Here is a 72,089-nt window from a genome sequence, read left to right as displayed (position 1 = left end):
GTGGATGAACATGAGGGCTCACAAAGTGCTCCGCTGGTGCTTGATCTCCCTCAAAATAGTAACATATCGGCAGGGGGGGCTTCAGTATCTATGTTCGCCACATCTGAATCTCATTATCTCAAAACATTTTTGAAATTGGTTCATCAGCCAATAAACTAAATCATTTGGTAACTAAAACACATGGGTGAAAAAAAAATATCCAGTAGGAAATTAACATAGAATTATTCGGTGTAGGGTGCACATGGGAACCTCCCATTCCTTGACCTATGTGGTGAATAGTGAGAAAACACGCACTCCGCTCTCCCCCACCCCCATGCTAGCTTTGGACCAGCCCATATGCTGTATTTTTCTTTTTATTTCTTATTTCTTATTTCTTGTCTATGTATTTTTACTTCTTTAAAAAAATGTTTGAGATTTTAAATGTCCAGCATTTCAAAAAGTGTTCTAAATTCCAAAAAAATTACAGATTTGAAAAATGTTCCTAGAATTAGAAAAATAGAAATATGAAAAAGGTATAATTTAAAAAAGTGTTCATGAATTAGAAAGTGATCTTGGATTTCAAAAAAATACACGAATTTGAAAAAAATATTCACAAAACTCAAAAAATGTTCTCCAATACAAAAGGATGTTTGTGAGTTGCAAATAATGTTCATGAATATGAAAAAAGATCATAATTCCGATAATTATTCGCAAATTTTAAAAATATTCACAATTTTTAAAAATAATTATTTAAAAAATGTTCACAAATTCAAAGATGTTTTAATATTTAAAAATGTTTGTAATTTTCAAAAATGTTCATCAATTTGAAAAAACTTTCACGAAGTTTTAAATTGGAAAAAATGAAAAGACAAATGAAGAAAACCAAAAGGAAAAACAGATTAAGAAGGAAAGGGGAAAAAGAAACCAAAAATAGAAAGTGGTTAAAGGAAGGTTCTAGAATCTTCGCAAAACCATGGGAAAAAACCAGAAGGAAAAGTGTATACAGGGTGGCCAATATGCTATGCTACACATCCGAGGAAGCGCTCGTGTCTCTAGGTTGGGGGGTGCGCCTATGTCTCGCTTCTAGCAAGAGAGTAGGACGTCTCGCTGATGGCAGCCGCCCGATTGAGTCAGCCCAGCGAGGACACATGCCTTTAGTGCTTTTTTTCTTTCATTTGTTTCACTTATTTCATTTGTTTTTAAAATTTTCATATAGTTGGAAATATTCTGCATATGTTCATTATAAAAAATCCCTTTATATACAAATTTTGTATAGAAAAAGTATAATACAACGTGTATATAAAAAAAGTAGATATACAAAAATATAGGTTTTCCATTTTTCGAAAAATGTTAATCATGCATTAGAAAATGTTAAATGTGCATTAAAAAAAATTTGATGTATACGAATAATGCACATTGTGTATGAAAAAAAGTAGACATGAAAAATATAAGTTTCCAAAAATGTTAATCATGTATTTGGACAATGTAAAACGTGTATATAAAAATTATTACTGATGTATACAAAAAATATAGAATGTGTATGGAAAAGTAGACAAAGAAAAACATGTTAAAAATATTAATCATGAATTTGGAAAATGTTAGATGTGTATATATAAAATGTTCTTGATATATACAGAAAAATTACAACGTTTACGGAAAAAGTAGACATCAATATATACATGTTTCAAAAAATGTTAATCATGTATTTTCAAAATGTTAAACATGTATATAAAAAGGTTCGTGCTGTATACAAAAAATGTAAAATTTGTATAAGTTGTCAGAGAACCAACCTGTGGTTGGATGGTTAGGAGGATAGTGGTATCACCAAGCCACCAAGGTTCAAATCCTGGTGCTTGCATTTATCTTGGATTTATTTTAGGATTTTCGATGATGCATGTTCAGTGGAGGAGACGTTCCCATCGAATACAAGGCGCCTACGTTGACTTCGTAAAAACTCAGCATGATATGCCAGTGGTCGTGGGGGTAGGGTGTGCATGTGTGCGTTCATAAAGGTGAGTGTATGCACGTATATGAGCCTTTGCATCTGTACCATGTTAAAACTGAATATAAGTTGTCAAAATTGTTAATCACGTATTTGGAAATAGTTAAACGTGTATATAAAACTTGTTTGTGGTGTATACAGAAAATGTACCATCTGTATGGAAAAGGTAGACATAAAAAGTATAAATTGTCAAAAATGTTAATCATGTATGCACAAGTAGTTAAACATGTATCTAAACATTGTTCCTCGTGTATACGGAAAATGTACAAAGAAAAACCTATAAAACCCGAACATGAAGCACACAAAAAACAAATGATACACAAAAGAAAAGCATGAAAACCATTAAAAACCAAATAAGACAGTAAAAAATAAAGAAAATAAAGAAAATAAAAAATCGCAAAACTGTGAAAGAAATGAAGAACAATGTAACAAAACAGAAAACCAAAGAAATCCGATGAAGAGAAAAGGAAACCAAAAGAAAACAAAAAAATAGACGAAACCGTATGTAAAATGAGCGAGCGACCGATAGCGCTAACGGGCCGGCCCATACACGCAGCCCTTCAGGCGAGACCAATTCTAGTCTTGCTATAAGCGTGATATAACATTCATGCCTGTTCGAGGACTTGCAACTACTTCAAAATATAGCATGAACTCAGTGGCCGTGGCTAAGCAAGGCCCAACATATCCTCCAATTTTCAACCCATCATCCATGGTAATTATAGAGGCTACATTTCCAAGCTTGAAAATAACATCGAATAATTATGGACTTCCATCACTTCCACGTTTCCTCTCCTAGAGTCTTAGTGTGATCTGATTCTAGTAAATGGATACTTCTCTCTCTCGAGAGAGAGAGAAAATGAACTAAATTGTTCTTCTTCCTTCTAACAGCCTACTCGGCACAAAAATGGTGATTCTTGGGCTCTGCCTCTCCTTATGGTAAAATCGTGTTATAGCGAAGATCAAGACTGTCAGTGTCTTGTTTGTTGTATCTTTTTCATCAACAATTGGCATGAGATATAGTTCGTCTATGTCTCGCTTCTTACGAGACAGAGGGAAGCCCTGCGTCGCGGCCGTGCCAGATGGGCCGGCCCAGCCGCACGGGAGGCCATCACTGAGGGAGTCCTGGATTATGGGGTCCTCGAGTGTCCGGGCTGTGTGACGTGGGCCGGACAGATGGGCCGTGAAGGTACAAGATAGAAGGCCTTCCCCCGTGTCCGGATGGGACTCTCCTTTTCGTGGATGACAAGCTTGGCGTTCGGATATGAAGATTCCTTTCTCTGTAAACTGACTCTGTACAACCCTAGCCCCCTCCGGTGTCTATATAAACCGGAGGGTTTAGTCCGTAGAGGCAATCATAATCATACAGGCTAGACATCTAGGGTTTAGCCATTACGATCTCGAGGTAGATCAACTCTTGTAACCCATATACTCATCAAAGTCAATCAAGCAGGAAGTAGGGTATTACCTCCATTAATATGGCCCGAACCTGGGTAAACACTGTGTCCCTTGCCTCCTGTTACCCTTGATCCTTAGACGCACAGTTCGGGACCCCCTACCCGAGATCTGCCGGTTTTGACACCGACATTGGTACTTTCATTGAGAGTTCCACTGTGCCGTCGTCGAAAGGCTCGATGGCTCCATCGATCATCTGTTGGGGAACGTAGTAATTTCAAAAAAATTCCTACGCACACGCAAGATCATGGTGATGCATAGCAACGAAAGGGGAGAGTGTTGTCCACGTACCCTCGTAGACCGAAAGCGGAAGCGTTAGCACAACGCGGTTGCTGTAGTCGTACGTCTTCACGATCCGACCGATCAAGTACCGAACGCACGGCACCTCTGAGTTCTGCACACGTTCAACTCGATGACGTCCCTCGAACTCCGATCCAGCCGAGCTTTGAGGGAGAGTTCCGTCAGCATGACGGCGTGGTGACAATGATGATGTTCTACCGACGCAGGGCTTCGCCTAAGCACCGCTACGATATTATCGAGGTGGATTATGGTGGAGGGGGGCACCGCACACGGCTAAGAGATCAAGAGATCAATTGTTGTGTCTATGGGGTGCCCCCCTGCCCCCGTATATAAAGGAGCAAGGGGGGAGGCGGCCGGCCAAGGAGAAGGGCGCGCCAAGGGGGGAGTCCTACTCCCACCGGGAGTAGGACTCCTCCTTTCCTTGTTGGAGTAGGAGAGAAGGAAAGAGGGGGAGAGGGAGAAGGAAAAGGGGGCTGCACCCCTTGTCCAATTCGGACCAGAGGGGGGGTGCGCGCCTCCTTCCTTTTGGCCTCTCTCCTCTATTCCCGTATGGCCCAATAAGGCCCAATACTTCTCCCCGGCGAATTCCCGTAACTCTCCGGTACTCCGATAAATACCCGAATCACTCGAAACCTTTCCGAAGTCCGAATATAGTCGTCCAATATATCGATCTTTATATCTCGGCCATTTCGAGACTCCTCGTCATGTCCCCGATCTCATCCGGGACTCCGAACTACCTTCGGTACATCAAAACACATAAACTCATAATATAACCGTCATCGAACTTTAAGCGTGCGGACCCTAAGGGTTCGAGAACTATGTAGACATGACCGAGACACGTCTCCGGTCAATAACCAATAGCGGAACCTGGATGCTCATATTGGCTCCCATATATTCTACGAAGATCTTTATCGGTCAGACCGCATAACAACATACGTTGTTCCCTTTGTCATCGGTATGTTACTTGCCCGAGATTCGATCGTCGGTATCTCAATACCTAGTTCAATCTCGTTACCGGCAAGTCTCTTTACTCGTTCCGTAATACATCATCCCGCAACAAACTCATTAGTTGTAATGCTTGCAAGGCTTAAGTGATGTGCATTACCGAGAGGGCCCAAAGATACCTCTCCGACAATCGGAGTGACAAATCATAATCTCGAAATACGCCAACCCAACAATTACCTTTGGAGACACCTGTAGAGCACCTTTATAATCACCCAGTTACGTTGTGACGTTTGGTAGCACACAAAGTGTTCCTCCGGTAAACGGGAGTTGCATACTCTCATAGTCATAGGAACATGTATAAGTCATGAAGAAAGCAATAGCAAAATACTAAACGATCGAGTGCTAAGCTAACGGAATGGGTCAAGTCAATCATATCATTCTCCTAATGATGTGATCCCGTTAATAAAATGACAACTCATGTCTATGGCTAGGAAACTCAACCATCTTTGATTAACGAGCTAGTCAAGTAGAGGCATACTAGTGACACTATGTTTGTCTATGTATTCACACATGTATCAAGTTTCCGTTTAATACAATTCTAGCATGAATAATAAACATTTATCATGAAATAAGGAAATAAATAATAACTTTATTATTGCCTCTAGGGCATCTTTCCTTCATCATCTACAACAATGCTGCCAGGGAGGAGATCTTTCTTCCCGGCCAGATCTTCGTATTCGGCGGCTTCGCACTGCGCGCCAACTCTGTTGGCCACCTGGAGCAGATCGACAGCTACGCCCCTGGTCACCAGATCGGTTTGGGAAATCTAAACTATGTCGCTGATATCCGAGGAGACTTGATCTTCCAAGGGTTCGCGGCTCCAACCACCGCTCCGGCCTTAGATCCGGAGCGTGTCACCAGGTCCGAAGACGGGAGTTTAGGGCCCGCCGGACTCTCAGCAGCTATAGAGCTCAACACTGGAGAACGGGAGAGAATAGCACCACCGGCAGTCATCACAAAGCCGAGCTCTTCTCCGGACACTAGCTCCGGACCCTCGAAGTCCGCGTCATGCGAGCTTGGCCAGGGAACTTCCGTCCCCATCCAAACCTCGCCCTTAAATGAGGCTCTAGACTTAATGCGACCCTCGCGATTATAGAGGAACCGCCTCTGAATTGTGCCCAGCCCGGACTAGGGGCTGAAAATAGGGAATTTTACTTCCCACCCACCACCCACTTTATAGCCACTGTCGAGGACCTAACCGACATGCTCGACTACGCCTCCAAAGACATCGACGGTATGGACAACGATGCCGGAGAGGAGCAGGCCCAAAACCCGCCGATCACCGGACGCTGGACGGCCACTTCCTCGTACGACGTATACATGGTGGATACACCTAAAGAAGGCGACGATGATGATGAGAAGAACCCAGTCGAGGACGAGCCTCCTGAGTTACCGCCGAAGCGTCGACGTCAGCGGCGCCGCTCTAAATCGCGTCGCGGAAAATACAGCAATACCGGCACCGGAGACAATGATACTCTAGAGAACGCCAAAGACCAAGAAGACCCTATCGAGCCAACATCCGAACAGGATGATCGGGAGGATGGGCAAGTTGACCCTGACAAGCAAGCAAGGAACAAAGACTCAGAGGAAAGCAACTATCTGCCACTCTCCAAGGACGACTTGAGCCTCGGCGACGAAGATTTTATCGTGCCAGAGGAACCCCTCGAACAAGAGCGCTTCAAGCGCCGGCTAATAGCCACGGCAAGAAGCCTAAAAAATAAGCAGCAACAGCTCCAAGCTGACCAAGATCTGCTCAACGGCAGATGGACTAATGTCCTGGCAACTGAAGAGTACGGCCTCGAACGCCCAACAAAGAGTTACCCGAAGCGTAAGCTGCTACCCCAATTCAACGACGAGGCGCTGGAGCCCATACCACCTGCACGTAACGCGGCTGACGGACCCGACCGACCACCACGTGGCCGGGACAGAATGGCAACTCAAGTCGAACACCAGCCCGCTCCACCTCGCCGTAAAAACAGAGAAACAACAGCTCGGGGATACACATATGACCTACGACAGGACCTGGAAAATAGAGCAGGTCAGACCAGATCAATCTATGGATCGCGGGGGCATGCCCCGGCACGAGAGGACGGTTACCAATCCCGGCGCGGCAAGTACAACCACGCCCCGGCCGAAAACCGTATACGGACTTCATCCGAACTGCGCCGCGACACGGCCCGATATAGAGGCGCCTGAAGGAAATATGCCCTAGAGGCAATAATAAAGTTGTTATTTATATTTCCTTATATCATGATAAATATTTATTATTCATGCTAGAATTGTATTAACCGGAAACTTAGTACATGTGTGAATACATAGACAAACAGAGTGTCACTAGTATGCCTCTACTTGACTAGCTCGTTGAATCAAAGATGGTTAAGTTTCCTAGCCATAGACATGAGTTGTCATTTGATTAACGGGATCACATCATTAGAGAATGATGTGATTGAGTTGACCCATTCCGTTAGCTTAGCACTTGATCGTTTAGTATGTTGCTATTGCTTTCTTCATGACTTATACATGTTCCTATGACTATGAGATATTGTGTGCTATCAAACGTCACAACGTAACTGGGTGATTATAAAGATGCTCTACAGGTGTGTCCGAAGGTGTTTGTTGGGTTGGCATAGATCGAGATTCGGATTTGTCACTCCGAGTATCGGAGAGGTATCTCTGGGCCCTCTCGGTAATGCACATCACTATAAGCCTTGCAAGCAATGTAACTAATGAGTTAGTTGCAGGATGATGCATTACGGAATGAGTAAAGAGACTTGCCAGTAACGAGATTGAACTAGGTATTGAGATACCGACGACCGAATCTCGGGAAAGTAACATACCGATGACAAAGGGAACAACGTATGTTGTTATGCGGTTTGACCGATAAAGATCTTCGTAGAATATGTAGGAGCCAATATGAGCATCTAGGTTCCGCTGTTGGTTATTGACCGGAGATGTGTCTCTGTCATGTCTACATAGTTCTCGAACCCGTAGGGTCCGCACGCTTAACGTTCGGTGACGATCGGTATTATGAGTTTACGTGTTTTGATGTACCGAAGGTTGTAAGGAGTCCCGGATGAGATCAGGGACATGACGAGGAGTCTCGAAATGTTCGAGATGTAAAGATCAATATATTGGAAGGCTATATTCGGACATCGGAAAGGTTCTGAGTGGTTCGGGTATTTATCGGAGTACCGGAGAGTTACGGGAATTCGCCGGGGAGTATATGGGCCTTATTAGGCTTTAGGGGAGAGAGAGAGAGGGGTTGCCTAGGGCAGGCCATGCGCCCCCCAAGGCCTAGTCCGAATTGGACTAGGGGGAGGGGCGGTGCCCCGTCCTTCCTTCTCTTCTCTCTTCCCCTTCCTGCTCTCCTACTCCTACTACTTGGAAGGGGGGAATCCTACTCCCGGTGGGAGTAGGACTCCCCAGGGCACGCCATAGTAGAGGGACAGCCCTCCTCCTCCTCCACTCCTTTATATACGGGGGAGGGGGGCACTCCATAGACACACAAGTTGATCATTGATCTCTTAGCCGTGTGTGGTGCCCCCCTCCACCATAATCCACCTCGGTCATATCGTCGTAGTGCTTAGGCGAAGTCCTGTGTCGGTAGCTTCATCATCACCGTCATCACGCCGTCGTGCTGATGAAGCTCTCCCTCAAAGCTCTACTGGATCGTGAGTTCGTGGGACGTCACCGAGCTGAACGTGTGCAGATCGCGGAGGTGTCGTACGTTCGGTACTAGGATCAGTCGATCGTGAAGACGTACGACTACATCAACCGCGTTGTCATAATGCTTCCGCTTTCGGTCTACGAGGGTACGTGGACAATACTCTCCCCTCTCGTTGCTATGCATCACCATGATCTTGCGTGTGCGTAGGAAATTTTTGAAATTACTACGTTCCCCAACAGAGCCGCACACCCTCTATGCTTCACCGATGAGGTAATGGAGCACCAGTTCCCAGAAGGGTTCAGACACGTGAACATCGAATCATACGATGGCACAACAGATCCTGCAGTATGGATTGAAGATTTTCTTCTCCACATTCGCATGGCTCGCGGTGACGATCTACATGCCATCAAATACCTTCCCCTCAAACTTAAGGGACCAACACGGCACTGGCTGAACAGCCTACCAGAAAACTCTATTGGTAGCTGGGAAGACCTGGAAGACGCATTCAGAGACAACTTCCAAGGTACCTATGTTCGGCCCCCAGATGCCGATGACCTTAGTCACATAATCCAGCAACCCGGAGAATCAGCCCGGCAGCTCTGGACAAGGTTCCTAATTAAAAAGAACCAGATTGTGGATTGTCCGGACGCCGAAGCCCTCACGGACTTCAAACACAGCGTCCAAGACGAGTGGCTCGCTCAACACCTCGGCCAAGAAAAGCCGAAGTCCATGGCAGCACTCACCGCACTTATGGCCCGTTTTTGCGCTGGAGAAGATAGCTGGCTTGCTCGTAGAAGCAATAGCACCAGCGACCCTGGCACCTCTGAAACCAGGGACGGCAATGGCAAGCCACGACGCGACAAGCACAAGCGTCGAAACAATAATGAAGGAACCCAAAACACGGCAGTCAACGCCGGATTTAGCGGCTCCAAACCCGGTCAACGGAAGAAGCCATTCAAGGCAAGTAGGGATGGCCCATCCAGTTTAGACAGAATACTTGATCGGCCTTGCCAGATTCATGGCACCCCCGATAAACCCGTCAATCATACCAACAGAAATTGTTGGGTCTTCAAACAGGCCGGCAAACTTAACGCCGAACACAAGGGAAAAAGGTTCGCCAAGCGACGACGATGACCAAGAGCCTCGTCAACCGAACACAGGGGGCAGAAGCAATTTCCCCCCGAGGTAAAAACAGTGAATATGATATATGTCACACACATCCCTAAGAGGGAGCACAAGCGTGCACTACGGGGCGTCTACGCCATAGAGCCGGTCGCCCCAAAATTTAATCCATGGTCGGCTTGCCCGGCCACCTTCGATCGAAAGGACCACCCAACCAGTATCCGTCACGGAGGTTCGGCAGCTCTGGTCCTCGATCCAATTATCGACGGATTCCACCTCACGCGAGTGCTCATGGACGACGGCAACACTCTCAATCTACTTTATCAAGACATTGTCCGCAAAATGGGCGTTGATCCGTCAAGAATCAAGCCCACTAAAACTACCTTTAAAGGAGTAATATCTGGTGTAGAGGCCCGCTGCAAAAGCTCAATCACATTGGAAGTCGTCTTCGGTTCGTCGGATGCTACCTCTTGAGCACTGCGTTGGTTTTCCCTTGAAGAGGAAAGGGTGATGCAGCAAAGTAGCGTAAGTATTTCCCTCAGTTTTTGAGAACCAAGGTATCAATCCAGTAGGAGGATACGCGCGAGTCCCTCGCACCTACACAAAACAAATAAATCCTCGCAACCAACGCGATAAGGGGTTGCCAATCCCTACACGGTCACTTACGAGAGTGAGATCTGGTAGATATGATAGGATAATATTTTTGGTATTTTTATGATAAAGATGCAAAGTAAAAAAAGCAACAGAAATAACTAAGTGTTGGATGATTAATATGATGGAAAATAGACCCGGGGGCCATAGGTTTCACTAGTGGCTTCTCTCAAGAGCATAAGTATTTTACGGTGGGTGAACAAATTACAGTTGAGCAATTGACAGAATTGAGCATAGTTAGGAGAATATCTAGGTATGATCATGTATATAGGCATCACGTCCGAGACAAGTAGACCGACTCCTGCCTGCATCTACTACTATTACTCCACACATCGACTGCTATACAGCATGCATCTAGAGTATTAAGTTCATAAGAACAGAGTAACGCCTTAAGCAAGATGACATGATGTAGAGGGATAAATTCATGCAATATGATAAAAAAAACCATCTTGTTATCCTCGATGGCAACAATACAATACGTGTCTTGCTGCCCCTACTGTCACTGGGAAAGGACACTGCAAGATTGAACCCAAAGCTAAGCACTTCTCCCATTGCAAGAAAGATCAATCTAGTAGGCCAAACCAAACTCATAATTCGAAGAGACTTGCAAAGATAACCAATCATACATAAAAGAATTCAGAAGATTCAAATATTGTTCATAGATAAACTTGATCATAAACCCACAATTCATCGGTCTCAACAAACACACCGCAAAAAGAAGATTACATCGAATAGATCTCCACGAGAGAGGGGGAGAACATTGTATTGAGATCCAAAAAGAGAGAAGAAGCCATCTAGCTAATAACTATGGACCCGAAGGTCTGAGGTAAACTACTCACACATCATCGGAGGGGCTATGGTGTTGATGTAGAAGCCCTCCGGCGGAGCTCCGGAACATGCCCCAAGATGGGATCTCGTGGGTACAGAAGGTTGCGGCGGTGGAATTAGGTTTTTGGCTCCGTATCTGGTCGTTTGGGGGTACGTAGGTATATATAGGAGGAAGGAGTACATCGGTGGAGCAACAGGGGGCCCACGAGGGTGGAGGGCGCGCCTGGGGGGGCGCACCCCCCTACCTTGTGGCTTCCTCCTTTATTTCTTGACGTAGGGTCCAAGTCTCCTGGATCATGTTCGTTCTGAAAATCACGTTCCCGAAGGTTTCATTCCGTTTGGACTCCATTTGATATTCTTTTTCTGCGAAACTCTGAAATAGGCAAAAAAGACCAATTTTGGGCTGGGCCTCCGGTTAATAGGTTAGTCCCAAAAATAATATAAAAGTGAATAATAAAGCCCAATAATGTCCAAAACAGAAGATAATATAGCATGGAGCAATCAAAAATTATAGATACGTTGGAGACGTATCAAGCATCCCCAAGCTTAATTCCTGCTCGTCCTCGAGTAGGTAAATGATAAAAACAGAATTTTTGATGTGGAATGCTACTTGGCATAATTTCAATGTAATTCTACTTATTGTGGCATGAATGTTCAGGTTTGATATGATTCAAGATAAAAGTTTAATGTTGACATAAAAACAATAATATTTCAAGCATACTAACTAAGCAATTATGTTTTATCAAAATAACATGGCCAAAGCAAGTTATCCCTACAAAATCATATAGTATGGCTATGCTCCATATATTGGGGAACGTAGTAATTTCAAAAAAATTCCTACGCACATGCAAGATCATGGTGATGCATAGCGACGAGAGGGGAGAGTGTTGTCTACGTACCCTCGTAGACCGAAAGCGGAAGCGTTAGCACAACGCGGTTGATGTAGTCGTACGTCTTCACGATCCGACCGGTCAAGTACCGAACGCACGGCACCTCCGAGTTCAGCACACGTTCAGCCCGATGACGTCCCTCAAACTCCGATCCAGCCGAGTGTTGAGGGAGAGTTTCGTCAGCACGACGGCGTGGTGACAATGATGATGTTCTACCGACGCAGGGCTTCGCCTAAGCACCGCTACAATATTATCGAGGTGGACTATGGTGGAGGGGGGCACCGCACACGGCTAAAAGATCAAACGATCAATTGTTGTGTCTCTAGGGTGCCCCCCTGCCCCTGTATATAAAGGAGCAAGGGGGGAGGTGCGGCCGGCCAGGAGGAGGCGCGCCAGGAGGAGTCCTACTCCCACAGGGAGTAGGACTCCCTTCCTTCCTTGTTGGACTAGGAGAGGAGAGGGAAGGAGAGAGGGGGGAAGGAAAGGGGGGGCGCCGCCCCCCCTCCTTGTCCAATTCGGACTTGGGGGGGAGGGGCGTGCGGCTGCCCCTTGGCCTCCTCTCCTCTTCCACCAATTGGGCCCATGAGGCCCAATAGCCTCTGGGGGGATTCCGGTAACCCCCCGGTACTCCGGTATATATCCGATAACCTCCGGAACCATTCCGGTGTCCGAATATAGTCATCCAATATATCAATCTTCATGTCTCGACCATTTCGAGACTCCTCGTCATGCCCGCGATCTCATCCGGGACTCCGAACTTCCTTCGGTACATCAAAACACATAAACTCATAATATAACCGTCATCGAACTTTAAGCGTGCGGACCCTACGGGTTCGAGAACTATGTAGACATGACCGAGACACGTCTCCGGTCAAAAACCAATAGCGGAACCTGGATGCTCATATTGACTCCCACATATTCTACGAAGATCTTTATCGGTCAGACCGCATAACAACATACGTTGTTCCCTCTGTCATCGGTATGTTACTTGCCCGAGATTCGATCGTCGGTATCTCAATACCTAGTTCAATCTCGTTACCGGCAAGTCTCTTTACTCGTTCTGTAATACATCATCCCGCAACTAACTCATTAGTTGCAATGCTTGCAAGGCTTAAGTCATGCGCATTACCGAGTGGGCCCAGAGATACCTCTCCGACAATCGGAGTGACAAATCCTAATCTCGAAATACGCCAACCCAACAAGTACCTTCGGAGACACCTGTAGAGCACCTTTATAATCACCCAGTTACGTTGTGACGTTTGGTAGCACACAAAGTGTCCCTCCGGTAAACGGGAGTTGCATAATCTCATAGTCATAGGAACATGTATAAGTCATGAAGAAAGCAATAGCAACATACTAAACGATCGTGTGCTAAGCTAACGGAATGGGTCAAGTCAATCACATCATTCTCCTAATGATATGATCCCGTTAATCAAATGACAACTCATGTCTATGGCTAGGAAACATAACCATCTTTGATCAACGAGCTAGTCAAGTAGAGGCATACTAGTGACACTCTGTTTGTCTATGTATTCACACAAGTATTACGTTTCCGGTTAATACAATTCTAGCATGAATAATAAACATTATCATGATATAAGGAAATAAATAATAACTTTATTATTGCCTCTAGGGCATATTTCCTTCAGTCTCCCACTTGCACTAGAGTCAATAATCTAGATCACATCGCCATGTGATTTAACATCAATAGTTCACATCACCATGTGATTAACACCCATAGTTCACATCGTCATGTGACCAACACCCAAAGGGTTTACTAGAGTTAATGATCTAGTTCACATCGCTATGTGATTAACACCCAAAGAGTACTAAGGTGTGATCATGTTTTGCTTGTGAGATAATTTTAGTCAACGGGTCTGTCACATTCAGATCCGTAAGTATTTTGCAAATTTCTATGTCTACAATGCTCTGAACGGAGCTACTCTAGCTAATTGCTCCCACTTTCAGTATGTATCCAGATTGAGACTTAGAGTCATCTAGATCAGTGTCAAAATTTGCATCGACGTAACCCTTTACGACGAACCCTTTTTGTCACCTCCATAATCGAGAAACATATCATTATTCCACTTAAGGATAATTTTGACCGCTGTCCAGTGATCTACTCCTAGATCACTATTGTACTCCCTTGCCAAACTCAATGGTAGGGTATATAATAGATCTGGTATAGGCATGGCATACTTTGTAGAACCTATGGCATAGGGAATGACTTTCATTCTCTTTCTATCTTCTGCCGTGGTCGGGCTTTGAGTCTTACTCAATTTCGCACCTTGTAACACAGGCAAGAACTCTTTCTTTGACTGTTCCATTTTGAACTACTTCAAAATCTTGTTAAGGTATGTACTCATTGAAAAAACTTATCAAGCGTCTTGATCTATCTCTATAGATCTTGATGCTCAATATGTAAGCAGCTTCACCGAGGTCTTTCTTTGAAAAACTCCTTTCAAACACTCCTTTATGCTTTGCAGAATAATTCTACATCATTTCCGATCAACAATATGTCATTCACATATACTTATCAGAAATGTTGTAGTGCTCCCACTCACTTTCTTGTAAATACAGGCTTCACCGCAAGTCTGTATAAAACTATATCCTTTGATCAACTTATCAAAGCGTATATTCCAACTCCGAGATGCTTGCACCAGTCCATAGATGGATCGCTGGAGCTTGCATATTTTGTTAGCACCTTTAGGATTGACAAAACCTTCTGGTTGCATCATATACAACTCTTCTTTAATAAATCCATTTAAGGATTGCATTTTTTGTTATCCATTTGCCAGATTTCATAAAATGTGGCAATTGCTAACATGATTCGGACAGACTTAAGCATAGATACGAGTGAGAAACTCTCAACGTAGTCAACATCTTGAACTTGTCGAAAATCTTTTGCGTCAATTCTAGCTTTGTAGATAGTAACACTACTATCAGCGTCCGTCTTCCTCTTGAAGATCCATTTATCTTCTATGGCTTGCCGATCATCGGGCAAGTCAACCAAAGTCCATACTTTGTTCTCATATATGGATCCCATCTCAGATTTCATGGCCTCAAACCATTTCGCGGAATCTGGGCTCATCATCGTTTCCTCATAGTTCGTAGGTTCATCATGGTCAAGTAACATGACCTCAAGAACAGGATTACCGTACCACTCTGGTGCAGATCTCACTCTGGTTTACCTACAAGGTTCGGTAGTAACTTGATCTGAAGTTACATGATCATCATCATTAGCTTCCTCACTAATTGGTGTAGTAGTCACAGGAACAGATTTCTGTGATGAACTACTTTCCAATAAGGGAGTAGGTACAGTTACCTCATCAAGTTCTACTTTCCTCCCACTCACTTCTTTCGAGAGAAACTCCTTCTCTAGAAAGGATCCATTATAAGCAACGAATATCTTGCCTTCAGATCTGTGATAGAAGGTGTACCCAACTATCTCCTTTGGGTACCCTATGAAGACACATTTCTCCGATTTGGGTTTGAGCTTATCAGGATGAATTTTTTCACATAAGAATCACAACCCCAAATTTTAAGAAAAGACAACTTTTGGTTTCTTGCCAAACCAAAGTTCATAAGGTGTCATCTCAACGGATTTAGATGGTGCCCTATTTAACGTGAATGCAGCTGTCTCTAATGCATAACCCCAAAACGATAGTGGTAGATTGGTAAGAAACATCATAGATCGCACCATATCTAATAAAGTATGGTTATGACATCCGGACACACCATTACGCTGTGGTGTTCCAGGTGGCGTGAGTTGCGAAACTATTCCGCATTGTTTCAAATGAAGACCAAACTCGTAACTCAAATATTCTCCTCCACGATCAGATCGTAGAAACTTTATTTTCTTGTTATGATGATTTTCTACTTCACTCTGAAATTATATGAACTTTTCAAATGTTTCAGACTTTATGTTTCATCAAGTAGATATACCCATATCTGCTCAAATCATCTGTGAAGGTCTGAAAATAACGATACCTGCCACGAGCCTCAATATTCATCGGACCACATACATCAGTATGTATGATTTCCAACAAATCTGTTGCTTGCTTCATTGTTCCGGAGAACAACGTTTTAGTCATCTTGCCCAAGAGGCATGGTTCGCAAGCATCAAGTGATTCATAATCAAGTGATTCCAAAATCCCATCAGCATGGAGTTTCTTCATGCGCTTTACACCAATATGACCTAAATGGCAGTGCCACAAATGAGTTGCACTATCATTATTAACTTTGCATCTTTTGGCTTCAATATTATCAATATGTGTATTACTACGATCGAGATCCAACAAACCATTTTCATTGGGTGTATGACCATAGAAGGTTTTATTCATGTAAATAGAACAACAATTATTCTCTAACTTAAATGAATAACTGTATTGCAATAAACATGATCAAATCATATTCATGCTCAACGCAAACACCAAATAACACTTATTTAGGTTCAACACTAATCCCGAAAGTGTAGGGAGCATGCGATGATGATCATATCAATCTTGGAACCACTTCCAACACACAACGTCACTTCACCCTTAACTAGTCTCTGTTCATTCTGCAACTCCCGTTTCGAGTTACTACTCTTTAGCAACTGAACCAGTATCAAATACCGAGGGGTTGCTACGAACACTAGTAAAATACACATCAATAATCTGTATATCGAATATACCTTTGTTCACTTTGTCATCCTTCTTATCCGCCAAATACTTGGGGTAGTTCCGCTTCTAGTGACCAGTTCCTTTGCAGCATAAGCACTTAGTCTCAGGCTTAGGTCCAGACTTGGGCTTCTTCACTTGAGCAGCAACTTGCTTGCCGTTCTTCTTGAAGTTCCCCTTCTATCCCTTTGCCCTTTTCTTGAAACTAGTGGTCTTGTTAACCATCAACACTTGATGCTCTGTCTTGATTTCTACCTTCGTCGATTTCAGCATTGCGAAGAGCTCGGGAATTACTTTCGTCATCCCTTGCATACTATAGTTCATCATGAAGTTCTACTAACTTGGTGATGGTGACTAGAGAATTCTGTCAATCACTATTTTATCTGGAAGATTAACTCCCATTTGATTCAAGCGATTGTAGTACCCAGACAATCTGAGCACATGCTCACTGCTTGAGATTCTCCTCCATCTTTTAGCTATAGAACTTGTTGGAGACTTCATATCTCTCAACTCGGGTATTAGCTTGAAATTTTAACTTCAACTCCTGGAACATCTCATATGGTCCATGACGTTCAAAATGTCTTTGAAGTCCTGATTCTAAGCCGTTAAGCATGGTGCACTAAACTATCAAGTAGTCATCATATTGAGCTAGCCAAACGTTCATAACGTCTGCATCTGCTCCTGCAATAGGTCTATCACCTAGCGGTGCATCAAGGACATAATTCTTCTGTGCAGCAATGAGGATAATCCTCAGATCACGGATCCAATCTGCATCATTGCTACTAACATCTTTCAACATAATTTTTCTCTAGGAACATATCAAAATAAACATAGGGAAGCAACAACGCGAGCTTTTGATCTACAACATAGATATGCTAATACTACCAGGACTAAGTTCATGATAAATTAAAGTTCAATTAATCATATTACTTAAAGAACTCCCACTTAGATAGACATCCCTCTAATCCTCTAAGTGATCACGTGATCCATTTCAACTAAACCATGTCCGATCATCACGTGAGATGGAGTAGTTTCAATGGTGAACATCACTATGTTGATCATATCTACTATATGATTCACGCTCGACCTTTCGGTCTCAGTGTTCTGAGGCCATATCTGTTATATGCTAGGCTCGTCAAGTTTAACCTGAGTATTCCGCGTGTGCAACTATTTTGCACCCGTTGTATTTGAACGTAGAGCCTATCACACCCGATCATCACGTGGTGTCTCAGCACGAAGAACTTTCGCAACGGTGCATACTCAGGGAGAACACTTATACTTTGATAATTTAGTGAGGGATCATATTATAATGCTACCGTCAATCAAAGCAAGATAAGATGCATAAAAGATAAACATCACATGCAATCAATATAAGTGATATGATATGGCCATCATCATCTTCTGCTTGTGATCTCCATCTCCGAAGCACCGTCATGATCACCATCTTCACCGGCGCGACACCTTGATCTTCATCGTAGCATCGTTGTCGTCTCGCCAATCTTATGCTTCTATGACTATCGCTACCGCTTAGTGATAAAGTAAAGCATTACAGGGCGATTGCATTGCATACAATAAAGCGACAACCATATGGCTCCTTCCAGTTGCCGATAACTCGGTTACAAAACATGATCATCTCATACAATAAAATTTAGCATCATGTCTTGACCATATCACATCACAACATGCCCTGCAAAAACAAGTTAGACGTCCTCTACTTTGTTGTTGCAAATTTTACGTGGCTGCAACGGGCTTAGCAAGAACCGTTCTTACCTACGCATCAAAACCACAACGATAGTTTTTCAAGTTAGTGTTGTTTTAACCTTCGCAAGGACCGGGCGTAGCCACACTCGGTTCAACTAAAGTTGGAGAAACTGACACCCGCCAGCCACCTGTGTGCAAAGCACGTCGGTAGAACCAGTCTCGCGTAAGCGTACGCGTAATGTCGGTCCAGGCCGCTTCATCCAACAATACCGCCGAACGAAAGTATGACATGCTGGTAAGCAGTATGACTTATATCGCCCACAACTCACTTATGTTCTACTAGTGCATATAACATCAACGCATAAAACCAGGCTCGGATGCCACTGTTGGGGAACGTAGTAATTTCAAAAAAATTCCTACGCACACGCAAGATCATGGTGATGCATAGCAACGAGAGGGGAGAGTGTTGTCTACGTACCCTCGTAGACCGAAAGCGGAAGCGTTAGCACAACGCCGTTGATGTAGTCGTACGTCTTCACGATCCGACCGATCAAGTACCGAACGCACGGCACCTCCGAGTTCAGCACACGTTCAGCCCGATGACGTCCCTCGAACTCCGATCCAGCCGAGTGTTGAGGGAGAGTTTCGTCAGCACGGCGGCGTGGTGACGATGATGATGTTCTACCGACGCAGGGCTTCGCCTAAGCACCGCTACAATATTATCGAGGTGGACTATGGTGGAGGGGGGCACCGCACACGGCTAAAAGATCAAACGATCAATTGTTGTGTCTCTAGGGTGCCCCTGCCCCCGTATATAAAGGAGCAAGGGGGGAGGTGCGGCCGGCCAGGAGGAGGCGCGCCAGGAGGAGTCCTACTCCCGGTTGGACTAGGAGAGGAGAGGGAAGGAGAGAGGGGGAAAGGAAAGGGGGGCGCCGCCCCCCTCCTTGTCCAATTCGGACTTGGGGGGAGGGGCGCGCGGCTGCCCCTTGGCCTCCTCTCCTCTTTCACCAATTGGGCCCATGAGGCCCAATAGCCTCCGGGGGGTTCCGGTAACCCCCCGGTACTCCGGTATATATCCGATAACCTCCGGAACCATCCGGTGTCCGAATATAGTCATCCAATATATCAATCTTCATGTCTCGACCATTTCGAGACTCCTCGTCATGTCCCCGATCTCATCCGGGACTCCGAACTACCTTCGGTACATCAAAACACATAAACTCATAATATAACCATCATCAAACTTTAAGCGTGCGGACCCTACGGGTTCGAGAACTATGTAGACATGACCGAGACACGTCTCCGGTCAATAACCAATAGCGGAACCTGGATGCTCATATTGGCTCCCACATATTCTACGAAGATCTTTATCGGTCAGACCGCATAACAACATACGTTGTTCCCTTTGTCATCGGTATGTTACTTGCCCGAGGTTCGATCGTCGGTATCTCAATACCTAGTTCAATCTCGTTACCGGCAGGTCTCTTTACTCGTTCCGTAATACATCATCCCGCAACTAACTCATTAGTTACAATGCTTGCAAGGCTTAAGTGATGTGCATTACCGAGTGGGCCCAGAGATACCACTCCGACAATCGGAGTGACAAATCCTAATCTCGAAATACGCCAACCCAACAAGTACCTTCGGAGACACCTGTAGAGCACCTTTATAATCACCCAGTTATGTTGTGACGTTTGGTAGCACACAAAGTGTTCCTCCGGTAAACGGGAGTTGCATAATCTCATAGTCATAGGAACATGTATAAGTCATGAAGAAAGCAATAGCAACATACTAAACGATCGTGTGCTAAGCTAACGGAATGGGTCAAGTCAATCACATCATTCTCCTAATGATATGATCCCGTTAATCAAATGACAACTCATGTATATGGCTAGGAAACATAACCATCTTTGATCAACGAGCTAGTCAAGTAGAGGCATGCTGGTGACACTCTGTTTGTCTATGTATTCACACAAGTATTACGTTTCCGGTTAATACAATTCTAGCATGAATAATAAACATTTATCAATGTATAAGGAAATAAATAATAACTTTATTATTGCCTCTAGGGCATATTTCCTTCACCATCTTCCCCACACAAAATATTCATATCATGTACGACCCCGGTTTTAGCCAAGCAATTAGTTCATACTTTTAACGCGCTTCAGCCTTTTCAACTCTTACGCAATACATGAGCGCAAGCCATGGATATAGCACTATGGTGGAATAAGGTATAATGGTAGGGGTTATGTGGCAAGACAAAAAAGTAGAAAGTATCACATCAACGAGGCTAATCAATGGGCTATGGAGATGCCCATCAATTGATGTTAATGCGAGGAGTAGGGATTGCCATGCAACGGATGCACTAGAGCTATAAGTGTATGAAAGCTCAAAAAGAAACTAAGTGGGTGTGCATCCAACTTGCTTGCTCACGAAGACCTCGGGCATTTGAGGAAGCCCATCATTGGAATATACAAGCCAAGTTCTATAACGAAATTTCCCACTAGTATATGAAAGTGACAAAATGAGAGACTCTCTATTATGAAGATCACGGTGCTACTTTGAAGCACAAGTGTGGTAAAAGGATAGTAACATTGTCCCTTCTCTCTTTTTTTTATTTGGGCCGTTTTTTATGGCCTCTTTTTTTTAGTCTGGAGTCTCATCCCGACTTGTGGGGGAATCATAGTCTCCATCATCCTTTCCTCACTTGGGACAATGCTCTAATAATGATGATCATCACACTTTATTTACTTACAACTCATGAATTACAACTCAATACTTAGAACAAAATATGACTCTATATGAATGCATCCGGCGGTGTACCGGGATATGCAATGAATCATGAGCGACATGTATGAAAGAATTATGAACGGTGGCTTTGCCACAAATACAATGTCAACTACATGATCATGCAAAGCAATATGACAATGATGGAGCATGTCATGATAAATGAAACGGTGGAAAGTTGCATGGCAATATATCTCGGAATGGCTATGGAAATGCCATGATAGGTAGGTATGGTGGCTGTTTTGAGGAAGATATAAGGAGGTTTATGTGTGATAGAGTGTATCATATCACGGGGTTTGGATGCACCGGCGAAGTTTGCACCAACTCTCAAGGTGAGAAAGGGCAATGCGCGGTACCGAAGAGGCTAGAAAATTGCGGAAAGGTAAGTGTTCGTATAATCCATGGACTCACATTAGTCATAAAGAACTCATATACTTATTGCAAAAAATTATTAGCCCCCGAAGCAAAGTACTACTACGCATGCTCCTAGGGGAAGGGTTGGTAGGAGTTAACCATCGCGCGATCCCGACCGCCACACAAAGGAAGACAATCAACAAATACTTCATGCTCCGACTTTGTTACATAACGGTTCACCATACGTGCATGCTACGGGAATCACAAACTCCAACACATGTATTTTTCAATTCCACAATTACTCAACTAGCACAACTATGATATTACCACCTTTATATCTCAAAACAATTATCAAGCATCAAATTTCTCATGATATTAATTAAAGCAAATTGCCATGCTATTTTAAGACTCTCAAAATAATATAAGTGAAGCATGAGAGATCAATAGTTTCTATAAAACGAATCCACCACCGTGCTCTAAAAGATATAAGTGAAGCACTAGAGCAAAACTATATAGCTCAAAAGATATAAGTGAAGCACATAGAGTATTCTAATAATTTCCGAATCATGTGTGTTTCTCTCAAAAGGTGTGTACAGCAAGGATGATTGTGGTAAACTAACAAATAAAGACTCAAATAATACAAGACGCTCCAAGCAAAACACATATCATGTGGTGAATAAAAATATAGCTCCAAGTAAAGTTACCGATGGAAGTAGACGAAAGAGGGGATGCCTTCCGGGGCATCCCCAAGCTTTGGCTTTATGGTGTCCTTAGATTATCTTGGGGGTGCCATGGGCATCCCCAAGCTTAGGCTCTTGCCACTCCTTGTTCCATAATCCATCAAATCTTTCACCCAAAACTTGAAAACTTCACAACACAAAACTTAGCAGAAAATCTCGTGAGCTCCGTTAGCGAAAGAAAACAAAAGACCACTTCAAGGTACTGTAATGAACTCATTCTTTATTTATATTGGTGTTAAACCTACTATATTCCAACTTCTCTATGGTTTATAAACTCTTTTACTAGCCATAGATTCATCAAAATAAGCAAACAACACACGAAAAACAGAATCTGTCAAAAACAGAACAGTCTGTAGTAATTTGTAACTAACGCAAACTTCTGGAACTCCAAAAAATCAGCCAAAATAGGAAGACCTAGGAAATTTGCTTATTGATCAGCATCAATTGGAATCAATATTTTATCACGTTCTGGTGATTTTTAACAATTATTTTCATGAACATAAAGTTTCTGGAAATTTCTGCAAGATCAAATAACTATCATCCAAGAAGATCCTATAGGTTTAACTTGGCACAAACACTAATTAAAACATAAAAACACATCTAACCAGAGGCTAGATCAAATATTTATTCCTAAACAGAAGCAAGAAGCAAAAAACTAAAAATAAAATTGGGTTGCCTCCCAACAAGCGCTATCGTTTAACGCCCCTAGCTAGGCATAAAAGCAAGGATAGATCTAGGTATTGCCATCTTTGGTAGGCAATCCATAAGTGGCTCTCATAATAGATTCATATGGTAGTTTTATTTTCTTCCTAGGGAAATGTTCCATGCCTTTCTTTAATGGAAATTGGAATCTAATATTCCCTTCCTTCATATCAATAATTGCACCAATCGTTCTAAGGAAAGGTCTACCAAGAATAATAGGACATGAAGGATTGCAATCTATATCAAGAACAATAAAATCTACGGGCACATAGTTCCTATTTGCAACAATAAGAACATCATTAATTCTTCCCATAGGTTTCTTAATAGTGGAATTCGCAAGGTGCAAGTTTAAAGAGCAATCATCAAAATCACGGAAACCTAGCAAATCGCACAAAGTTTTTGGAATCGTAGAAACACTAGCACCCAAATCACATAAAGCATAGAACTCATGATCCTTAATCTTAATTTTAATAGTAGGTTCCCACTCATCGTAAAGTTTTCTAGGGATAGAAACTTCCAACTCAAGTTTTTCTTCATAAGATTGCATCAAAGCATCAACGGTATGTTTGGTAAAAGCTTTATTTTGACTATAAGCATGAGGAGAATTTAGCACGGATTGCAACAAGGAAATACAATCTATCAAAGAGCAATTATCATAATTAAATTCCTTGAAATCCAAAATAGTGGGTTTATTAACATCTAATGTTTTGATTTCTTCAATCCCACTTTTATCAAATTTAGCTTCAAGATCTAGAAACTCCGAATTTTTGGAACGCCTTCTAGGTAAAGGTGGATCATATTCAGTCCCATCATTATCAAGATTCATATTGCAAAACAAAGATTTAATAGGGGACACATCAATAACTTTTAGATCTTCATCTTTATTTTCAAAGAAATTTGAAGAACACGCTTTAATAAAGCAATCTTTCTTAGCACGCATCCTAGCGGTTCTTTCTGTGCACTCATCAATGGAAATTCTCATGGCTTTGAGAGACTCGTTGATATCATGCTTAGGAGGAATAGATCTAAGTCTTAAAGAATCAACATCAAGAGAAATTCTATCAACGTTCCTAGCCAATTCATCAACTTTAAGCAATTTCTCTTCAAGCAAAGCATTGAAATTCTTTTGCGAATTCATAAACTCTTTAACACTAGTCTCAAATTCAGAGGGCATCTTATTAAAATTTCCATAAGAATTGTTGTAGGAATTACCATAATTATTAGAGGAATTGCTTGGATAAGGCCTAGGATTAAAGTTTCCTCTATACGGGTTGTTACCAAAATTATTCCTACCAACAAAATTCACATCCATAGATTCATTATTATTCTCAATCAAAGTAGACAAAGGCATATCATTAGGATCAGAAGAAACACTCTTACTAGCAAATAATTTCATAAGTTCATCCATCTTTCCACTCAAAACATTGATTTCTTCTATCGCATGCACTTTTTTATTAGTAGATCTTTCAGTGTGTCATTGAGAATAATTAACCATAATATTATCTAGGAGTTTATTACCTTCTCCTAAAGTGATTTCCATAAAAGTGCCTCCCGCGGCCGAATCTAAAAGATTTCTAGAAGCAAAATTCAATCCAGCATAATTTTTTTGTATAATCATCCACAAATTCAAACCATGAGTAGGGAAACTACGTATCATTAATTTCATTCTCTCCCAAGCTTGTGCAACATGTTCATGATCAAGTTGCTTAAAATTCATAATATCATTTCTAAGAGAGATGATCTTAGCGGGAGGAAAATACTTAGAGATAAAAGCATCTTTGCACTTATTCCAAGAATCAATACTATTTTTAGGCAAAGACAAAAACCAAGCTTTAGCACGATCTCTAAGAGAAAAAGGAAATATCTTCAACTTAACAATATCATTGTCAACATCTTTCCTCTTTTGCATATCACACAAGTCAACGAAGCTATTTAGATGAGTAGCGGCATCTTCACTAGGAAGGCCGGCGAATTGATCTTTCATGACAAGATTCAACAAAGCAGCATTGATTTCACAAGATTCAGTATCGGTAAGAGGGGCAATCGGAGTGCTAAGGAAATTATTATTGTTGGTATTGGTAAAGTCACACAATTTGGTATTATCTTGAGCCATCGTGACAAACAAGCAATCCAACACACGAGCAAACAAAAAGCAAGCAAAAAAGGGGCGAACGAAAAAGAGAGGGCGAATAAAATGGCAAGGGTGAAGTGGGGGAGAGGAAAACGATAGGCAAATGGCAAATAATGTAATGCGGGAGATAAGGGTTTGTGATGGGTACTTGGTATGTTGACTTTTGCGTAGACCTCCCCGGCAACGGCGCCAGAAATCCTTCTTGCTACCTCTTGAGCACTGCGTTGGTTTTCCCTTGAAGAGGAAAGGGTGATGCAGCAAAGTAGCGTAAGTATTTCCCTCAGTTTTTGAGAACCAAGGTATCAATCCAGTAGGAGGCTACGCGTGAGTCCCTCGCACCTACACAAAACAAATAAATCCTCGCAACCAATGCGATAAGGGGTTGTCAATCCCTACACGGTCACTTACGAGAGTGAGATCTGATAGATATGATAGGATAATATTTTTGGTATTTTTATGATAAAGATGCAAAGTAAAATAAAAGCAAAGTAAAAAGCAACGGAAATAACTAAGTGTTGGAAGATTAATATGATGGAAAATAGACCCGGGGGCCATAGGTTTCACTAGTGGCTTCTCTCAAGAGCATAAGTATTTTATGGTGGGTGAACAAATTACTGTTGAGCAATTGACAGAATTGAGCATAGTTATGAGAATATCTAGGTATGATCATGTATATAGGCATCACGTCCGAGACAAGTAGACCGACTCCTGCCTGCATCTACTACTATTACTCCACACATCGACCGCTATCCAGCATGCATCTAGAGTATTAAGTTCATCAGAACAGAGTAACGCTTTAAGCAAGATGACATGATGTAGAGGGATAAATTCATGCAATATGATAAAAAAACATCTTGTTATCCTCGATGGCAACAATACAATACGTGCCTTGCTGCCCCTACTGTCACTGGGAAAGGACACTGCAAGATTGAACCCAAAGCTAAGCACTTCTCCCATTGCAAGAAAGATCAATCTAGTAGGCCAAACCAAACTGATAATTCGAAGAGACTTGCAAAGATAACCAATCATACATAAAAGAATTCAGAAGATTCAAATATTGTTCATAGATAAACTTGATCATAAACCCACAATTCATCGATCTCAACAAACACACCGCAAAAAGAAGATTACATCGAATAGATCTCCACGAGAGAGGGGGAGAACATTGTATTGAGATCCAAAAAGAGAGAAGAAGCCATCTAGCTAATAACTATGGACCCGAAGGTCTGAGGTAAACTACTCACACATCATCGGAGGGGCTATGGTGTTGATGTAGAAGCCCTCCGTGATCGATGCCCCCTCCGGCGGAGCTCCGGAACAGGCCCCAAGATGGGATCTCGTGGGTACAGAAGGTTGCGGCGGTGGAATTAGGTTTTTGGCTCCGTATCTGATTGTTTGGGGGTACGTAGGTATATATAGGAGGAAGGAGTACGTCGGTGGAGCAACAGGGGGCCCACGAGGGTGGAGGGCGCGCCTGGGGGGGTAGGCGCGCCCCCTACCTCGTGGCTTCCTCCTTTATTTCTTGACGTAGGGTCCAAGTCTCCTGGATCATGTTCGTTCTGAAAATCACGTTCCCGAAGGTTTCATTCCGTTTGGACTCCGTTTGATATTCTTTTTCTGCGAAACTCTGAAATAGGCAAAAAACAGCAATTCTGGGCTGGGCCTCCGGTTAATAGGTTAGTCCCAAAAATACTATAAAAGTGAATAATAAAGCCCAATAATGTCCAAAACAGAAGATAATATAGCATGGAGCAATCAAAAATTATAGATACGTTGGAGACGTATCACCGGACAACTTCCGAAGCGAAGACTTGATCTTCGATATCGTCCCTTTTCGCAGCGGCTATCACGCACTGCTCGGACGAACTGCTTTCGCCCGCTTTAATGCGGTTCCGCACTACACTTATCTAAAGCTCAAGATGCCACGTGGCGTCATTGCAATCAACGGGAACATGGAGCGCTCCCTCCGTACTGAGGAGCATACTGCGGCCATCGCAGCCGAAGTACAAAGCGGCCCTGTCAAACCGCACACCTCATCGGCTATTAAGCCGCCGGACGTCATCGCGCAAGGCCGGACAGTTCTGCATGCCGGCAGCCCGACAACTCCAGGGCTGGATTAGCAATTTTTCCTCCGTCGACTGCCACATACATCAGCGAAATTCGTACCGCGCATGCACAACTATGCACTCAAAATACCTTGGGCATCAACGGAGGCAATGTACGGGTAGGCCTATAGCACGGTTCGACCTTATACGACCGTCCCCTTTCTTTAATCATTTTTTCTTTTTTACCACAGGTGAATCAAAACCTACTCATCCTTCAAACTTACGAGGGCTCTCTCCGAGCCCGGTTCCGTATACATAGTCGAAGACCATTCCTCTAAAGGAATCTTTCTTACTTGGGCAAAAGCGGCGCACACGTGCGGCAGGAAGGTGCAAAGGATTTTGCAGACCACAACTTCACTCAAGAACCTGTATGGAGCTTTTTCGCCTAGCCCTAGACCCCCGGCATGTAAAATGGCCTTGGTGATTATGATAAATTCTATAAGATTACATTTTGACGTATCAATCAGATCCCAGTGAACCAAATTCTTATTCGGTACCGTCTTTACTTATAGACTTTATTCCGTCTGTTCAGTTGTCTCACGCACACACCTCAGGACAAAAATGCCAGGGGCTCTATAGGGCAACATGTGTGTTGCCAAACAAAAAGTCCGAACAGCTTTATAGCACAATTTGGCATCCCGAGCTCGGCACTATATGCATCAGCTCCGAATCATGTCTTTGGTCAATAGTTGAGTTGCCCGGCTCCTGTGTTTGCTACCTTACGTTCCGTCTGATCGGATAGGGTAGTAAAGGGAGAACTACTGCGATTGTGTTTCTGGTTCGTCCGGTTAAGCACCTCAGTAGAGAAAGCCGAAAACTGACTGTCATGATGCGGCGAGAGCTGGTCAGCCACTCGGCGATTTATCATAATCCTTAGCGATTTTTCCGCATTACACAAAGGACTGTTTCCTAGTCACATATGTAACGCATCCGCATCAAGGTAGCCGTTTACATACCAGGGGCTACTGTATAGACCCATTGTCAAACTCCTATAGCTAAGTGAGAGCAATAAAACCGAATAGTCATATTGCCTGGTTTGCCGCACTGACACCTCCTTCAAGGACCAAGACGTTGGGTTAAGTGTAGTCATGTGCAATTCCGAACACCCCAGTAGTATCTACATGGGGGTTGAAGCCGACGACTGGAAACTCTCAGATATAATAAACGGCTGCACAGGAGGATACAAATTTTCATCAAGAATGAATATATTACAAAATACTTAGTTCATATTACAAACCACCCGGACAGTTCCGACTCGCATATTCGAATAATACATCCTTAGAGCACTGGCCCTCTACAAGGCGGGCACCTTTTAGCACGTCCTCAAAATAGCGCTCCGGTGTGCGGTGGGCCTTGCTTTCGGGAGGACCCTCAACTGCCACCTTTTCGGCCTTCATCTTCACCCAGTGCATCTTGACACGGGCGAAAGCCATACACGCTCCTTCTATACAGGACCACCTCTTAACGACGTCAATCCGGGGCAGCGCATCGACGAGATGCCGCACGAGGCCGAAGTAGCTGTCCGAAATGGCTTCGACCGGGCACAACCAGACTATGACGTCCTTCATGGCCGCGCTGGACATCTTATGCAGCTCCGCCCATTGTGCCATCTGGTCATTTAGCAGTACGGGACGCTCCTGCCCCACAAACTGCGACCAGAAGAGCTTCTCCGTCGCGTACCCCTCCTGGGCCTGGAAGAACTGGGCGGCGTCCGCAGCACTCTTCGGCAGATCCGCATATGCGTCTGGAGAACTCCACAGTCGATTAAGCAAGGCATACTTCCGGTCCCCAAATTTAGCCTGTAAAAGAAAGGGCTTACCAGCCGCTATCTGACCGTCTTGACGAATTTCCTCCCGCGCTGCGCGGATTTGGACCGCGCCTCCGAAGCGTCTTGAAGGGCCTTGGCGAGTTCGGTCCCCTTCGTTTTATTTTCCGTTTCCAAGGACCCGCACTTGGCGGCGGTGTCCTTGAGTTTTTGCTCCATCTCAGTCACCCGTTCCTCAAAACGGCGTCGAGCGACCTGTTCGGCCGTCAAGTCTGAAGCCGCTTTATCGGTGGCTGCCTTGCTTACCCTGGCTTGCTCCTTGGCTTGAGCAAGCTCTCCCCTGAGGGTTTTCACCGCGGCGGCACCATCTGTACAAACACGCACATCGCAGCTCTTGAATTTTCAGAGAGCACGGACATAAACAGGCACAAAAGCAAGATGTATCGTATACCTTGCGCCTAGTCGAGCCGCGTGTTAACAAGGACTAGATCCTCATCGGCTCGCTCCAGTTTCTGTTTGAGTTCGGAAATTTCCGCTGACTGGGCAGTCGCCGCTAACAGAGAGGCCTGTTTTAAATCCAAATAAAATAGCATGTTACCACCTGACATCTGATTATTGATCGTCTGCTCGTTTTTCTTTCAAAAAACCAAACAAAGTCTCAGGGGCTACTATCTATATATACAGGCACATTTCTCATTAAAACGATCAAAAACATTACATTGCGTACCTCGAAGCCTGCTAGCAGGCTGGAGAAGGCTTCGTTTAGCCCGCTTTTAGCAGACTGAATCATCTCAGCCACCGCACCCATCAGGATAGGATGCTCATCCAGGACGGATGCACTTTGAAGTACATCCGCCATAGTATTCGTCGCCTCCGGATTAGCGGAGGCCATTGTTCTCCCTTCTCCTGCAGGGGGTCGCTCACCAGACTCCGGAGCCTTGTGAGTCTCCAGAGTAGTATGCGGCTGGGGGATGGATTGACGAGGGCCCCCATCACCGGTCTTCAGGGGAGCCGTACCCTCCAGTCCTTCGGCAGCCGAGGTGTTGCCTTCCGGTGCTGTTAAGTTGCCCCGCCCCCCGCGCGTCTCTTCAAGGCCCGGGGAGGGCCTGCAGGATGACACCTCGGCATCGTGCGCCCTAGGCGGCGGGGAAGCTAGTGGAGGCGACTCGCTCTCCATCATCTCCGGTGGCAGATCCCCCGAGTATGAGGATGGCTGTGGGAGAACGCGGGTCGGACTACAAAATATAGAACCTAGAGTTATCATCACAGTTTATTAAGAATTGTATATGTGTAAAAAAATCCCGAGCTACTTACGAGTCGGCTTTGGGCTTGGTCCGGCGACGATGCTTCGGGAGGGCCTCGGCGTCTGACTCCGAGTCATCGGAGAGGATGATCTTGTCCCTCTTGGATGCTTCGGCCTCCAGGTATTCAGAGGCCGCCCTTTTCTTGCCCTTGCGGGGAGGATCTTCTACTTCCTCCTCCTCCTCGTCGTCATCGTCGCCCTCGTGGGAGGACTGGGCTTTAGCTTCTCCGGACATTGCGTCCGAAGTGCCTTCCTCTCTCTTCTTCTTCTTGTCCTTCTTTACCGGCACCTGGTATGGCGTCGGGACCAGCATTATCGTTAATAGAGGGTTGGCTGGGTTTTCGGGCAGAGGAGCCGAGCACCTTATCCGCTCCGCCTTGGCTGTCCAGCCCTGAAAGAGGAATTCAAACTTAGTATGCCCCTTTGATTGATGATTCAGGCTATGTTCGAAAATAGAATGCTTACCGGAGAAGCAGGATGCGCGATGTCGAGCCCGATGTCTTCGGTCTTCCTGGGCCACTTCTTTTCCCGGGCCTTGAAGAGTAACTTCTAGATCCCATCGTGCGTTGTGCCAAAGAAATGTTGCAGAGTTAGAGGGCCCTCCAGATTGAATTCCCACATACGGGTCTTCGGGCGTTGGCTGGGGAGGCATCGATGGGAGAGCATCACCTGAATCACGTTGGAGAGATCGGTGCCCTTGTCCATTATGCTCTTGATGCGCTGTTGCAGCACCAGTACCTCATCGGTGGACTCCCAGTCCAGACCCTTGTTGATCCACGACGCGAGCCGCATAGGCGGACCGGATCTGAATTCGGGAGCGGCTGCCCACTTGGTACCACGGGGTTCGGTGATGTAAAACCACTCTTGTTGCCATGCCTTTACGGTCTCCACGAAGGCTCCCTTTGGCCACGTGGTATTGGGGAGCTTGCTTATCATCGCGCCGCCACACTCCGCATGCTGTTTGTTGACCACCTTCGGCTTTACATTGAAAACCTTGAGCCAGAGGCCGAAGTGTGGAGGGATACGGAGGAGTGCTTCGCACACGACGATAAACGCCGAGATGTGAAGGAAAGAGTTCGGGGCTAGATCATGGAAATCCAGCCCGTAGTAGAACATAAGACCGCGGACGAAGGGGTGGAGGGGAAAACCCAATCCGCGGAGGAAGTGGGGAATAAATACCACTCTTTCGCCTGGTCTTGGAGAGGGGATGACCTGCTCTTGGGCGGGAAGCCTGTGTGCAATCTCCACAGTCAAGTACCCAGCCTCCCGGAGCTCCTTAACGTTCTCCTCCGTGACGGAGGAAGCCATCCATTTCCTTGGGAGCCGGATCCGGACATGGCCGAAGAGGTTGGGGGCGAGGGGAAAGATTGAGACTCAGGCGCTGGAGCTTGATGATGGGAGTGCTGAGGAAGGAAGCGTGGGGTAAAAAGACGGATCCTTATCCTCTTATAAAGGCAGTGAATATCAAGCGCCCCCTCATAAGCCTTAAAACTCGCCTAGTCCCGAGGGGTCGTACGAACGGCACGGTTGGGTTACTCAAACCCGTATTGATAAGGATCCCGCAAATAAAGGGACACGATCTCTGCCTCGACGAGACGTGTCAATAAAGGCCGCGCCTCGATACGTGAGGCGGGAGGCCCGAAAAACGATTCTAGTTAATAATGATGAGACTTGACGTAACGTTTCGCCAAAGAAAAAAAGGAGAGCTGTCAATGGACATAGCTTATCTCTACTTAATATTTTACCTTCATGATGGAGGATTGCGGTTGTTATACAAAGTTGGGTACATGCCTTTTGTTCAGAAGACTAATCTTGAAATATTCGGAGGAGGAACCCGCCTTGCAATGCCGAAGACAATCTGTGCGCCAGACACATCGTCATTGAAGACTGGTTCAGGGGCTACTGAGGGAGTCCTGGATTATGGGGTCCTCGAGTGTTCGGGCTGTGTGACGTGGGCCGGACAGATGGGCCGTGAAGATATAAGATAGAAGGTCTTCCCCCGTGTCCGGATGGGACTCTCCTTTGCGTGGATGACAAGCTTGGCGTTCGGATACGAAGATTCCTTTCTCTGTAAGCCCACTCTGTACAACCCTAGCCCCCTCCGGTGTCTATATAAACCGGAGGGTTTAGTCCGTAGAGGCAATCATAATCATACAGGCTAGACATCTAGGGTTTAGCCATTACGATCTCGAGGTAGATCAACTCTTGTAACCCCTATACTCATCAAAGTCAATCAAGCAGGAAGTAGGGTATTATCTCCATTAAAAGGGCCCGAACCTGGGTAAACACTGTGTCCCTTGCCTCCTGTTACCCTCGATCCTTAGACACACAGTTCGGGACCCCCTACCTGAGATCTGCCGGTTTTGACACCTTGAGAGTTCCACTGTGCCGTCAAATGACCCCCTACCCAAGCGTGCCGTCTGTTCACACCTTGAGAGTTCGGGACTCTCTTTTCTTTTTTTCTTTTTCATGTTTTTATTTCATTTTTTATTTTTTTACTTTCATTTATACTTTCAAATATTTGTTATAAATTCGCTTACATAAAACATTTGAAGAAAATGCTAAACAAATATTTGAAAAAATGTTGAATGTGTATAAAGAAAATGCTTCACATGTGTACGAAAAATGTATACAAAAAAAATACAACATGTGTCAAAAAAGTTGATCGTGTATTTTTTTTTTAAATTAATCAAGCCTTTGAAGTCTATTTACAAGTATTTTAAAAATGTTATCAAGCACTTGAAAAAATGTTAAGTGTGTATAAAAAATATGTTGACAATGTATTAAAAATTAATCTTGTATTGTATTAAAAAATGTTTAAGTTGTATTTGTAAAATGTTAATCAAGCACTTGAATATGTCAAATGTATATATAAAAATTGATGATCATGTGCTAAAAAACGTTAGTATTGCATTTGAAAAAAAACATTTAAAAAATATTAAATGTGTATGGAAAAAAGTTGACCATGTGTTAGAAAATATGTTAATCTTATAATTGAAATTTTTTAATCAGGCTTTTTAAAAGTGTGTATAGAAAAAATGTTGACCATGTATTAAAAAAGTTAATCTTGTATTTGAAAAATGTTAATCAAACCTTTGAAAAATGTTGAAAATGTGTACATAAAATAAGTTAAACTCGTATTTGAAAAACTTTCAATGTGTATTTGAAAAGTGTTCTTGATGTATATGATAATTGTAGAATGAATCAAAAGATAAAGAAAGAAAAAAATCAATAAAGAAACCAAAGGAAAATAGATAACAAAAAAACCGAAGAAACAAATGCAAAAAAGAATGGAAAAACAATGAAACCCGGTAAAGAAACAAAGAAAAAGCAAAAACATTGAGAACTAAACAAAATATCAAAGAAATAAAAAGAAGGAAAACGAGAAAGAAAGTAAAACGGATAAAAACCATGAAAGAGAAAAGGAGAAACCAAAAGAAAAATGAAATACAACGACGAAAAGAAAAGAAAACCAGACAAAAAAAGAAAAAAGAAAAAGGGAGGAAAAACAAGTATTTTCCCTCAAGTAGAGGCTGCACCTCCTTTGTTACCACGGGCTCGACCTCTGCGCGATGGTAGCAGCACCTCGCACTACGCAGTTGAGTTGGGATCAATTCCGTGGGATGTCGTTTTTATATTTTGTTTTAGTGTGCGCCAATGGGCCAACCCGTTACTGTACCCAGTTAACACGAGCATGTGAAGCAAGATATAGTCGCCGCGGTGACTATCTTTCCAACCTTGAAAATAACATCGAATAATTATGGACTCCATCTTCATAGGCAGATGAAATTACAGCGGGAAGGTCCATCCCTTCCACTTCTCCTCTCCTAGTGTGATCTGATTCCATTAGACGGATAATTATTTGGAGAGAGAGAGAGAGAAAAAAATGAATTAAATTGTTCTTCTTCCTTCTAGCAGCCTGCTCGGTGCAACAACGGTGATTGTTGGGCTCCGCGTCTTCCTACGGGTAAAATCGTGTTGTAGTCAAAGACCAAGACTATCGGCATCTTGTTTGTTGTATTTGTTTCCCCAACAATTGGCATGAGATATATAGTATTAATTTACTTAAAGGACTCGAAAGCCGGGACAAAAAGCGCGCAAAAATGATTGAGACGGCGGATTACAAGTGGCGCCCCAACCCATCATGATGCTCCACACATGAACCCAAGTGGCAAAGCACTGCCCCTCTAGACCAGACGCCAGTGAGCTCAACTGCTTAACCAAGGCAACAGCTCGCTCTCAGCTAGAGATAAAAAGAAGAAGAGCCCCAATAGCAATAGCATTAGTGCGAGACACACACGGCGTGACGCGCGCAGGGCGCAACAAGTCGTTGTTGACGCCGCACTCCCACCTCACCTCACATAGTCGCAACACTGGGAAGCAATGAAAAGTACAAGCGAGGTGCGTGCGTGACACACATGATCTCTGCGTACGCCCTGTGAAAGATACGCCGGTGAACCGGTGAAGGACAGCGACCTGCCACCACACCGCAGCTTGCTTCTTTAACCCACAACCTTTCTGTCCACTGTATGCGTACACAACAGACATACATACATACGCCCTCCATTCCTAAATATTTGTCTTTCTAAACATTTCAACAAGTGACTACTCCTACATACGAAGCAAAATGAGTGAATCTACACTCTAAAATATATCTGCATACATCCGTATGTTTTAGTCTATTTAAAATGTCTAAAAAGACAAATATATAAAAACGAAGGGAGCACGTACTGCATGACCTACCATCCGAGGCCCATGAAAAGCCATCAAGATACGGGAAATTCCTCCAGTCATGTAGGAAACTGAAACATCTCTCCTGAAACTAGCTCACAGGTTCCAAACGAGGGAAATACCCAATGGTTCCTGGTTGTATATGCACCCTATATGGGGATTTTTTTTAATATTTTTTAAAAAAGTCAAAATAGGTCAGAACTATTTTGACAAAACACTTGACTTACTTTTGCACTATTATATACATTTTCACGAAAAAAAAAGTTGACCTCACAGCAAAATAGACAAAATTTATTTGCTATTATAGGTCACTATTCACACTATTTTAGCCAAAAAATGTCTTTTTTGAAAAGAAGTCAAAAGGATATTTTTTGTGTGGATTTTCTCTCACGGGTACAGCAGAAGGTCGAGTTTATTTCAAAAATATTTTCATGAATTTTTGACTTTTTATTGAATTACTAATTTTTTTTCCATATAGGGTGTATATGTCCCCATAGACCACAAATCTTCCTCCTTCCAAACGAGCTCTAACTTGGAAGAACGAGACATACAAAACTAATGACATAGCTAGAAAGTGATGAATATGTTAAAATTGTGATAAGAGGAGCACAACAGAAAGCTAGCTAAAGACACAAGGTGACAAGGCCAATCAAAAGCGACCTCCACATATTCATTTGGCAGGGGGGCTTGTCCGATTCAATGGACCTTCTAGCTATTGCTCCTCCTTTTTTTCGTTAATGATGAAAGCTAGTGCAATCGCCACCGTGTTGTTTTGTTCCTAAAGAACAAAAATTAAAAGCACAACCGAACGAGCTAACTTTTTTTAGGGGACAGGAGAAGGAACACCATTATTGGGAGTGATGCGATCATGCTCGGTCCCATATGCATTGCTTCACGGTTCTTGATCCATCTTGGGTCACTCACTCACTCACAAGTCACAACACTTTTGTGGCTGATAGATAGATAGATAGATGTGCTAGCTGATGTGATTTTTTTTCTGTCACCATTTTCGAGTTTTGGTCTATCTATACTTCCTAAATAAGCCATAATCAAAAGACAATCAAAAAATCGTCGTGTTAAGGCCCAAAGAACCAGCACACGCCGATGAAGAGAAGCATAGATTGTAAGGACCCAACCTATAAACACATGAACACACACGAACGAAGACCGGATCGAAGCAGATCCACCGAAGACAAACACCGATCGAATCCTGTGAGATCCGTCAGAGTCACCTCCACACGCCCTCCGACAATGCTAGACGGACAGCCAGGATGAGGGCTAGGCGAGGAAAACCTTATTCCATCTTTAGGAAGCCGCCGCCGTCTGGTCTTCTTGAGCAGGTCACAAACCCTAAACAATCTAAAAAAAGCACCTAAAAACAAAGCAAAGGCCCTTCCACCGCGCCTCCATGACCCTACGGCCACAGAAGACAAGGGTCTCCGGCGGGAGGCGGGAAAACCCTAGCGTGGGACTCGCTCATCGAAGGAGCAAGAGGAAAACAAGCTAGTTCCACCGTGTTGTTTTGGTCCTAAAGAACAAAACAAAACGGTAATGCGGAAGGGACAATCCCTGCTTCATTTTGTTTTTCATTTGAGGGGATGGGCAGAAGGAGCTAGGTGCTAGTACTCCACAATTTCCATCGCCCACTTTTGTCGCACAATTATTGGTTGTGATGCGATCATGCTCGGTCCCATATGCATTGCTTCACGGTTCTTGATCCATTTTGGGTCACTCACTCACAAGTCACAACACTTTTGTGGCTGATAGATAGGTGTGCTAGCTGATGTGATTTTTTTGTCACCATTTTTTAGGAGTGAATTGCAGAAAACCACCACATTAGCGCATAGGTTTGTAGAAAACACTCTTTTACGAATTTGGGCCAGAAACCATTGATTTTTGGCCTAATCTTTTGCAAAAAACACTGATCGATCTATTTAAACATTTTAACTGCGATTATGACATGTGGGGCCACCATTTGCTGACGTGGCGTAACATTCATTAGACAAGGTATTTTTTGCCAAAAACTCCTCCCTCTCTGGAAAAATCGCCCTAAGAAACTCCCGAGATCCAGGGCGTGCTCGTCCTCGCCGTCGTGGTCCACGGGATCCAGGGCACCGGGGAAAGCAGCGGCGCGGCGGCGCAACACGGCCCCTCGTCGCCGGCGACCCCAAGCCAGCAGCGCACCCGCGCGTACGACCCAGTCGCTGCATCCTCATCTTGTGGCCGTCCTGCCACCGCCCGATGAGGACACGTCATCACCGGCCGACGGCGACACGCCGCCCCCTCCCCCCTCCGGGCACGATGGCCATGGCTGATGACGACGAAAAGCACAGGATTGGCGGCGGCAGTGGCGCAGTAGCCGCCGGGGTCGTCGTCGGAACTGGCGGGGCTGTACTGCCCGCGGGCGTCCCTGGGACTGCAGGAGTGGACCGTGAGGGCTGACCTGTGCACGGCCTGGGCGCAGGGTCGCGAGCACCACTACCTCCTCGACAGACCCGTGCATGGCCTGGGCGGTGGCCGGCGACCCCGTGCTCGCGTTCCAGGTGGGTGACCGTGGATGGCCCCAACAGATCCAGGCGGGTGCCCGGGATGGCCGAGGACTCCAGGCCACGTTGCTTCATCGTGCGGGGGAGGCCGGACCAGAGGGGCAGGTGGATGCGTTCTTCCACCGGCGAGCTCGGCTGCCACGAGGACGGCGGCGACAAACGGCTCTGCGCCGGGCCATGCTCGAGGTCTGGGCAACTGGGGGATGACGAGTGCACTCGCCAGCCGGCGAACTAGCCGACGACGGCGAGCAAGCAGCAGCGGCGTCGCACAGCACGGCCGCATCCAAGCAGGAACCCTCGCCGGTGAGCTCCGCCGCCGCCGGGGCACCGACGTGGACCGTGGACGACAGCGCACGAGCGCGGGATGGCCGGCGGCAGAGTATGGCCGAGCTGGGTATGGCAAGGGCCTGATTGCATTTTTGTTTTCAGATTGAAGGGTGCCTCTGCAAAAATACCAGGAACTGACAGTTATGCCACATCATCAAATACAGGCCCCACATGTCATAATCGCGGTTAAAATGTCCAAATAGACTGATCAATGTTTTTTGCAAAAGATTAGGCCAAAAATCAGTGGTTTCTGCCCCAAATTTGTAAAAGAGTGTTTTCTGCAAACCTATGCGCTAATGTGGTGGTTTTCTGCAATTCACTCATTTTTTAGAGTTCTGATCTATTATCAATTCCTAAATAAGCTCTAATTAGGACTTATCAGGAGTGTTCACCTACCAATCTTACCTAGCATCACGTGTGCATACATGTGGCCATTCATCACCAACACTAGTACCACGGTGCATCCCCAAAAAGGACCCTTGTAACCAACTAAATTCCCACTGGCCGGTGGCTGGATTTCATCAATAATTTGGCCGTACTTTAGCTAAAACACGCTACACTGGACTTTTAAAGGCAATCCACGTGAACAGGCCATTAGCTTGTTTATTATGGTTTGTAGGGGTGTGGATCGATTCGGTGGTCGCTGTGCAAGCGTTAGGTAAAACTAGCTTAGCTTAGACTTTCACTCATTGCAAACACTAATTTAACCACTCCTTTGACTTTTCATGGCAACGCAAGTGACGTTCTGATTAGACGACAATTGAAGCGTGGGACCGGGGATTCGGGACGGCATAATAATTTCCACGTGGTACACATGTAGGAGCAGAAGTTTCTAGAAAAAGAAAATTGTCCTCACAAACATATTTAGGGTTCCTTTGATTCAAAGGAATTTCATGGGATTTTTCAAGAATTTGGATCCTTAGCATCTAAAGTACGTGGCTAGTTTGATTCGCATGATTGGAATCTTTGGATATTTTGTCATAGGATTAATTTGCACACTATTTGAAGGAAAAATTTCCATCCACTCAAACCACTTGTTTTTATGTGCTGTCAAACACGCCTTCATCCAAATTCATGTACTTTTTTATTCCCGTGGGATTCAAGATGACATGACACTCTAGTTCTGCATTTTTTCTATTCATGCATTTTAAGAATAATGTGAATCAAAGATGCCTGGAGCAAGAGTTTCTCAAGAAAGAAAATGATTCTTGTAAAAACATGGAGAAGTAGGAAAAAGATAATACCACGTTGTGGATGCTTCACAAGAATATGACAAGATCCCGAATGGAGAAGCTATGTGCACCATTCGCCACTTTTTGTATGAACTTATTTTTCAGATATTTTTTGAAATTATGATTTCCTTTTGATGTGATTTTGATCTTTCCAAGTTTGCACCCCTAAATGTTTCATGGATGCTTCAGTGCACGCTCCTCCGTTTGCCAGAAACAGACCTTAACTTGGATAAAGCAAAAAACGTCAAGCTACTTTTATGCACTTTTAGGTCTTAAAATTAATTTCTATAAGAGCGAACTTTTCACCTTCTATTAGGTTGTAGACTCGGCATTCAAGCATAATTTTGAAAAACGAACTGGCAATCAAACGGTGACCCTGTCGGTTCAAGTTTTCACTGGTTGGACCGTTAGTTCACTGTTTCAGTTGATCTTTCTCGAGTTTACACCTAAAACATTTCGAGGACGTTTCAAGTGCATGCCAGTCCATTAGCCCGACAACATATCTTTATTCATTCGGTTTATCTAATGATGGGATTAAATAGGATTGTGGGCATGTTAATTCTCGGACAAAAGGGGGGAGTACGCCCTATTAAAGAAGAAATAGAGGTTTCTAGAAAAGGAAAAAATTCCTCAGAAAAATATTCAGGGTTTCTTTGATTCAAAGGAATTATACATGATTTTTGAAGATTCCGGATCCTTAGAATCAGTGTGGGTGGTTTGATTCACATGATTGGAATCGTTAGATATTTTTTCATAGGATTAATTGCACTCTAACTGAAGGAAAATTTCCATCCACTCAAACCTCTTTGTAGAATTCTTTTGTTTTTTATGTGCTATCAAACACTCCTTCATCCCAATTCATGTACATTCTTATTCATGTGGGATTCAAGATGACATAACACTCTAGTTTTTCTTTTTCCTTTTCATTCATGCATTTTGACAATGTTGTTAATCAAAGTTGCGTGTAGGAGCAAGAGTTTCTCAAGAAAGAAATAATTCCTGTAAAAACATGGACAAGTAGGAAAAAGGTAATACCACACCATGGACGCTTCGCAAGAATATGACAAGATCCTGAAGAGACAAGCATGCGCACCATTCACCACTTTCAACGGAACTTATTTTTCAGAATTTGTTGTGAAATTGTGGTTTCCTATTGACGAAATCTTCGAATATTTCCAAGTGTGCACCCTCTAAACATTTTGCGGATGCTTCAAGTGCACTCTCCTCCGTTTTTGAAAAACATACATGATTTGGATAGAGCAAGAAACCTCAAGCTGCTTTTATGTGCTTTTCAATCTTAAAACTAATTTCTATAAGAGCAAACTTTTCACCTTATATGAGGTTGTAGACTCATCATCCGATCATAATTCTGAAAAACTGACGATGATCGAATCAGAGACCCTACCGGTTCAGGTATTCATCGGCTGGCCATTAGTTCGCTGCTTCCTTTGATCTTTCTCAAGTTGCACCTCCTAGACGTTTCGAGGACGCTTCCAGCGCATGCCCCTCCATTAGCCTGTCAACATGTGTATATTCATTTGGGTTATCCAGTGATAGGATTAAGTAGAATTGCGGGCATGGTGATTCTCTTGATTAAATGAAAAAAGAAATAGAAAGAGCGGCACATACATTGAAATTATTTCATGTGGTTCATGCTCTCATGGTAAAATTGGTCCAAAACTCGTGCGCACCGAGTTATTACTCATACAATGATAAAGGACATCCATGCAAGCAAGAATTGGTAGGCCCCCATGAGTAGCAAACCTTTGGCAGGTTTACATTTTTCACTCTCCAAGTGGGAATGGATGTACCCCTCGATAATGAGGCGCGGGTTGACTTTGTCAACACAAGACTCCTCCATGCTATATTCTACTCGATGTTTCTAGAAAAAGAAATTCCTTGAATCCTCACGCCGGGACACCGTAGAGCCTTGGCAGAAGCTAGCGGGGTGGTTGGCTAGTTAACCACCGGCCGGCGACGTGAGCTTGCACGAGAAGAGAAGGGCCGACGGGCCGAGAGAAGAGGTCAACATCTCACGTCTCCCTCCGGCGCGAAAATCGACGCCCCCTGCTGGCCGTGCGAGGCACGCTCCCTTTTTCTTCCTCTCCCGGCGACCTCGGCGCGCGACGACCGACGCCATCAGCTGCCTGCTCGCTCGCTCGCGTACATCTTTACAATGCCTCCCGCACGCCGGCACGTGCTCCGCGTAGGCGGCGAAGAAGATAGAGTCGAATCTGTCTGTGCCGCATCGGTCGGTCGGTACGGCGGTGAATTTTACTCTGGGACCTCAGCACGGAGTACAGACTGCGGTGGCCGGTGATGGCGACGGAGAAGGAAGCATACCACCGGCCCGAGGGGAGCGGAACGGTACGCTGGCGCCAGAATGGGTCGTGCGTGCCACTGCCAATGCGGCGGCCTCCCTGCGTGGCTACGTCGCGCCGGAGCGAACGGCGGCGGGCGGCGAACGGAGAGAGCGCTTCGAGCCGATTCGATTCCGGGGCGAGGCCGTGCGACACGACGCGCACGAGCCGGGCCGGTGGCGGGGGGAGGAATAAAGAAGGCGATGGATGCCGTGGGAGTGGATAGATGCCGCGTGAGCTCGCTGCATATTCTTTCGCTCGTTTGTCCGCCAACTGCCACAGGAGAGAGAGAGAGAGAGAGAGAGAGAGAGAGACGAAGCGCGGGGCCCGGCGCACAGGGGAGCACGAGGCTGAAACGAACCGAAATGGATCGAGTCGCGGCCCCCACGTCCGTCCTGGGCCCACCCGGGCCTTCCCCTTCCCCTCCACCACCCAATCCAGTCCAGTCAAATGCGCCCACTCGCCCCCGCCCCTCCCGTAGATAATCACGCACAGGGAAATAAATAAAATAAAACTTTGAGAGACGATTTGGCTAATCGTCCACCGTCCAAGTGTCCCCCGCCCGCTCCTACTCGACACTTCACCAATCACCACCACCCGATAAAACCCCTACTCTGCCGCATCATTCATTTTTTTAAGCAGTAGAATCACAAATGCTCACAAATAAACACACTCGTCTCTATAAACGCATACACGCACACCATATTTCTATGAGTGCCTCCAAGATACTAAGCCCGCACAAGATCTAAAGACCTTTCTGGTCCCGGGGTTGTGAAACACAAGAATAGAAACACACACAGGACTCTCACAGTGTTGAAGCCGCAGGACAGCAGATTACGAGGCAGATGAAAACTACAGGACAGTCATTTGGATGAAACACGGAAGAAGTGCCTCAATCCTACGCTACAAAAGGAGGTTTGAGTGGATGTTGAAATTCCTATGTGAATTGATGCATATGAATCCATTCCATATGAATTTTGTGTGACACCATTCCTTTGATCCAAAGGCAATCCTTCGAAGAATGTTCAAATGACCGGAATCTACAAATTTTTGCAACCCAAAGAGGGCCTAAACAGACGGCCACGCGCCTCTACACCTAAGATTTTCTACGGCGAGCTTCTGCCGAGAGTACAAAAATACACAAGACCTCCTTCGAACATGTCGAACGCAGCCAGGCTGCCCGCGACCGATCATCGTCTCCACCCGGTCAACCACGCTGCAACCGCTACACGTCGTGTGGCACCGAAAGAGGTGAGACCCCCTAGTACACGTGTGATAGCCGACTATCAGGCCCTTGACAACCCGACATACCTGATGTCATCACCATTGCGAAAAAATACACACCGTTTCCTATATCCATAACAATTGTCTCGTCATGCCCACATGCCACGAACCACCGATCCACCGTCAGCATCCGACCCCAAGAGGATACCGCACACGTAACGTTAGCACCGCTTAATGACACGCGTACTAATATCCTCAAGCAGTGGCGATTTCTCATCGATCTATATATAAATACATTGCCATTACTCGAGGGATATGTATCACATAAGCAAAGATATACACACACCGCCATTACTTGACACAAAAAAAAACAGATACATCAAGTGGTGAATTTTGATCGATCTACATATAAATGCATCGCCGTTACTGGGCAAACACATATCAGACAAAGCAAGATTCGCCATTAATAATCGACGGATATATCACATAAGATAAGTGGTGAATTTTGATCAATCTAGACGTAAATGCATCGTCGAGACTCAACAAAACACATCACATAAGCAAACATATAAAATACGTCAGCATTCGAAGAATAGATCGCACACGTCAGGTGGTGGATTTGGATTGACGCACATATAAATACATTGTCGTTGCTCGACTAATACATATCACATAAGCAGATGTATAAAACAAACCACCACTAGTCCACGAACATATCACACACGTCAAACGGCGAATTTCGACCGATCTATGTGTAAATGCATCACCGTTACTCTGCAGATACATATTGCGTAAGCAAATATTCGGCCGATCCACACGCAAATGCATCACCGTTACTCGACAGATACATATCACACAAGCAAACATACAAAACACACTGCCATTGCTCGACGGATATATCACATTCCTCAAACGGCAAATCTCGTCCAATCTACGCACAAAATGCATCGCCATTACCAGACAGATACAGCACACAACAATCAACACAAGAAAGCCAATAACCAGGAGATTTGGATCTCAAGTCCCATGGAAAAGAAGATCTTTTGATCAATGGTGGGGGCTGGATGGAGGAGGACCATGGTGGAGGCCTTGTGAGAGAGGGAAGAGATATTTTGGCCGGGCCATGGGGGCGGGCGCATCCCGTGGGTACGCGCACGGGGGGACGCAGGGCATTTCGTCCACCAACTTCCACCCCCGCTTTATACCCCGCGCCTATAAAGTTTCTGCCCACTGCGGCTCTGCTCACCCCGACGATACCTTCCCCTCCCCTTCCTTCCTTTCCTTTCCCCCGCACCACCGCCGCGACGGCGACCCCCCAGCCGCACGGCGAAGCGAACCCCTCCGCCCCGACCGCGTCCGTCTAGGGCTAGGGTTTCCGCCTCCTCTCCGCCCCCGGCCATCCCCACGCGGCGCGCCCGTCCACGCCGCGGCCCCGCGGATTCCTCCCCCACTTTTCAGCTCAAAATCGCCGCTTTTCCGCTCGGTTCTTGGGCACGAATCGGCCATTGATTTCCTCCGGTTATCCGAGGTTTCCCCCTGATTTCTCGGGGCACGACTGGGGCTTTCCGAGGTGATTGGTGCTTTGTCCGCCGCGGGTTCGGGTGTTGCCGCTGAAGGCCTGGCCGATTTTTCCATGAGCGCGGGCCGCGCGAGCTGCCGGGGCCCCGGTCGTCGGTGCGCGCGCGCGGGGTGCTCGTGTTAATGCATCGGCTGACCTGCGGCTGCAAGTTCGCCGACCCCGACACGGTCGTCCCCTCCGCGGCGGCGGCGTCGCATCGCGTGCGGCCGGACACCATGAGCTGCGGCAGCGACGGTTGCAGGGACGGCGGCGGCGAGGGGTTCGGGCGGTCGCGGCCGAGCAAGGTCGCGGCCGACGACTCGGTGGAGCCCGCGCGGTGCTCGGACGCCACCTCGCCGCCGGGGTCCTGGATTGACAGGAAGCTGCTGGTCGATCCCAAGATGCTGTTCGTCGGATCCAAGATTGGGGAGGGCGCCCACGGGAAGGTCTACAAGGGGAAGTGAGTGGATCAACTTTTATGACAATAACCCGTGCATAGTGTTTCATACACATGTTTCAGCCGAAGGTCGGCAGTACTTGCATCAACTGCCCCAGATTTGAATTTATGTTCCTCAGCTTTAGTACTAGCAGATGTCCAGTCCAAACTAATGGGTGTTAATTGCAAAAAGTCCAGGAGTTATGTATCAACGAAGTAGAGGGTAAGAGTTGGTATGATTTTAATTTGTCCATCTCCAACTGTGCCTGAATGTACAGGGTGTACTTACGTACAGACACAACAATTGCCAAAATTGCATAATATGCTTGAGAGCCGCTTTAGGGTTCTCATTGAATCGATGGCGGTAATACCTCCAATGATCTGATTTATTTTGTGCTTAATTTAGCTATGCCAGCATGTTGTAGATATCTGCTATTCCTGCTATGGTCAAGGATTCTGAAATTTGTTTTAGTTTGGGTCTTGTTCTAATACTTGCAAAGAGTTGATTCTCAAATTTATTTATGTTTAAATGTACACCATGGGTGTATATTAACAAATAAAACCATTTTCTTCTGCTGCTAATTGTTGATGTTCTCACAAGTTGAGCTGTCAGCCTGACATTCTTGTCCCCCCAAGGAGAAACCCATGCTGTTTAATTATATTCTATATTGTGGTTTTGTTTTGTCCATGTGGATACTCTTACTCTTGCTGGCTTGCATCAGTAATTAACTAGTTTGTATGTCTGTTTTCAAATAGGTATGGTGATCAGATTGTAGCCATAAAAGTTCTCAACAGTGGCAGTACCCCCGAAGAAAAAGTAACACTTGAAGATCGTTTCATCCGAGAAGTAAATATGATGTGTAAAGTGAAACATGATAATCTTGTCAAGGTACATCCTTGCCTGAACGGCAACATTACTGTGCCTAATCCAATTTTAGAATAGCCATTGCTAACTACTCCTAAATCATTAATTTTCTTGTGGCCTTCTTCTCACAAAAAATTCCGCACTTCTACAGTTCATTGGAGCCTGCAAGGAACCATTGATGGTGATTGTGAGTGAGCTGCTACCAGGGATGTCGCTGAAAAATTACTTGAACAGCATCCGGCCCAGCCAACTAGATATCCATACTGCATTAGGCTATGCACTCAACATAGCTCGTGCAATGGAATGTTTACATGCCAATGGAATAATACACAGAGACCTGAAACCTGGTATGTGTGCTTGGACTGTTTGACTTTTCCTGTTGCATCGCCATTTTTTCCTTTACGTGCATAGTAAGTTGCATTTCTGTTGGTGTAACCAATACCGGGTGGCATATTTACCAAGACTTTTTGGAAGATGACAAACATGGGTGCACAATATACACTTTAAAGTTCAAAGCTAAGAAATTGTATCAGGCATATATTTCTGTGTCAAAGGCAAGAGCATGTGCATTGAAAGAGAAGCATCTTGGCCGGTTAATCATTTAAAATTTTCAGTAAGATGTTTCTGCATCTGATTCTTGAATGTTCCTGTCTCCATATCCATGGTATCCACTTTATTCCCGTTCATGTTTCTTCCACAATATGTTTCTTTCGCCCTCTCAGTCTTACCCTTCTTTTTTACTTGCTATACCTTCTAGGTTCTTCCAGTAGTTGTTTTGTTCCTTTCTGTCAAAGCTGTTCAGCCACTCTCTTTATGCTTTTACAGTGTTCTAATAAATGTTTTGTGTGTGCAGATAATTTGTTGCTTACTGCAAACCGTAAGAAGCTGAAGCTTACTGATTTTGGACTTGCACGAGAGGAAACTGTGACTGAAATGATGACGGCTGAAACTGGGACATACCGATGGATGGCCCCAGAGGTTGTAAATAACTCTATTTAACATTAATAAATTATTATGAACTGAAGCCTGAACAAAATCAGAGTTGATGCTTGAAATTATACTTCTATTTGTATGCCCACTTGATAATTTCTATTTGTATGCCCACTTGATAATTTCTTGGCTGTTGTTTCTAGAGTTCACTGATTTCGGGACCTTCTATACAAAGAGAAATCAGATGCTCTTGCACTGATCTCCGTGATTCCAAAACCTGATTCGTTGTCTTATGCTTTTGCAGTTATACAGCACTGTCACACTTCAACGTGGCGAAAAAAAGCACTACACAAATAAGGTGGATGTTTACAGCTTTGGCATCGTCCTCTGGGAGTTGCTGACCAATAAAATGCCATTTGAAGGCATGTCGAATCTACAAGCTGCATATGCTGCTGCTTTTAAAGTAAGTATATGAGACTATCATTTTGTGGCGGAATGATACCACTTTCTATAATGTTGTTAGCAATTATAAAATCCTGCGACTCTCAAGGAGTTACAACTCTCCTGTTTCACTTTGCAAATCTTGTCCATACTGGCAGGCCATTAGTAATGTCTCTTTAGTCTTTACTGGACAAAACTGTTACTACTGCTAAAGTAGAAGTACTGTATGTTTTGAAGCCTTGGCTAAAAAAATCGCTTGGCTACCTGAAGAATGAATGATAGCAAAATTGTGAGACAAATTGTCCACACATTTGTGGGAAGAAGGCAACACATTAGTTCTGTATTTTTTACACTGTTATTTTCTAAGAAACATATATTAGCACCAACAAACGAACTGGTCATAGTTTATTTTCAAAGAATGTTTGAGCATAAACTTCTTTTCTGATGACTGTTTTTGACATTAGTTTCTATTGGAATCCACTAATCTTACCCATATTTTCTCTTGTTTACGATGGCAGCAAGTACGCCCAGCTTTCCCTGAGGACACCCCCCAGGAGCTCGCGTCCATCGTGCAGTCATGCTGGATCGAGGACCCCGCGATGCGTCCCAGCTTCAGCCAGATCATCCGCATGCTGGACGCCTTCCTCCTGACGATCCCTCCACCACCCCCTTCGGAGGCAGACGAGGACACGGCGGAGTCGGAAGACACAGCGTCGTCGCTGAGCAGCAAGAGCTCCTCGGTCTCCTCCATCGTTTCCCGCGCGACAAGCAAGCTCTCGGTCGTCCGCCATCTGTTTGCCTCGAAGAAGGGAGGCAGCAATGGGAAGGCATGATCCGCGTCCGCGGGTCATGCCCCTGAGACGTTTTTCCTTGGTGCTGTAAAGGTGTTAGCCTAGGTTAATGATGATACAGTGGTGGGGATGATGATACAAGAAGAGGGATCTTGTTTAGCCTAGGGTTTAGTTTGCTTGTTTTGTGTTTTGATGATACAGACGAAAAAGGATGAAATGCAACTTGTGCAAGCTATGTGATGTATAGCTGGCGGCTGCTCTACCATAAACTTTTGTATGCTGCCATTGAGCAATCCAATCCCCTCTTGTTTTCACTGCAATGTTTAGCCCTTTGCCAATCCTGTGATCCAAACAGACTTGATAGGGGTTTACCTCAATGGATCTTAGAGATGGTTACTGATCACTGACTCTTGAGCTAACATTTTAACGATTACATTGTTGGGATTTTCGAAGTTGACAAAAAACCTATCTACCAATTTCTAGGGTGACCAAGTTACTCACAATTTCTTCCCTAAACAGAAAGTTACCCGCAATCTGTAAATTTTGCAGTAGTTGATATTTGTTGGATAAACGAATAGATGCCCATGAATTGTAACACTGATGTAACACTTCATGAAAATTTGACAGACAAATGTTAACGATAATTTAGTTAAAAACTCTCAATTTTTTTTGAAGCATTTTTGAACCTTATAGTACAATACAAAGATGTCCTACCTCCAGCAATTTCAAATTAGTAGCGTCTTTTACAAATTCTGTGTGAAATTATTTCAGCATTTGAAAACCAGCACAGGTGAGGTGATGCTACCACTCTACCAGCACACAGCGTACTGCAGCCCCGGTCGGCAAACCTTCTCCCCACCCCCACCCCCCGCCCCGCCGCGGGAGCGCTCCGCGGCCGCCATGGCGTCTCCTCCGGGCCCGGGGTCTGCCAACCGCGCGCTCTCCTCCTCATCGAGGGGGCCGCTCTCGCCCTTCCCCGGCGGCGCGGGCCCGTTCCTCCGGCATCAACCTCCTCCCGGCGGCGACTCCGATGGCGGCGCCTCCGTGGACGAGTTCGACGAAGATGACGACGACGAGGACGAGGAGGAGGATGATGGGGAGGATCAGGACGCCGAGCTGGCGGCCCGCAGCTCGCAGCAGCGACGCGCCTCCTCTCCAGGTGAGTCAACCCATGGGTTAGCTCCTGTAAAAATTACAGTACTATGCAGCTTCTAGTAGTACGAGGTGAGCTGAATTTGTGAGAAAATCTGAAGCTAAGATGGGTTCATATGAATATGATCTCCCTCTGAGCAGTAAAATATCTCCATTTAGGACTTTTGTGTTTGTATTTGATTTATCTGAATGAAGGTGATCACTGACACTGTTGCTTGCTGGTTCACGCAGCAGGAATCGGGCGGCCTGTGGTGAATGGGGAGAATGGAACGAGGCAAATCCAGGAGGGGCAGCAATGGCAGCTGTACAGCTGTGGAACCGAGCAGCACGGTCGCAGTTCATCTAGAGGGGACGAAGAGCCTGGTTCTGTTCCCAGGGAGATGAGGGTGGAGGATGGATATGGAGTCATTGGGAGGAGAGAGGGAGGCCCTGCGTCTAGCTACTGGGACCTGCTCAGAGCGCACCTGTCCGACCCGTTGACGTGAGTAGCTTCTGCAGATGACTGTTATTCTCCTGAGAATTTAGTTTTTGTTTTTGTAAGTATTTAGTTACCTATTTCATCTGCTTTGTTGACTGTATATAAGCTTCCAATATTGATAGTGTACATGCTTTCAAGCATCTCGTCTACCCGCTTTGTTTTGTAGGCTTTTGGTAGTTTCACATTAATTCATAGGAAAGAAAAAAGGTCACTAAATTTGTGGTACCCAAATATCATGCCGGTTAGCGGTACTGGGGAAAAGAGGATTCCAATATCTCATCCATTTATCTTACTGTGTCTGAATTTGTAGAGGCATTCTCATGGACGACGCGATGATTCTGTCATGTGGGCATTCTTATGGAAGTAGTGGGATGCAGCATATCTACAGAATGGTTTGTCCAATGATCCTTACTGTGTAATAGTTTTTCAAACTTTCTCCTTAGTTTGTTATACAGTATAGTTTGCAGTTAGATATCCTGTATCCTCCTGCTTGTTGCTACATCTCTTCATTTTAGTGTTAGGATTGCCTTTAATCATAGCTCCTTCTTTTTGAAATACTAATCATAGTGACTTGATGTGCTTTTGAAGCACAGTGTTTTCCTTTTACAAATGTCTTACTGTTCTTGAAATAATAGGACTGCACTCTACTGTCGGGGCCTCCCCAATCCCCGTCCACCAACAATTTTTGGTGAAAACATATGCGGATGTTCATTCAATAGAATGAAAGTCTCCAACCGCATCTTCTCCATTTATGTATTGTTACTCATGTCTTACTGTTCTAGAATAATTGGAGTGCACTCTACTGCCGGAGCCTCCCCGTTCCCCAACTATTTTTCGGTGAAAAGATATACAGATGTGCACTCAATAGAATAAAAGTAGAGGTACTTCTTAGTTATCATAAATATAGTTCTCCAGCTGCATTTTTTTTTCCATTCATAGATTGTGTTGTCCAAACAGAAACTAGAGGTATTTCATAGTTATCCATTTGCTGTGTCAGCATGGGTAGCCACATTAGGGAAGCTTTGATTTTCTAGGTAGAACATTAATTTGAGACAATCCTGGAAAGTGGTCAACGTGATATTGCAAGGCTACTAAAAGAGGGATTTTGTGAAGCTTCAAGTGCATGTGAAAGTAACAGAGAATTGTTTTTGTCCTGCTATGCAGAAAGCTTGTGGTAAATGTGGTCAGCCAATTACCGAGGACTCCATTCGACCAAACCTGGGTATGGACTTAAAACTGCCAGGCTATTTCGCCACAATTTCTGAGGTTTACTTTCAGCTATCTCACAGAAATCGGTGCATGTCATATAAACCGGGTTTCTTTGCTTCCTTCCTGTCCTGTTTTTACCAAGATCTCTAATGGTTCCCTTTTTGCTCGCCATGTTTTCAGCTCTTGGCCTTGCAGTCCAGGCATTTAGACGCGAGGAAGAGTCGGCGAAAACACTGAAAAGAAGAAGAGATCGCATCGAACAGGTATGCACTTTTTTTTCAGCTTATATTACTCCAGTTCCGAACTTGGACAGGTGCGTGTGTTACATGGTGTTCTTAAATCTGTTCTCTCTGTAAAATGAGGACAAATGTGGCAACGATGACCCGAATCCAGCCGAGGTTTCGAGAGGCAAAGGCGTCCAGTATCCTTTCGCTGTCTTCGACCGAGTGATAATCAAGGTAGGCATCTCTATCTCTCTTTACTCTGCCAAGCATATACGCTTTTATTTTTCTCCAGTCTGTTCCTATTCTCGATGATGACCAGAACAAACTTCCATCAGGGAAACAAGAGGACCCCGGAGCGGTTCGTGGGGCGCGTGGCGGTGGTGACAGCACAGTGCTTGAATGGATGGTAGTACCTTTTATTCGTTCACACAATCATCTTTCAAAACTAAGCGTGACACTTACCGGTGTTGAGCAGGTATGTGGTGAAGACCCTGGACAACGCGGAGAGCGTGAAGCTGCAGTACCGCTCCCTGGCGAAGTTCGTGGACGGCGGCGGCGGTGAGCCTCCCGCCGTGGTCTCCAACAGTTCCCAGAACGCAAGCTGGTTGTGACTTGGAAGGTACAAAAGCAGATCATGCTGAGTACAAGCAGTTGCTGATATGTAGAAGCTGCATCATGGTGTTTTAGATCAGATCAGAATCAGATCTCCAGGGCCCGCATCTTTTGCTGTTTCCAGGAGGAGACAAACAGTAGAGTGAGGAACATTATCCTTTTTTGGTAGCCAATCAGAGTGTCAATCTTTATGGTGCTCCTCTTTCCTTTCTCTTTCTGTAGCAGCAACTAGGTACCATGTGGTGTCAGTCAGTGTCCTTGTGATGTGAGGCTTTGTAGAATACTACCATTCCAGTACACCCTTATCCAGGCTGCTGTGATAAATCAGGAAACACAACATCACAGGAGGGAAGCAATCATGGTGCCACCAAAGGGCAACCACCAACACAAAAGTTTGGTGAAAGAAGCATTCAGGATAAATGGTTCTTCTTTTTAAGTAAGAATAACATTGTCTTGATAAAAGCACCATTTATTGGGAAACAACAACATTGTCGTATATGCTGTTAAGATGTTTTAGGGTGTGCGTGGGTGGGTACTCCCGCGCGGCACCCCTCTTTTGATCTTGTCGGCGTGCCTTCTCCCTGACTTCTTCACCGCCGGTCCTCCCCTCGCTTCTTTTTGCGGTGGTCATATACTCATATATGCCTCGCTTGTCACCCATGCTTCGTTCGATTCCTTCTACCGTAGCTTTGGTCCGCAACTCACCACACAATTTGTAGCTTAATAAAAGCGCCATTTATTGGAAAAACAACAACATTATCGTATATGTTGTTAAGATATGCTTTGGTTTAGGGCGCACATGGGTGGGTACTCCCCATGCAGCCCGCCTCTTTTGATCTTGTCCGCGTGCCTTCTCCAGGACTTCTTCACCGCCGGTCCCCCCCCTCACTTTTTTTTTCTTGGTGGTCCTATATGCATCGCTTGTCACCCATGCCTTGTTCGATTCCGTCTACCGTAGTTTCGCCAGCCACGGTTCACCATACCGCTAACTCCCGATGCCATAAAAGGGGCCTGGATAAGGAAGCACAACATCAAAGGGGAAAGTAAGCATGGTGCAACCAGATGGCACAGCCCAATACATGGGAGTTTGGCGAAACAAGCATTCATGATAAAATGGTTCTTTTTCTTGAATAAGTAAGACACAACATCGTATAATAAAAGCACCATTTATCGGGGGGAAACAACATTGTCGTGTATGTTGTTCGGACGTGCTTTGTTTTAGGGCGCACATGCATGGTAGTTCCGCATGGTACGCCTCTTTTGATCATGTTGGCGTGCCTCTTTTTTGCGGTAGTCCCATATGCCTCGCTTGTCACCCATGCTTCGTTCGATACCTTCTACCGTAGCTTCGGGTCACATCTCGCCACACCGTTAGCTAGCTCTTGATACCACCGAAGGGGCTTAGATAAGGAAACACCTCATCAAAGGGGGAATCAAGCATGGCGCAACCAAAGGGTACGTCCAATACATAGGAGTTTTGGTGAAGCAAGCATTAAACATAAAATGACTGTTTTTTCAAGTAAGAACAACACCATCTCAATAAAAAGCGTATTGAAAAAGAACAACACCATATGTGTCGTCTAGATATGCTTTGTTTGTCGAGCGCACATGGCTACTCCCGCGTGGCCCGTCTCTTTTGATCATGCCGCCGTGCCTTATCCCTGACTTCTTTACTGCTGGCCCTCCCCTCACTCCTTTCTTCCGGTAGTCATATATGGCTTGCTTGTCACCCACGCCTCATTCGGTTCCTCCCACCTTGTCATTCATTCGTCACCACAACCCCCTCCCTCTCTGCTGCACATCTCCATGATTGTAATGTTCTTACACACGAACTAATCTCTTTCCTCTTCAGTTGGCATGTCGACAACCACCACATGCCATCCACCGCCTTCACCCCCGACGATGCTACCGCCGTATAGATGCCGCTTCACCATCACCTGCACCCACCGTGAGATCGCCGCCCCCCCTACAATCTAGAGTCGACGCAAAACCCTTCGCTCCAAAATGCATACACCATCCCTAACGCACCGCCCCGGGCCCGGTATCAGGATCACCCCCCTGAGGCCCCTCCCAATGCTCCACCTTGTACGGGTGCTAAGCATGCCATGTAGACGAAAAATCTGATGTGGCAAGGCAATTAAGAGGAGAGAGATGGGTTTGGTGATCCCAGAAAGAACCAATGCCAAGCGCGTGAACCTAGACAAAACATTTAAATGAAGCAAACTCACCAATACATGAGATAATTTAGTAGCTAAATCATTAAATGAAGGGAGCTTGGCTACAAGAAGCTAAGCACCTATGCATTGGGGAGTTTGGTTAAGCACCGGTTCATTCGGAGCAGCCTGAATCCAAGATCAATGTAATCTGTGCAAGTCGTCATAAATAAAGCCCAGTCACCGTTGCAGAGCTCCTCCTCCGTCCCTGCGAGAAATCGGAAATGACACGCCGTCTGCAGACAGACAGACAGGACGGGACGGATCCTACCCAGCAACAGCCGAACCCCCGGGCGCGCGCCACGTGCCGCCGGATACACCGTCCGATCCGGCCGGCTCCAGAAGGATCTCCTCATCCGCCTCCGAATCAACGGCCCCGCGCCGTATAAATCCCCGCGCTGCCCCCAAAACCAACCCTTTTTTCCTCCTCTCCTTCCGTCGCCTCCGAGCCAGACACACAAGAGGGCAGACCGCGGCGGCGAGGCCTCCTGCTTTGCGCCTAGGGTTTTGATTCGATCCCCGCCGCCGCCGCCAGCCGGATGGCCATGGAGAGGGAGCTCATGGAGACCTTCGAGGCCGCCAAGAAGGCCGCCGACGCGGCCGACGGCTCCTCCCCGGAGGCCGAGCGCTGCCTCGACGCCCTGCGCCGCCTCCGCGAGTTCCGCGTCAACACCGACGTCCTCGTCTCCACGCAGGTGACCCGCCCCCTCCCCCCGCTCTTTCCCAATCCAGGAATTAAGGTATGCGTGGCCTCTCGTTGCGTTGGTTCCGGTAAAATCGAGGAGGAATTGCTGGTGCAATGCGCCTCATTGCGTTCAATTTGGGCTTTTTTTTCCTGGCTGGTTCGCGAGGAACTACCGTGTGCTTATGCGAGACACGCCGTTCTTCCCCTTTTTTAAAGGGTGACGGGGCTGCGAAAAAGCGAATTGCGAATTAGATCTTGTGCGAGGGGGGGGGGGGGGGGGCGGGCAGGTTACACCTTTTCCTCTTTTTGTGCCTCGGATTGGGAGGTTTGTGGGTGATAAGGGCGCGCCCGGTGCCTGGATGTCTCACAGAGACGGTGGGTATGCTGGGATTTGTGGAATGCTGCGGATTACCGCAGATTCGCAGTTTCCATTCAGGACAAAGGCTGGGATTTGTGTTTTTTGATGCTTTTGCGGAGAGAATTAATATGTCTCGGTGATGGTTTGGTCTTTGCTGTGGGTCAGATTGATGCTACCTGCTAGTTTCATCTTAATTGGGATTCTGCATGAAGTGGTCTCCCAACCATCATCTTTCTTTGGCTCTCAACAATGCATAATCTCTTCCAATGGAAATAAACACTGTAAATTCATGGACCGGTACTGATTGAGAGTGTTTTGATCCGCCTATGATGACACAGTTTTACAATTTGGCTGGAGAACACGTCATAACTAATTTATCTGTAACATGAAATCTATGTTTTGAATTTCACAAAATAGGAACAAAGACTATGAATTTGCAGTTGGCTCGTCTTGCACCAGCATGTAATTAATGTCTCTTACTATGAATTTCATGGGGTTTTCATGATTGTGCCCTATGTTCTGCTAGCAAGTCCTTTGTGTATATAACTTTGCCTTGATGAATGGACTGTATTTCTGCCAGTTCCCTAAATAATTCTGCCGATCTTTGGTTCACATGTTTATGTGTAAAACTTGATTTGGTAAGTAAAGCGTGCAGAGCGTGAGCAGTTTAGATCAAAGAAATGTTCTATATAATTTGGGCAAGTCATAACTTACAGGATCTTTAAGTTGTCGTATTCGACATGTCTTTCCATAAAAGCCACCTCCCTGAGTTACTGAACCAATAATTATTGTGCTCCTGTTTTGCCATTTTGTGTGATCTGAAGCTGTAATGATTTCTCAACTGTTAAGGTGCATACTTCCCGACAATTAGTATGTCATATTGTGCCCCCGTTTTGCCATTTTGTGTATATCTGATCTGAAGCTGCAACGGTTTCTCGACCGTTAAGGTGCACACTTCCCGACAATTCGTATGTCATATTGTGCTCCCGTTTTGCCATTTTGTGTATATCTGATCTGAAGTTGATAAAGCCGTTTTTTTGGGCTTGCCTGCATATTGGCAAGTCAATTTTTGCCATCAAACCAAACAGCTCCGTAGTCTTTAAAGTTTACTTTTAGTTTTAACACCTTAACGATTTATAAAACTAGGTAAGGTCCTCTGTAATTGGGATATGAGTTGTTTCCTTAGTGGACACCGACATAAGTGCCATGGGGCATTGAGCGTAACAAATAATAATTCTTGAACAGTTTCTATGAGTCTAGGCCTCGTAAAGGGGCTGCAGTGACAATTTCTTTCATGTCTGAGTTGTCTTTCAGTGACTGGGTTTCAATTTAGAAAGCTTCAAGTTTGCTAACCTATATACCAAAAGCATATCTAATTCCGTAAGGTGCTGATGTGTTTTGAGCATGAGTGGCAAGCACTAATATTCATGAGCAGAGTGATTCTGGTTTCGAGGGTCTGCATCTATTAGTTGCGCTGGGTTGGTGACAATTTCTTTCATGTCTGAGTTGCCTTTCAGTGACCGGGTTTCAATTTAGAAAGCTTTAAGTTTGCTAACCTATCTAGCAAAAGCATATCTAATTCCGTAAGGTGCAGATGTGTTTTGAGCATGAGTGGCAAACACTCAATATCGATGAGCAGAGTGTTTCTGGTTTCGCGGGTCTGCATCTATTAGTTGCGCGCTGGGTTGGTGGTTTGTGAAACATCTTTTGTGAATTGCATTGCTAAGTAAAATATTGTCTTTTTACTGAACCTTAGTTAATCAATTTAATATGTTGTTACTAAACATCCGCTTTCCCTCCTAAATGGTATTGCTTATTTCATTCAGCTACTTCCCCCATGCAGTTGTTCTCATAGGGCTTTGAGAACTTGCAACTTACAGATTGTGTTTTGTTTTGTCAGGTTGGCAAACGTCTTCGGTACCTGACGAAGCACCCTAACTCAGACATACAGGCGGTGGCTGCAGACCTTTTTGGGTACTGGAAGAAGGTTGTTATTGAAGAGACAGGAAAGAAAAACGGCACACCAGCGAATGGAAAATCAGATAACTCTGCAGCTAAGGCTGAGAAACCTCAGCCCATGAAGATTGAAAAGAATTCTATGCCGGCAAAGGTGAAGGTTGAAAAGAATTCTACATCAGCAACTGTGAAGACTGAAAAGAGTTCCATGTCGGCAAGTGTGAAGATTGAGAAAAAAGATGGGAGTGTCAAGGTTGAGAAGACTGCGAATAATGATTCCAAAGTCCAGCATGTTAAGGTAGAGAAGGTTTCAAAGGAATCTAGCAGAACAACTGATACGAAGAAGCCATCGTCTGTTCCAAGTGGCCCCCCAAAGCTGACATCCCTTGTCAGATGCAACGATGCTGCTCGAGATAAATACAGGGAGCTTCTTGTTGACGCCTTCGTCAAGGTTTCCAAGGAAACTAGCGAGGATGACAGAGAGGAAATAAGAGATCTCCTGGACCAGGTAAATGCATGCGACCCATATAGAGTTGCTGTGACAGTGGAGTCGGCCTTGTTTGAGAGGATCGGGCGTTCCACCGGGACCCACAAGGTGAAATACAGGTCGATACTGTTCAACCTGAAGGCGGACAACAACCCCGACTTCCGGCGGAGGGTGCTGCTGGGCGAGGTGAGGCCCGGGAGCCTGGTGGACATGCCCGCAGACGAGATGGCCAGCGACGCTCGGAAGCTGGAGAACCAGCAGATCAAGGAGAAGGCCCTGTTTGACTGCGAGCGCGCGTCGGCGCCCAAGGCGTCGACGGACCAGTTCAAGTGCGGGCGTTGCGGGCAGCGCAAGACGACCTACTACCAGCTGCAGACCCGGAGTGCGGACGAGCCAATGACGACGTTCGTGACGTGCGTCAACTGCAACAACCACTGGAAGTTCTGCTGAGCGCCGGCGACTCTGCTGCAACTGCTAGCGTGTTTTTCCTGTTAGCGATGCCGTTTCAGTCTTGACAGGTAGGCTGGTCCGTTTTTTCATATGCTTAGGAGGAGACTGTTTTCTTGTGTTGTTTTTAATGTGGTTATTAAGAACCCTGATTTATTCAGATTGTGTACTAGTTGACCGCATAAATGTTGTTCGCTGGATGAACTGATGTTGCCTGATGTAAGTTTTATGAAAGAGATTGTTCTGTGTTAGTTATGTATATACACTCACATAGTGATACTGTGATAGTAATGAAGAAACAGGCTGTGTTGCTCTCATGGAGATGGGGACATGAGGGTATCGGAGCATGTTGAGTTGTTAGATTATACGGTGCTGTGGATGCTGGTGGGTCGCATAGTGAAGGACCGAAGGAGTTATTCTGGTGCATTTGGAATGCTTTAGCAGAAGTGGGTGCAATGGATGGATCTCTTCTCGAGCCTTATTTCTCCTATTTATATCTTCTTCTTCTACCTAATGCACCTTCCTCTCAACGTGCTGCCGGGGATGAGCTTTATATTTGGGCTTTGGGTTGGGTGAGGTTCATTGTTCATATTTGCCAGATGGACTGAAACTCTGAAACCATATGTACAAGTCTGAAGTTCCTTGCCTCTTACAGTATCAGGATATATGTTCTCCTACCAAAGCCTTCCCATGCCCCCCTATTGGCTGGATGCCTCATTTCATTTTTGATGATAGGTTGCCACTTCAACTTGTGCCGCCGTGTTTATGTCTTCTTACGTATTTATTTTTATTCTTGCACACAGGGATTGCATCATATCCAAGTCCTGGCTTATGAAGATTATTATTTGCTTATTAGTCATATGATCCGGGAGGTGAGCGATGCTACTCACAACAGCTTATGCATAACGTTGGATTGAAAATGGAAGTTAGTAGTATGTTTTATATGAAGAAACTTGATGGAGAGCGGTCATCTATCCTGGTGTTGCTCTAGAAGAAATCGAAGAAGTACATTCGAAGAAACATATATTTTTTTTCTTCCAAAAGGGTTTTCCCCTGGCCTCTGTGTCCGACTATGCACACACCCATAGCAATCAACATCATATTTGTGAATTTTTAGTATTCATTATGATGATGGTGAAGATTGCGACTTGGAAGAACCTGATCAAATGAGAAAGAGGATGCAAAGTTAAGACAAGAACGAGCATACTATCTTATCAAGGTGAGAAGACACAAGTGGAGGATAAGTATCATGAAGCTGCGAATGAAGCACTAGTTATCCAAGATGATTTAAAGAAGAATACTGAGGCAAAGAAGACACTCAAACTGGCTGATCATCTTCATAAGTGGGTTGTTCCTCTAGGGGGCTGGGTTAAATTGAACATGGATGGTTCTTAGTTGTCAGATGGAAGGGATGGAGCTGGAATGATTCTCCGAGACAAGACAAGCAATATAATTTTCTCCTCATGCAAGGAACTTTTTCCCCCTGTAGAGATGCAATGGAAGCCGAGCTCTGTTTGTATGGAGGGTCTATCTTTATCTTTGCAACGATCAGTTCTTCCTATTCTGCTAGAGGTGGTTGTCCCAGTGGTGAACATTCTCAAGGATGAAGTTGTTGACAGATCGCTGCTTGCTTCTTTGGTGGCAGAGATTAAATATCTGTTTTCCCTTCGTAAAACTTGTATTACTCTGGTAGGACTAGGGTTCCTACCGGGCCTCCGGCGTAGATTGTATGGACAAGGGGGAGGAGGACGAGGGCTGGAGCGGGCGCGCCGGCGATGAGGCGCCGTCGCGGCTAGGGTTCCGGCTCCTTGGGGAGCCGGGCAACAGAAGATTATAATATCTTTATTGCTTGCCTCAAACGGTGTCTTACAACTAGTATTTATAACTTTAGCCTAAGATAACTTGCCTAATATAACTTGCCTAAGATAACTTGTGGGTCAAGCCCCTAATACTAATGCCCGGTGGGTCTCTTTCTGGTATAGACCAAACCGGTCATAACATCTCTCCCCGCCTGCGCAAACAGCTCGTCCTCAAGCTGAAAGTCTGGAAAGTGTTGGCGGAATTCGTCACGCTGCTCCCAAGTAGCCTCCTCCTCCGGAAGGCCCGCCCACTGAACGAGGACGAACCAGACGCCACGACGAAGCTGCGCCTGCAACACCTTTGCCGGCTCGGGAAGAATGCGACCATCAGCGAGTGGAGGAAGCGCCGGAGGAGCCGCCGGTGGCTCGCCACGGAAAGGCTTGAGCAGCCCAACATAGAAGACGTCGTGGATGCGAGCACGGGCTGGAAGCTGAAGATGATAGGCCACCTTCCCAATGCGCTCCAAGATAGGGAAGGGCCCGGCGTAGCGAGGGCCGAGCTTGCGCTTCGCGCGCGGGTCGAGTGACTGCGTAGAGCGGTGGAGGAGATGCAGCCACACCCAATCACCCACCGCGAACTCCGCCTCGCGATGATGATCGTCGTAGTAGTGCTTGGCTAGCTGCTGTGCCTGAAGGAGACGCTGACGAACCTCAGCAAGCATCTCGTCACGAGTGCGGATCAGGTCACCCGCAACCTCCGTCCGAGCCGTCTCCGGGTCCACCGGAAGTATAGGCGGGGGTGGTCGACCATAGACCACCTCAAATGGCGTCGCGCGCAGGGCGGAGTGATAAGAGGTATTGTAGCAGTACTCCGCCCAAGAGAGCCAATCCACCCAAGCGCGAGGCCGATCACCTGTCACACAACGCAAATACATGGCAATGACCTTGTTAACCACCTCGGACTGACCATCTGTCTGAGGATGGAACGCCGTACTCAGGCGGAGTTGGACACCCGCCATCCTGAAGAGATCGCGCCAGACATGGCCCGTGAACACTGGGTCCCGATCACTGACGATCGAAGCAGGGAACCCGTGAAGACGGACGATGCCGTCGAAGAAGGCCCGGGCCACTGACGCCGCCGTGTACGGATGGCCGAGCGCGATGAAGTGGGCGTACTTGGAGAAGCGGTCGACCACCGTGAGAATGACCGACTTGCCGCCCACCTTGGGAAGGCCCTCGATGAAGTCCATGGAGATATCCGCCCAAACCTGAGACGGCACCTCCAAAGGCTGAAGTAAGCCAGCCGGCCTCAGGGTCTCCGTCTTGTTGCGCTGGCATGTCTGACAAGATCGAACCCAGTCGCGGACCAGGGCGCGATCGCCAGGGATGTAGAAGTCGGCGCGAAGACGATGGAGGGTTTTCTGCACACCCTCATGACCCGCCGAGTGGGCGAGCTGTAACACCTGGTGACGGAGATCATCATGCGCCGGAACAAAGATTCGGCGCCCATGGGAAGCGGTCCGTCAGAGAAGCGCCAAGGCTCCTCCAGGTCGCCGGCCGTGAGCTGCTGCTGAAGAAGGACGGCGTCGTCGGCCGTCGCAGTGGTGCGGCGAATGTCGGCCCGGAGCGGATGCACAGGGCCGCCCCGGCGGACTCGTCGGTGGAGGAAGCAAGGTCGGAGTCGTGACGGGACAGCGCGTCGGCCACGATGTTAAGACGGCCCGGCCGATACTCGACGGAGAAGTCGAAGCCGAAGAGCTTGCTGATCCACTGGTGCTGCGGCACGGTCGACAACCGTTGGTCCAGCAAGAACTTCAGGCTATAGTGGTCCGTGCGAATGTGGAAGGACCGTCCCCACAAGTACGGCCGCCAATGACGAACGGCCTGTACAAGGCCAATGAGCTCCCGCTCGTATGCCGCCAGCTTAAGATGGCGAGGAGCGAAAGGCCAGCTGAAGAAAGCGAGGGGCCCATCGCCCTGATGAAGCACGGCGCCGAACCCGGCGCCCGAGGCGTCACAGTCCACCACGAACGGGCGGTCGAAGTCGGGCATCTGGAGGACGGGGCCCGTCGTGAGGGCCCCCTTGAGGGCCTCGAACGCCGTCGTCGCCTCGTCGTCCCAGGCGAAAGCGTCGCGGCGAAGCAACCGCGTGAGGGGCGCCGCGATGAGCCCGAACTCCCGGATAAATTTCCGGTAGTAGCCGGCGAGGCCGAGGAACCCGCGGAGAGCCCGCGGCGAGTGAGGCGTCGGCCATGCAGAGACGGCCGCCACCTTGTCGGCGTCCATAGCCACCCCGTCGGCCGAGATGACATGGCCGAGGTAGGCGACGGTAGGTGTCCCGAACGAGCACTTCGAGCGCTTAAGGTGGAGGTGGTGCGCCCGAAGCTCGTTGAAGACGATGGCGACGTGCTGGAGGTGCTCGGCCCAGGTGGCGCTGTAGATAAGAATGTCATCAAAGAAAACAAGCACAAACCGCCGTAAGTAGGGTCGAAGGACGTCGTTCATCAGGGCCTGGAAAGTCGCCGGGGCATTGGCGAGGCCGAAGGGCATCACCAAGAACTCGAAGTGGCCATGGTGGGTGCGAAACGCCGTCTTGGCGATGTCATCTGGATGCATGCGCACCTGATGATAGCCCGACCGGAGATCGAGCTTGGTGAAGAAGCGCGCCCCATGGAGCTCATCCAAGAGCTCATCGACCACCGGTATAGGGAACTTGTCCTTGAGCGTGAGCGCGTTGAGGGTGCGATAGTCGATGCAGAAACGCCACGTGCCGTCCGACTTACGGACGAGAAGCACCGGCGCGGAGAAGGGCGACGTGGAGATCCGGATGATGCCTGCCGCGAGCATAAGGGCACACTGTCGCTCCAACTCATCCTTCTGCAGCTGAGGGTAGCGGTAGGGCCGAACCGCCACGGGGGTGGAGCCCGGTACGAGGTGAATATGATGGTCGTACACCCGGGCGGGTGGAAGACCCCGTGGCTCATCGAAGAGGTCGCTGTGCTGCTGTAGAAGGGGATCCAACAGGGGGTGCTCGGCCTCCTGGGACGCGGCGGCCAGCTGGAGGTGTGGCACGGCTGGCGCGGCGCCCCCAAGGCCGTCCCACCGGATGCGGCGGCCCAGCCGCCAGAACGTCCTCGAGAGTGCGTCGAAGTCCCACAGGATGGGCCCGAGGGTCCGGAGGAAATCCACCCCGAGGATGAAGTCGAAGCAGCCGAGGTCGATGCCTGCACATGTAATGGAGAAGTGCTCGCCACCGATGGAGATGGGAACGTCGCGGGCGAGCCCATGGCACCGGAGGCGATCGCCGTTTGCCACCGTGATCCGCAGGCGCTCCCCGCCCGTGGTCGGCAGTGCTAGCCGACGCATGGTCGCCGCGGGCAGGAAGTTATGGGTGGAGCCAGTATCCAGCAGGGCCACCAGCCGCTCGCCATGGACTGTCACCGGTAACAACATGGTTCGTTCGCCACAGATGCCGACGAGGGCGTGGAGGGAGACGACGCACGCCGTCGCCGTGGAATCCGCGGGCGTGTCCGCGGCCGCCGCGGTTGGGGGCTCGTCGGTCGAGTCGTCCGCCTCGGTGTAGTCGACCGTCTCCAAGTAAAATAGGCGGGGGCAGACATGGGTCGGCGTGTAGGGCTCATCACAGTTGAAGCAGAGGCCCTGACGGCGACGCTCCTGCTGCTCGGCCGGTGACAACCGACGGAAGGTCCGGGTGGTGGCCGGAGGTGCGGTCGTCGTGGCTGGAGGAAGCCGGCCCGGTGATGGTGGAGTCGGCGCTAGTCGACTGGGATGGCGGCCGCCCCGGCCGGCCGGTTGCTGCAGCGCCTGAGCCCGCTGTTCGAAAGCCCGGGCGTAGTACATGGCCGTCTGGAGGTCGGGGGGATCCCGGAGCTCGACGTCCACGCGAATATGGTCTGGTAATCCGCCCACAAATAACTCGGCGCGCTGAGTCGCAGAGACGCCCGGCGCATGGCATGCCAGAGCCTGGAAGCGGTCGGCGTAGTCCTGCACCGTGGATGTGAAGGGCAAGCGGCCGAGGGCCGCCAGCCGGCTCCCGCGGATAGGAGGCCCGAACCGGAGGAGATAAAGCTCCCGGAAGCGCTCCCATGGTGGCATGCCGCCCTCGTCCTGCTCGAGGGCGTAGTACCAAGTCTGCGCCGCGCCTCGGAGATGATAGGACGCGAGCCAGGTACGATCCGAAGCGAGCGTCCGCTGCCCTCGAAAGAACTGCTCGCACTGGTTGAGCCAGTTAAGGGGGTCCTCCATGCCGTCGTAAGTGGCGAAGTCCAGTTTGGCGAAGCGAGGGGATGTCGGGCCACCGTGCCTGGGAGCTGCAGTCAACGGTAGTGCGTGTGCCGGGTCGGGGATCTCTGGGGCGTAGTTCGCCGAGCTGGAGGGACGGTCAGATCGGAAGGAGGGCATTGGGTGTTCCGGCGCCGTAGTATACACCGGGTCCGGAGACGAGCCGGCCGCCCACGCGGGAATCGGCGATGGCGAGGGCGGAAATTGCACCTGGTGAAGGGGCCGGCCAGTAGGGCGGGACGCGGGTGGTGGTGCTGTCGATGGCGGCGGCGCCTGGTGGTGCTGCTGCACCGTCGCCTGCGTCGCGGGGGCCGGCGGTGGCGCTGGGAGGAACTGCTGAGGCGGGCCCCCCAGCGACGCGGTGGCGGTCAGCCACGCTGGCCAAGGCGTTCCCGCGGCCGGGTAGGGCAGCAGGAGCGGCGGCGGAGGCGCCCCTCCGTAGGGCGCCTGGAAGGCTGGGGCGGGCCACTGTAGCGGCGGCGGCCCATAGGCGGTGGTGGCGGCGCTCGGCGGCGGGGGCTGGTTCCCGGCGAGGTAGAGGGTGATGCCCCGGACGGCCTGGACGAGCTCTCGCAGGGTGCCCGACACCTCCTCGGGCGTAAGGAGCGGGGGCGGATCCGCCGTGGTGGTGGTCGTCGCTGGCGCGGTGGTGGTGAAGGTCCCGGACGTCATCGCCGTCATCGGCGAGGAGGTGGCCGGCGGCAGCGGTGGTGGGGCGGAGGTGGATGGCAGCGGCGGCGGTGATGGAGGAAGCGACATGATCGGCCTGGTGTCTCTGGATACCAAATTGGTAGGACTAGGGTTCCTACCGGGCCTCCGGCGTAGATTGTATGGACAAGGGGGAGGAGGACGAGGGCTGGAGCGGGCGCGCCGGCGATGAGGCGCCGTCGCGGCTAGGGTTCCGGCTCCTTGGGGAGCCGGGCAACAGAAGATTGTAATATCTTTATTGCTTGCCTCAAACGGTGTCTTACAACTAGTATTTATAACTTTACCCTAAGATAACTTGCCTAATATAACTTGCCTAAGATAACTTGTGGGTCAAGCCCCTAATACTAATGCCCGGTGGGCCTCTTTCTGGTATAGACCAAACCGGTCATAACATACTCAAATTAAGCGTAGCCAAAATGTTGTTGGTGATTTCTTGGTAAACTTTGCTAGAACTGAGAATAGAGCTGTTGTTTGGCTGGGCTCAGGGGCACCAGATGCAGTAGAAAATGCACCATTAGTATCTTGGTTTTGTCCATGTGCCAACAACCTTGATACCAAATTTTGGACCCTTCAAAGCTCATCGACTTGGTTTAGCGTACATATTTACTCTATCGCAAAGTGCGGAAGGCGACTCCCATGACAAAAGGTGTGCACAAGCACAAGGTCTTACACACTACATAATTTTATATCAAAGACACTAGTCAGAATTGTACAGGCAACTTATTGTTTTGTGAAAGTTGAAGAAAATCAAAATCATATGGACTACTTAGGCCCTGTTTGTTTGAGCTTTAGCAAGCAGATTCAGCGCAAGTGAAGCTGAATCTTGAATCCAAAACAAATAATCATTCCGAATCAACTTTGTAAGTGAAGCCAGCTTTGCCAGTGAAATTGAATTTGGAATCTGAAACAAACAGCTATTTAGAATCAGCTTTGCCAGTGAAGCTGAATCTAGATTTTGGCCATTTTCAGTGCAATTTGCTGAAGCATCTCAAAGTGTACTTCGGTAGTGAACCTGATTCTGTGAATCAGCTTTGCCACTGAAGCGAATCTGCAGATGATTCAAATCCAATCAAAACTGAAACAACCATGGTCTTATATCACTATGAATTAGCTTTGACACTAAAGCAAATCCACGAGTAATTCGAATCTCATCAAAGTTGAAACAAACAAGGCCTTATTATGCTATTAACATTAAAGAGAATCATGATCGTAGAGGAAACTTATTATGTTGTGAAGTTTGAAAAAATATTTATTTTATAAGTAACTTCAAAACTGAGCTGCCTATCCTAGGTCGAGGATCTATGTATATCCACTGCCCATAGGTGTGAGGTGTTGAATTTTTTTCCTACAGTTTATTTGAATATTGGCATAATCTTATTTTAAGATTGAGCCGTGCCATCATCTTGATATTAACGAAGTCGCCACAGATGACTTGTCGACGAGAAAGTCGCCTCACACTAAACGCACATCACCAGTAGGCCTAAAATAAATTAAGAAAAAAATGCGATCACTGAATCTAGAACTAGAACCTTGATTGGTTGGTTCCACCACAAGGGACCTAACCACCTGAGCTCTCAGTTCACTATCAAGGGGCGGTGGTTGTGTGATCCCTTGGGAGCTCAGCTCCTTCGTTTAACTTTTTTTTTCATCTACATCACTGCTAGTTCAGGCAAAAAAACGGCTACTGTATTTCTAGAAAAAAATTCGTCAGGTAAAAAGATGTTCATGAATCTTAAGAAATCTTGGATTTTAGAAAATGTTGTGAACTAATGAAACCATGAATTTTAGAAAAATGTTCAGGAGATTTTAAATATTCATGACTTTCAAACAATGTTTGCAAATTTAATATATTTCACAGACTATAGAAATGTTTATCAATGTGAAAAATTCCTTGGATTTTTAAAATATTCATGTTTTTAAATAAATGCTCATGAATTGCAATGTTATAAAAGAAAGAAAGAATATACCAACACGAAAAGGAGAAATGAAAATACAAGGAAGAAAACCAAAAAGAAAAACAACTAGTGAAAACCACAAAAACACATAAAGGAAAAAACCGAAAAATCGGTCGACCCATTCCGACTAGGTGTGGCAACCAACGATACACACCCTACATGCAGCCAGTGGAAGACAGACGTGCGTGAAGCGCAACGACCACGGGAAGTTTGTGCTCGACTCGCCGAGCTGCTAGTAGCATGGGAAGGGATAGATGACGAGTCCTCTTCCTTCTCCACGTGAATAAGAAGGCTGTGTGTAGTACTGTAGTGTAGTATACCCGCGTCTGTTTGAAATCGTGCCGTGCCTGCCTGAACGAGGAAGCTTTGCTGATGCTGGATTCGAAGCGGTTCTGGGCCATTTTGAGGGTGTTGGTCTGCTTTTCCTTCAGACATCAATCATCACAAAGGAAAGAGACAACTTCCAGGGGCAGAGGTTTCCTGGTTACTGCTCCCTCCGTCATAAAACAATAAATATCTCAATTTTATACTTACTAACTTTAGTATAAAGTTATAAAAGATTTTAGTATAAAGTTATACTAAGGTCAAAATACTTATTTGAAACAGAGGGAGTACAAGCCAGGGTGGTGTTGGTCTCTTGTCCCAGCGAGCGATAGATCGATCGATTTGGTGCTAGTTCACCAGCGGCGCCAATACATTCTCCTCGTTCTGGTATGGAAAAGGAGGCCGTTCTCTATCACAATTTCTGGTATGGACCCTACACGTCTATATCAACGATTTGACTCATAATCGGGCACCCAACCACAAAATTGATTTGGTTGTTGCTATGGAGTATGGACCCTACACGCGTAACACGCCTCCATCAACAACCGTATCTTTTTTCATCGTAATAAAGAAACAAGGATGCTATTTTTCTCCCGCGACAGCCTCGCGCCTCGCGCATGCTCCTCTTTCTTTCCTATCCGCTCCACCACAGGCCCAAGAAGTTTTTTTTAACACAGTATAAACGCAGACGCTTATACATACGCACATACACTCATTCATATGATCACACATACCCACACCCTACTCCTATGAGCACCTCTGACAAACTGATCCGAGACATAGTCGACGGACACGTCTCCTCCCACTGACTCACATCGCCGGAAAAACTGAAATAAATACAGGAAAATACGATCACCAATGCCAAGTCTAAGACTTGAACCCTGGTGTGTTGGTTCACCACAAGGAACCAATACTATGGCATTTCGTGAGTCATTTGGTTGGCGCCTCTCTCGCGAGAGACATGACGAAACCCTACACGCCGCCACCCCCGCCCCTCCCTCCCCCCTAGCCGCCACTAGAGCGCCACTGGGCAAAGCTCGACCGGCATCAACGGTGGCGGGGATCCTTTTCCTCCTCGCCTGGTTTGTTGCGGTGCAGGTGTGGCGTGTTGGCAGGGAGGCCTCGCTTTGGCATAGGGTGTGATGGATGGGCGTCGTGCAGTAGCGCTACAGATGTGGTCGGGCGGTGGTTGCATGGCCGTGATGAAGTTCCTTTCCTATTTCTGTGTTCGACTCTTCCTCCCTCGAATTCCTACACAGATTCGACTGGCTAGGCTCTAGATCCAGTCGTCCCGATGGCCATCAACCGCGTGGCGGCGGTGATCATTCTCTCCTCTTTCTACGTCCGGCTCTTCCTCCCTTGACTTCCTGCGCTCCAGATCTGGCCATCCCAACTGTCAGCGGTTCTGTGGCGACGGTGATGTTCCATTCCTTTGTACGCCTTCGGCTCTTCCTCCCTCAACTTCTTACATAGATCTGCTTGGCTGGGCTGCAGATCCGACCGCACCATGGCTGCATGGCGGCGATGATGTTCCTTTCCTCTTTTTGTCTCCGACTTTTCCTCCCTCGACTTCCTATGTGGATCCGGCTGGATGAGATCCAGATTTGACCGTCTCGACGGCCAGCGGCTACATGGTGGTGTTGGGGAACGTAGCAATAATTCAAAAATTTCCTACGTGTCACAAAGATCAATCTAGGAGATGCTAGCAACGAGAGAGAGGGAGTGCATCTTCATACCCTTGAAGATCGCTAAGCGGAAGCGTTACAAGAACGCGGTTGATGGAGTCGTACTCGCGGCGATTCAAATCGCGGAAGATCCGATCTAGCGCCGAACGGACGGCGCCTCCGCGTTCAACACACGTACAGCCCGGGGACGTCTCCTCCTTCTTGATCCAGCAAGGGTAGAGGAGAAGTTGAGGGAGAACTCCAGTAGCACGACGGCGTGGTGGCGATGGAGCTCGTGGTTCTCCGGCAGAGCTTCGCTAAGCACTACGGAGGAGGGGGAGGAGTTGGAGGAGGAGAGGGCTGCGCCAGGCAAGGGGTGCGGCTGCCCTCTCTCTCCCTCACTATATATAGGGGGAAGGGGGTTGGAGGAGGCGCCCTAGGGTTCCCTAGGGGAGGGGCGGCGGCCATAGGGGAAACCCTAGATGGGTTTGGGCACCCCCACCCCTGGGAAACTTGCCCCCCAAGCCGGGAGGGGTGGCTGCCCTAGGGGAGGCGCCCCCACCTCTCCACGTTACGTGAGAGGGGTTGGGAGGGGCGCACAGCCCCTTAGTGGGCTGGTTTCCCCCTTCCCCTTGGCCCATAAGGCCCCCCAACGCTTGCCGGGGCCTCCGAAACCCCTTTCGGACATGCTGGCCATAGCCTGGTACCCCCGGAACAATTCTGGACTCCAATACCCTTCGTCCAATATACCGATCTTCACCTCCGGACCATTCCGGAGCTCCTCGTCATGTCCGGGATCTCACCCGGGACTCCGAGCAACCTTCGGTAACCACATACTATTTCCCATAACAACTCCAGCGTCACCGAACCTTAAGTGTGTAGACCCTACGGGTTCGGGAACCATGCAGACATGACCGAGACACCTCTCCGGCCAATAACCAATAGCGGGATCTGGATACCCATATTGGCTCCCACATGTTCCACGATGATCTCATCGGATGAACCACGATGTCGGGGATTCAATCAATCCCGTATACAATTCCCTTTGTCTATCGGTATGTTACTTGCCCGAGATTCGATCGTCGGTATCCCAATACCTCGTTCAATCTCGTTACCGGCAAGTCTCTTTACTCGTTCCGTAACGCATGATCCCGTGGCTAACTCCTTAGTCACATTGAGCTCATTATGATGATGCATTACCGAGTGGGCCCAGAGATACCTCTCCGTCATACGGAGTGACAAATCCCAGTCTCGATTCATGCCAACCCAACAGACACTTTCGGAGATACCTGTAGTGCACCTTTATAGCCACCCAGTTACGTTGTGACGTTTGGTACACCCAAAGCATTCCTACGGTATCCGGGAGTTGCACAATCTCATGGTCTAAGGAAATGATACTTGACATTAGAAAAGCTCTAGCAAACGAACTACACGATCTTGTGCTATGCTTAGGATTGGGTCTTGTCCATCACATCATTCTTCTAATGATGTGATCCTGTTATCAATGACATCCAATGTCCATGGTCAGGAAACCATAACCATCTATTGATCAACGAGCTAGTCAACTAGAGGCTTACTAGGGACATGTTGTGGTCTATGTATTCACACATGTATTACGGTTTCCAGTTAATACAATTATAGCATGAACAATAGACAATTATCATGAACAAGGAAATATAATAATAACCATTTTATTATTGCCTCTAGGGCATATTTCCAACAGTCTCCCACTTGCACTAGAGTCAATAATTTAGTTCACATCACCATGTGATTAATACCCAAGAGTTTACTAGAGTTAATAATCTAGTTCACATCACCATGTGATTGTAATGAATCCAACACCCATGGGGTTTGTTCATATCTCTCTTGTGAGAGAGGTTATTAGTCAACGGGTCTGAACCTTTCAGATCCATGTGTGTTTTACAAATCTCTATGTCATCTTGTAGATGCAGCTACCACACGCTACTTGGAGCTATTCCAAATAACTGCTCTACTATACGAATCCGGTTTACTACTCAGAGTCATCCAGATTAGTGTCAAAGTTTGCATCGACGTAACCCTTTACGACGAACTCTTTTACCACCTCCATAATCGAGAAAATTCCTTAGTCCACTAGTTACTAAGGATAAGTTCGACCGCTGTCATGTGATCCATTCCTGGATCACTCTTGTACCCCTTGACTAACTCATGGCAAGGCACACTTCAGGTGCGGTACACAGCATAGCATACTGTAGAGCCTACGTCTAAAGCATAGGGGACGACCTTCATCCTTTCTCTCTCTTCTGCCGTGGTCAGGTCTTGAGTCTTACTCAATACTCACACCTTGTAACACAGCCAAGAACTCCTTCTTTGCTGATCTATTTTGAACTCTTTCAAAAACTTGTCACGGTATGTATTCATTTGAAAGTACTATTAAGCGTTTTTGATCTATCCTTATAGATCTTGATGCTCAATGTTCAAGTAGCTTAATCTAGGTTTTCCATTGAAAAACACTTTTCAAATAACCCTGTATGCTTTCCAGAAATTCTACATCATTTCTGATCAACAATATGTTAACAACATATACTCATCAAAAATTCTATAGTGCTCCCACTCACTTCTTTGGAAATACAAGTTTCTCATAAACTTTGTAAAAACCAAAAATCTTTGATCATCTCATCAAAGCGTACATTCCATCTCCGAGATGCTTACTCCAGTCCTTAGAAGGATTGCTGGAGCTTTGCATACTTGTTAGCATATTTCAGGATTGACAAAACCTTCTGGTTGTATCACATACAACCTTTCCTCAAGAAAATCGTCGAGGAAACAATGTTTTGACATCCTATCTGCAAGATTTCATAAATAATGCAGTAACTGCTAATATAATTCCAACAGACTCTTAGCATCGCTACGAGTGAGAAAGTCTCATCGCAGTCAACTCCTTGAACTTGTCCGGAAACATCTTAATGACAAGTCGAGCTTTCTTAATGGTGACACTTACCATCATTGTCTGTCTTCCTTTTAAAATCCATCTGCACCCAACAGCCTTACGACCATCAAGTAGTTCTTCCAAAGTCTATACTTTGTTTTTATACATGGATCCTCTCTCGGATTTTATGGCCTCGAGCCATTCGTCGGAATCCGGGCCCACCCTCGCTTCTCCATAGCTCGTAGGTTCATTGTTGTCTAGCAACATGACTTCCAAGACAGGATTATGTACCACTCTGAAGTAGTACGCATCCTTGTCGACCTACGAGGTTTGGTAGTGACTTGGTCCGAAGTTTCATGATCACTATCATAAGCTTCCACTTCAATTGGTGTAGGTGCCACAGGAACAACTTCCTGTGCCCTGCTACACACTAGTTGAAGTCATGGTTCAATAACCTCATCAAGTCTCCACCATCCTCCCACTCAATTCTTTCGAGAGAAACTTTTCCTCGAGAAAGGACCCGTTTCTAGAAACAATCACTTTTGCTTCCAGATCTGAAATAGGAGGTATACCCAACTGTTTTGGGTATTCTATGAAGATGCATTTATCCGCTTTGGGTTCGAGCTTATCAGCCTGAAACTTTTTCACATAAGCGTCGCAGCCCCAAACTTTTAAGAAACGACAACTTAGGTTTCTCTAAACCATAGTTCATACGGTGTCGTCTCAACGGAATTGCGTGGTGCCCTATCTGAAGTGAATGCGGTTTGTCTCTAATGCCTAACCCATAAACGATAGTGGTAATTCGATAAGAGACATCATAGTATGCACCATATCCAATAGGGTGCAGTTATGATGTTCGGACACACCATCACACTATGGTGTTCCAGGCGGTATTAGTTGTGAAACAATTTCCACAATGTCTTAATTGTGTGCCAAACTCGTAACTCAAATATCTCTATGATCATATCATAGACATTTTATCCTCTTGTCACGACGATCTTCAACTTCACTCTGAAATTACT

General features: G+C 46.4%; 4 protein-coding genes across 4 annotated transcripts in view; 3 read left to right on the top strand and 1 right to left on the bottom strand.

Moving 5' to 3' along the window:
• LOC109750956 (WAT1-related protein At5g64700-like) overlaps nt 1-560 on the top strand; it is a 5,960-nt gene extending 5,400 nt beyond the window's left edge. Inside the window, exon 8 of the mRNA XM_020309871.4 lies at nt 1-560. This exon is cut by the window's left edge and continues 1,109 nt beyond it. The gene's annotated coding sequence lies outside the window, so the exon portion shown is untranslated.
• A 43,233-nt stretch (nt 561-43,793) lies between these two features.
• On the top strand, nt 43,794-47,900 carry LOC109750955 (serine/threonine/tyrosine-protein kinase HT1). The gene is made up of 6 exons (XM_020309870.4): nt 43,794-44,583; nt 45,316-45,448; nt 45,576-45,771; nt 46,278-46,402; nt 46,659-46,817; nt 47,314-47,900. The coding sequence occupies exons 1-6, from the start codon at nt 44,267-44,269 to the stop codon at nt 47,626-47,628; spliced, it is 1,245 nt and encodes a 414-aa protein (XP_020165459.1). The 5' UTR covers nt 43,794-44,266; the 3' UTR covers nt 47,629-47,900.
• A 497-nt stretch (nt 47,901-48,397) lies between these two features.
• On the top strand, nt 48,398-57,658 carry LOC109750958 (transcription elongation factor TFIIS). Its single transcript, XM_020309873.4, has 7 exons — nt 48,398-48,745; nt 48,970-49,219; nt 49,527-49,608; nt 50,381-50,438; nt 50,606-50,688; nt 53,978-54,169; nt 56,418-57,658. Exons 1-7 carry the CDS (start codon nt 48,487-48,489, stop codon nt 57,408-57,410), a joined length of 1,917 nt encoding a protein of 638 aa, XP_020165462.1. The 5' UTR covers nt 48,398-48,486; the 3' UTR covers nt 57,411-57,658.
• A 3,027-nt stretch (nt 57,659-60,685) lies between these two features.
• On the bottom strand, nt 60,686-64,267 carry LOC141023119 (uncharacterized). The gene has a single exon (XM_073499446.1). It carries the CDS (start codon nt 64,265-64,267, stop codon nt 60,686-60,688), a length of 3,582 nt encoding a protein of 1,193 aa, XP_073355547.1.
• Between the last annotated feature and the right edge of the window lie 7,822 nt (nt 64,268-72,089).

The sequence above is a fragment of the Aegilops tauschii genome, chromosome 5, assembly GCF_002575655.3.
Source record: "Aegilops tauschii subsp. strangulata cultivar AL8/78 chromosome 5, Aet v6.0, whole genome shotgun sequence".
NCBI classification, from domain to species: Eukaryota; Viridiplantae; Streptophyta; class Magnoliopsida; order Poales; family Poaceae; genus Aegilops; species Aegilops tauschii.
The sequence above is the reverse complement of the archived record's forward strand: the minus strand, read 5'-3'. Positions and strand labels throughout refer to the sequence as shown.

Excerpts from the sequence above, each read along its gene's own strand:
- LOC109750958 (XM_020309873.4), top strand. The coding sequence starts at position 48,487 with ATGGCGTCTCCTCCGGGCCCGGGGTCTGCCAACCGCGCGCTCTCCTCC. Across the intron at positions 49,220-49,526 it reads CACCTGTCCGACCCGTTGAC|AGGCATTCTCATGGACGACG; the intron begins GTGAGTAGCTTC and ends CTGAATTTGTAG. Across the intron at positions 50,689-53,977 it reads GAAGAGATCGCATCGAACAG|GGTTTTGATTCGATCCCCGC; the intron begins GTATGCACTTTT and ends CTTTGCGCCTAG.
- LOC109750955 (XM_020309870.4), top strand. The coding sequence starts at position 44,267 with ATGCATCGGCTGACCTGCGGCTGCAAGTTCGCCGACCCCGACACGGTC. Across the intron at positions 45,449-45,575 it reads AACATGATAATCTTGTCAAG|TTCATTGGAGCCTGCAAGGA; the intron begins GTACATCCTTGC and ends GCACTTCTACAG. Across the intron at positions 46,403-46,658 it reads ACCGATGGATGGCCCCAGAG|TTATACAGCACTGTCACACT; the intron begins GTTGTAAATAAC and ends ATGCTTTTGCAG.
- LOC141023119 (XM_073499446.1), bottom strand. The coding sequence starts at position 64,267 with ATGTCGCTTCCTCCATCACCGCCGCCGCTGCCATCCACCTCCGCCCCA.